This window comes from Triticum urartu, chromosome 4A (genome assembly GCF_056163025.1).
Source record: "Triticum urartu cultivar PI428250 chromosome 4A, HENAU_Tu73, whole genome shotgun sequence".
NCBI classification, from domain to species: domain Eukaryota; kingdom Viridiplantae; phylum Streptophyta; class Magnoliopsida; order Poales; family Poaceae; genus Triticum; species Triticum urartu.
In genome coordinates, this window is record NC_141876.1 from 17,670,081 (window position 1) to 17,741,139 (window position 71,059).

Here is a 71,059-nt window from a genome sequence, read left to right on the forward strand (position 1 = left end):
TGGGCGTCCCCCGCTGCACCCGGGGACGCTGCGGCGCGTGCAGAGCGACCCGTGCACGGCCGCGCGCGTCGCCGGTCCACGGCCGATGCGGCGCGTGCAGAGCGCGCAGGACCTCGCCGGATACAGCCGCTTCCAGTTCCAGCAGTGCTGCTACGACAAGCCACACCGCCGCCGCGACCAGTACGCGCCCGTACCGGCGCCGCCGACGCGTCCACGGCTCTCCGCCATGTCCAAGAACTCGCACGGTGCGATTCGACAAGGCCAGGAACTGATGACGGCCAAGAAGACGGCCGACGCCGTCATCGCAGAGGCGGCAGCGCTTTATGGGAGCTGGAGCGAAATTTAGGGTTTAGCTCTTCACTAGAGAACACTAGAGCTGTCCTGTCACTGCTATAGTATGTACTCCAGAGAAAAGTTGTAAAGCCATGTAGAGATGATTTCCTATGAAATGTCTCATGTGTCATGTGTCCTCAGTTATTTGTCCAGGATCGACTTTTATGATTCCTGACTTATCTGTCGACTGTAACAAAGATTATGCTGGGAACATATTTGTCCAGGATCAACTTCGTTGATTCATAATTGTATTACAGGAAGAGCATTCTTTGGTTCGCTGGAGTACAGAGTTCACTTGCAAAATATAAGTTTTTCTTTTTTTGAGAAGTTGCAAAACACAAAGCTTGATCAACTGCCTCATTGCTCCTCGTTGATTACATGTTCAGAACTACGCTGCAAAATAGTAGAAGCTTTAATCCACAACGGAACGTCGATTAAGATCTCTAGAAGATAAATTTTGCCCTCAAGAGAATCGCATCATGAGTACTTCTGTTGAGAGAACTGAAATTTTGGCAGTTGTTTACCACCTGAAGTTTTTTAAGAACATCTTCAAATCAGATTCTTGCTAGCCACCGTAAATAAGGCTGGTAGACCAGACTTACTGGATGCATCATTCTATCGTTTTCATAGAAAATTCCATTGACGACTCCAGGTTAGTCACTCAAGAAAGTGATCTTTTGTTTACACGGATCAAGAAACTGAATTATCGGAAACAAGTACAGTTGACGAATTACAAGCAAGACAAACTCCAGGCTGCCACCTTTGGCCATTGATCAGCACAAGTAACGATCATGGTAGCATTTCTTTCCATAACAGTCAAAGCAATTCCAAACACGATAGCAAGTTTCATAGTGACCGAAAGAAGAGTAATGCGCCCAGCATCGGTGCCATTTCAGAGTATTTCAGTGAGATATCAAATTCATTTTTCAGAACAATGAAACAGAACCATGGAGGAGGCTGCATAGAGTAAAAATAACACTCGAAACAGATAATGGCTCAACGTACAATCAAAATGGACCAGCGGTTGCTTCATTTGCTTGCCGCGTATGATCTGGACCAGAAGACGAGAACACATGACAGTATCATCCTTTGCAAATTTACCAAAGTAACTTACCACCCACCCAAATCTATGTAACAAAGAACATACAAGATCAATACCTCTGATTGAGCAAGTAAATGGCCAAAACAATGAGTAGTGGCCGTAGAGAGATAATGGCCTGAGAAGCACGGAATGCCACCAGAGGTCGCTGTTTGAGAAATTGAGAAGTAAGAAAGTGAACCTGGGGCAACACATTGAGTTATGCGTACTTTTTAAACCAGAATAAGTTATCTTTATTTTATTATGGAAATTATCATTATAGTGTATGACGAACAATGAATTAATATGCAATGTAGAAGTAAATGTACAAAAAAATATAAAGCGATTTCATTATCTTTGGTACAAGAATTGGAGCTAGCTTCAAAATGAAGACAGGTTATTATTACCCCAAAGTCATTCCTGTTGGATGAGACCACATTATCACCCAAGCTAAAACTGCAAAGCCAAATGGAGATCCTCATCCTCAGATGATTAGTATTGCCTTGCAGCCAGTTGTCCCAACATATCACAGAGAGATAAGAAAACAGAGACATCAAAAGATTCTACAGCACAAGTAATTGCTAAAATGTTCATCTGGTACCTGATTTCATAGTGAGGAGATACGCAGTTTTAACTCTTCAGACAGAGGGAGGCAGGAGAAAGAATGATGATTACCACTGTTTTTACCTTGTAATCCAGTAAATAGATGGCATAAATTCTCATCAATCATCAGCACCTTACAAATAACAACTCAGGATAACATAAAGTTATAAACAGGTGAGAACTTTGCACTTGCAAAAGATTAAGATAAGTTTATTAACCCAACTATTCAGCAGTAGATAATGGTACAGTTGTGGGTTATGGACTACAACAAACACATTCTATTTATTAGCCTGATTTTTTAATTTAAAGGCAACTGGTGGAAGAAATTTCGGATAAACAAGGCCATTCTGTGTAAACAAAATAACACAGACGGCGGCAACAAGGAGGATACAGATATTACAACAATGTCAGTGAACAATCTGACTTCACCTACCAAGACTAGTAGTTGTTCTCTTTTAGTGGTAACCTTCTATCTGGGAGAGCTGCAGATTTGTTCCTGGTCAGGGGCGAATGATTTCTCACGTTTGGTTTCTCTAAGCTAGGCATTTCTTTGCTGCTAGAACTCAAGAGAGGTTCCTCAATGTTAGCTTTCTGCATGATCCTTGCCAAGCTTGCCTTCAGATCTTCATCCGCATGAATTGCTGCTCCAATGTTGCAGGTGATTCCATTCAGCTCATCAACTAACTGTTTCCTTTCTTCAACAGCAACATTACATATATCCTTTGTTCTGGATTTCAACTCCTCCAAATGTTCTTCTAACATTTCTTTACTTTCCTCCAAATGTTTCAGCTTATTTACTACTTCCAGATGCTCCTTTGCCTTCTCTAATATCTCCGCAGTGGTTTCAGCTTTGAGTTTCTCAAGAACATGCTTCAAATTGCTCGACTGTTCTTTCTCTAGAACTAATTTCATTTGCAGGGCCACCAGCTCTCTTTGGCACTCTTCAATGAGCATGTCTTTGAAATAACTGTCATGGTCTTGGATGAGATTCAGCGAATTCAGATTTTCCGCAAAGCCATAAAGCTGCTGGACCTCAAGCTGAACTTCTGAGAGCTTTGATGCAGCAGCATCGAGAAGATGCTTTATGTTAAGTTGAACAGACTCAACAATTAGTTGAATGTCAGCTATAGCATTTTCCTTCTCTGCAATTAGCATATACCAATCTGCCTCCTCTTGATCAAATATTTCCATGACCTCATGCTCTCTGCGTGTGTATTTCTGCTCAAAAAAACCAAGCCTTGTTTCGAGCTCCAAGAGCTTTTTGTCAAAGACTTCAACAATTTCAGAGTACCTGTTGTTCACTTCTAGAATGGATTTCCTAACCTCTGACTTGATAAGACTGGCCACATCAAGTTTTTGACCCAAATTATCTTCCTCCAGCACACTGATGTATTGCTGAAGCTCCTCGATGTTCCTGTCTCTCTCATCAACTATGCTTGATAACTTATCCGTTTCTTCTCTAAGGGTGCCCTCAACTTCAAATTTGGCAACAAGAGAAAGAACCAGGTCTCTCTTTAGTGCACAATTTTCATCCTTATAGCCCTTGAGGTTAGTTTGCATGTCAACTTTTAACTTTTCCAAACACTCCAGTGCTTGCTTTTGCTGATGAAAATTGATCTTGAGTTGGTCCAGCTCTTCCTTCATCTCAGAAACGGCAGAGTTTGCTTCATTGAGAGCAACCGATAACTTCTCATTTTCTTCTGTGTTGATCTCCTCAGCTTTCATTTTAGCAATAGTCGCGACATCAAGATCCTTCTTCAATACATTGTTTTCATCCACATAGCCCTTGAGTTCAGTTTGCATGTCAACTTTTATTTTTTCCAAACACTCCACTGCTTGCTTTTGCTGATGAATATTGATCTTGAGTTGGTCCAGCTCTTCCTTCATCTCAGAAACAGCAAAGTTTGCTTCATTGAGAGCAAACAATAGCTTCTCCTTTTCTTCTGTGTGGATCTCCTCAGCTTTCATTTTAGCAATAGTTGCGACATCAAGATCCCTCTTCAATACATCATTTTCATCGACGCAGCCCTTGAGTTTAGTTTCCATATCATCTCTCAGCTCTTCCAGATGCTCTACTTCTTGCTTTTGCTGGTGAAGGGTGATTTCGTTCTCACAAATCTTGCTCTTACTCTCGGAAAGGGCACAGTTTGCTTCATTAAGAGCACCTAGTAACTTCTCCTTTTCTTCCCTGAGAGACACCTCAGCTCCAATTTTGGCGTTAAGAGCAACATCCAGATCTCTCTTCAGTACATGGTTGTCATCCATATAACCCTTGAGTTCAGTCTCCAAATCAACCTTTAGCTTTTCCAAATGCTCCACTGCTTGCTTTTGCTGATGGAGATTGATTTCGAATTGGCTCAGTTGGCTTTTCTGCTCATCAAGGTCACGGTGTGCTTCATCGAGATCACTCAAAGCTTTCCCCAATTCCTCCTGTAGGCTCTTTTCCTTCTCTGAAGTTTCTTCTTTTAAGCAGTGAACATTTCTTGATGCATTGTCCAGCATTTCTTTGTATGCCCCGAGTTGCCTTTGCATCTTTTCATGCTCCTGCTCCATACATTCTAGCTGTTCAATTCTTCCGCGCAGTGTCGCCATTACCTCCAATTGGTGTCCCTGTTCAGCTTGGGACTGAGCAATGACAAGGTTCTTTTCCTCCAATTGATTTTTCACAGCAGAGACATTCTGCTCAAAAAATTCACACTGCTGCTGCATATTCAGCTTTAAAGTATCAATACATGAGCAGGAATCATAGAACTTTGACTCTACAGCAAGACGGACTATTGAAGCTTCCAAGTTCTCTACAGTTTGGATCTCCAGTGAGCTATAACTGCTCAGCAACTCATTCTGCAACTGCCGGATTAGCATATCTTTGGAATCCAGCTGTGACAAGCATCCATCAAGATCATTCTCAAGCTTTCCCATCTGTGCTTTCCACTCTGTTTCGTTACGACTCAGTTTCTCAGTGCAGCTTCTATGTGTCTGCTCCAAAGCTCGGAATTTCTCCTGCAGGCCCTTCAACATCCCTGCAGCATCTGCACCACCGATCTGAGCCTCTTGGTACTCCTTCAGCGAAGACCGCAGGTCGTCATTTTCTTGATCAAGCCGCGCCTTACAATACTCCATCTCATTGAGCAGAGTGGATTTCTCAGCCAGTGAGCTCCTCAAGGATGCAATCTCACCGTCCCTCTTCGACGTCAGCAACTCAATGGTCGACCTGGCCTCCTCATACTCGGAAACCACATTGCCATACATGTGCCTCAAATCACACATCTCTGCTTCGAGCAGCTTCCTGCGGCCTTCCTCGTGGGCCAGCGCCTGGCTGCACATTTCGAGCCTCGACCGGAACTCCTCGGCCACCCTTGTCTTGGAATCCAACTTGGTCTCAAGAGCGCCGATCTGATCAGCCAAGGTTGATCGGTCGGAGCCCCACTGCCTCTCGGCGTCTCTGAACTCATCTCGGACCTTCTTGAGGGCCTCCTCGAGGTGCCGAAACTGCTCGGCCTTCCACTTGAGCTTGCCCTGGATGGCCGCCTTCTCCTCCTCCAGCTTGGCGAGGGTGTCGTCCCTCATCATGACCTCCCTCTGTGCCAAAGCCCTCTGTTCAGCCTCCGAGCACCTCTTCTCCTTCTCTGACAAGAGCCTCTTGAGCCTTGAAACCTCCTCGTTGCAGGAGCGCATGGCCACGTCCTGCTCCAGCCGCTTCACCTCGGACTCCTCCAGCGCGGCGACGAGCCCCCTCCTCTCGGCATCCCAGCCCTCGCCCCTCTCGCGGAGGCTGGCCTTGAGGCCGTCGTGGGCGGCGCAGAGGTGCCGGAAGGCCTGCTCCTTCTCCGCGAACCTGGCCCTGAGGCCCTCGCACGCCTCCCTGGCGGAGGACGCCTCCTGGCCCTTGACGGCGATCTCCCCCGCCTGCCGCTCGACCTCCGCCCTGGCCTCCCGCAGCCGCGCGGCCTGCTCGGCGGCCTCCCGCCTGAGCCCGTCGACGAGGGCCGACTTGGCGCGGCACTCGGCGGCGCGGGCCTCCGCCTCGCACCGCAGGCCGTCCAGCTCCTTGCTCATCTCCTCCATCTCGGCTGCCCAAATCAGAACAAAAAATCGTCAGTCAGGCACGCGGGGAGAAAATCGACGGAATCTCGCGGAAGGCGAGGCGAGGCGAGCGCGCCACCTTTCTGGGAGGAGCACGTCGGGAAGAAGGAGCGGGACATGGGGGCGGGGGCTAGAGATCCGGCATGGACGGGGCGGAAACCCTAGAGACGGGAGGGAGGGGGGCAGGAGAGGAAAGATTTGGAATTTGGGCGGCGCCGTTGCGATTTACTCACCTGGGGGCTTGGGGCGGACGGGACGGAGAGGCCGGCCGTCCTGTCAGTGGGTTCGGCGCGGCCGCGGCGGCGGGGGGCGGAACGGATCTGGGCGGGCGGGCGGGCGTGGCGGCGGCCGGGTCGGGGGGCTCCGTCTGGCGCTGCTCGCCGTTCTCGGCTTTTGAATTTGGCCGCGCCGGGAGGGAGGAGGGGTGGTGGCCTAGCCGCGGCAGGCCGACAGTTCATCAAATTTGGATGAGTGAGTGGGCTGACAGTGGGGTCCACATGAATTTACCAAAAAGATGTGGTGAAATTTGCCGAATTTTCAGAATGGCTGGACAATTTGAAGCGTTTACAGTAAAAATCATAAATGGCTTCCTTATTGTTCCGACAAATTTCAACCAAATGTGGCGGAAGTGCAAGAGAAATCAAATCATCACGGGGTCTCTTAACTACTCCCTCTGTTTCGAATTACTTGTCGCAGATGTAGATGTATCTAGATGCATTTTAGTTCTAGATACATCCATTTCTGCGACGAGTAATTTGGAACGGAGAGAGTACGTAGTTTTGGGCGAAATCTTAAAGTTTTCTAAAGAAAAAGAAACCATTATGAAACACTCAAGTACATCAGAATTATGTATCCTTAATATTACTTTCTCTGTTTCAAAATAGATGACTCAGTTTTGTACTAAAGTTTTTGATGCACTTGAGTCTTTCATACTTGTTTCTTTTTCCCTTTGGACTAGTTTTAGGCGAAATCATCAAAGTTTCAAAGTAGGAGAGAGCTCCTCCCGCGCCGGCCTCTCTCTCTCTCTAGATACTTTGAGTAGTATTTTTAGAGATTATAATATAGACTACGTATAAAGCAAAATGAATAAATCTACATTTTAAAATATGCCTATATACATTTATACGTAGTCTATATGAAAATCTTTAAAAAATAAGTTATATTTAGCAAAGGAGGGAGTAGTAGCTTACCACTCGGTGTCATGTGGTAAAAAAAAAACACCCCCTGTACTACTACCAGTAGTAAATAAAAGAGGACCACCACGTAGTATGTTTCATGGGACACAGGGGCCACTACATTGAATTACCTGCTTCCGGTGCTTGAATTGCACCGTGACAAATAATCAAGTTCTTTTTAGTACGCAAAAAATCAAGTGTTGGAAAAGCTACTCTCTCATTGTCTGTTAGGGAAAGAAAATTTTGTATTAAAAAAACTATCCAAATGTAGAAAAACAAAAGGAGAAAGTAAAATGGAAGAAAACAACTATGAAGAAAAGGTTGTCGGACCAAGAGTGAATGCTATGTGTTTCCTGGCATTTTGGTTGTCTTCATTTAAGCCCGAGTAAAATTTTGGTTGTCGAATCAAGTTTTTTTATTTCTCTTTTCTATAGAACAAAAACATTTTAATACACATTATCATTTTTTAAATACATGAAAAAAAATTCTCTGTACACGTTGAACAATTGTTTCAAATACATGATTAGTATTTTTCCAAAACATATATTTTGATGTCAGCTCTTTTTGATACACATTTTACATTTTTCGTATACATCAAGGACATTTTTTAAATACATGTTTAACATTTGTCAAATACACGATTACCATATTTGAAAACTTATACTTTTTTATTTCTATTTTTTCGTACATACTGTAGCATTTTTTGTATGCATCAGGAATGTTTCTTAAATACAGGTTTAATATTTTTCAAATACATGATTACATTTTCTAAAGCATATAAATTTTATGTCTACTTCTTTCAAACACATTGTACATTTTTTGCATACACCGGGAACACTTTTTAGATACATGTTTAACATTTTCCAAATACATGATCAATATTTTTTCATATATATGTTTTGATATCTATTTTTTCACGCAAATTGTATAATTTTTGTATACATTTGAAACATTTATTCTATACGCATTAAACATTTTTTAAATGTGTGGTTAACATTTTTCATTTCTGTGTATAAAGTGATTTTTATGATAGATATATTAGAGAATTTTGTAGTATAAACAAAAGTGAAAAAATAAAACAAAAGTGAAAAAATGAAACAAAAATGTGAAAAATGGAAGAAGAAAAAACGTTGAAGGGTTGTGGTCCACGCTGGGCCAACCCATTCTGGTGGTCGCCGATGCGATGCTGCTCTGCTTCTCTCTATAAGCGAGACATGGCCACACCCTGGTAGAGACTAGGAAAATGGTTTTCAAGTGAGCCAATGAAAAGAACCATTAGATATCGGTCTGTTATACCTAGTGGCAGACACACTATAAGCGACAATCTCATTTGAGATTGTAAAAAAAAAGTTCAAATCCACCTCCTCATCCACATTTGTGTTTTTTGCATCCTGCCAGACTGCAAACCAAAGCCTCGAAGCTAAAACTTTTTAACGCCGCCTCTAGGTTTGGAGGCAGCATCAAGGCAATAAGAAAAATAAAATGTGGGTCATTTGTCAATCTGATGGTTACCAACTCCTTCCGACCAGCTTTCCCTTCTTCCTCCTCCCATGCACATGTTTTCTTCTATGGACTGATTTTGCATGCCTCAATTGCATTGGAATTTAAACATCCACTCAAAACTATTTAACATGTTGACGTAGGACCGACACATTTTTTATGTGTTTCTTTTTCTTGGTGATCCATCGAAACGACAAATATTGCTCTTTCACAGTTCTTTGTTTTGCACTTGCAAACTTTGTCAGATTCATGTGATTTCATAACCCCATGTTTCTCAAACATGTGATCCAAAGAGGTCCTAACACTATAAATGCGGAAGTCAATAAATATTTTTCAAGTCATTTATTATTTTGTTTTATTTCTTTTCTTTTTATTTGCATTAACTCACATGCCATCACTAAGCAATTATACCACCTACTATGTACGAATATGATATTGCTTGCTTGACACCTATTTTTCAATTTTTAATGCATGTATATTCCCACCTTTGCTATATAAAGTGTCCAAAGATGAAGCACCAGACCAATAAGAAAAGAAGAACAGGAGAGAAGAACACATAGAGAAAAAAAATCTACGATCGCAATTAAGAGAGACCCGAGTAGCATCACCTAATGTTCTGTTGTCTTCATCTATCCATGCTGCTTAAGGATGAGAGGCATCAAGGAAAGGATTCTTGCACTGTTAGCCTAAGCTAGACTGACTTGTGGTTTTCTCTAAGAAAAAAATAGACATCAGATTCCCTAGCAATGCAGTATTGTGTTTTTCTTTTTTGCGGGTAGCAATGCAGCATAGTTGATAGAGTTTTTTTGTGTTTATTGGATTCGGCTTTGCAGCAAAGAATTGGTTTTTTGTGTTTATTGGATTCGGCTTTGCAGCAAAAAAAAATCAGTTTTTTGTGTTTATTGGATTCGGCTTTGCAGCAAAGAATCATTGAATTGTAGGTACATCCGGGTGTTCTCTGACTATTTGGTGGCGTTGCCTCCAAAATACAAAAGAAGTACTAAGGACTTGTTTCGTTGGTGACTAATTTTGGCATTGTTTACCATGCTATTTTTGCTTTACTTGTCTTACCTTAGGTGTTCAGAATCTTAGCCACACTATTGCTTTCTTAAGGGAACTTTACCACACTTTTTATGTGTATGACATATTGGTTTGTTTCTCACAAAAAGAATCTTTGCTTAAACATGGTTAAAATCAAACACATACTAGTACTAGCTAAGTTGATTAAAGTACCTAACTTAAAACGTGACATAGTGTGGCAAGACGTGACTAGGAACCAGACAACGCCTTATTGTTGCACGTCTCTCGCCAAATTCTCCCGCTCTCTATTGTGCCAGTGACGCCCAGCTATACTAATAACTTCCAAAAAGGCCACGACGCTGATCCATTCCCACCAGCGACCACTGTTGGGGAACGTTACAGAAAACAAAAAATTTCCTACGGTTTCACCAAGATCCATCTATGAGTTCATCTAGCAACGAGTGATCGGATTGCATCTACATACCTTTGTAGATCACGCGCGGAAGCGTTCAAAGAACGGGGATGAGGAAGTCGTACTCGACATGATCCAAATCACCGGAGATCCTAGCGCCGAACGGACGGCACCTCCGCGTTCAACACACGTACGATCAGCGTGACGTCTCCTCCTTCTTGATCCAGCAAAGGGGAAGGAGAGGTTGAGGAAGATGGCTCCAGCAGCAGCACGACGGCGTGGTGGTGGTGGAGCAGCAGTACTCCGGCAGGGCTTCGCCAAGCTCATGATGGAGGAGGAGATGTGTTGGGGAGGGGAGGGGCTGCGCCTTGGATGTCCTCTGCAGCCCTCCCCTCACCCCTCTATTTATAGGGGAAGGGGGAAGGGGGCCGGCCCCCTCTAGATGAGATCTAGAGGGGGGGGCGGCGGCCAAAGGGAGGGGGGCTTGCCCCCCAAGCAAGGGGGCGCCCCCCCCTTAGGGTTTCCCCCAACCCTAGGCGCATGGGCCCTAGGGGAGTGGCGCCCCAGCCCACTTTGGGCTGGATCCCTTCCTCATACAGCCCATAAGGCCCTCCGGGAGAGGTGGCCCCTTCCGGTGGACCCCCGGAACCCCTCCGGTGGCCCCGGTACAATACCGATATGCCCCCGAACCTTTCCGGTGACCGTATGACAACTTTCCATATATAATTCTTTACCTCCGGATTATTCCGGAACTCCTCGTGACGTCCAGGATCTCATCCGGGACTCCGAACAACTTTCAGATTACTGCATACTCATATATATACAACCCTAGCGTCACCGAACCTTAAGTGTGTAGACCCTACGGGTTCGGGAGACAAGCAGACATGACCGAGATGACTCTCTGGTCAATAACCAACAGCGGGATCTGGATACCCATGTTAGCTCCCACATGCTCCTCGATGATCTCATCGGATGAACCACGATGTCGAGGACCTAATCAATCCCGTACTCAATTCCCTTTGTCAATCGGTACGTTACTTGCTCGAGACTCGATCGTCGGTATCCCAATACCTTGTTCAGTCTCGTTACCGGCAAGTCACTTTACTCGTACCGTAATGCATGATCCCGTGATCAACCACTTGATCACATTGAGCTCATTATGATGATGCATTACCGAGTGGGCCCAGAGAAACCTCTCCGTCATACGGAGTGACAAATCCCAGTCTCGATTCGTGCCAACCCAACAGACACTTTCGGAGATACCTGTAATGTACCTTTATAGTCACCCAGTTACGTTGTGACGTTTGGCACACCCAAGGCACTCCTACGGTATCCGGGAGTTGCACAATCTCATGGTCTAAGGAAATGATACTTGACATCCAGAAAAGCTACAGCAAACGAACTACACGATCTTTGTGCTATGCTTAGGTTTGGTTCTTGTCCATCACATCATTCTCCTAATGATGTGATCCCGTTATCAATGACATCCCCATGTCCATAGCCAGGAAACCATGACTATCTGTTGATCAACGAGCTAGTCAACTAGAGGCTCACTAGGGACACATTATGGTCTATGTATTCACACATGTATTACGATTTCCGGACAATACAATTATAGCGTGAATAATAGACAATTATCATGAATAAGGAAATATAATAATCATTTTATTATTGCCTCTAGGGCATATTTCCAACAACCACACGCGCACGCGTCGTGCGCGGAACCTGCACTTGAGCTCCCCCCAACCACGCCTCAGCTAGTCAGCCATGGGGGATGACATGACCTTGGCCTCGGCGAGCACCAAGATGGCGGAGCTGGACGCTTTGCTCCACGCCCTTGACTTCGAGATCGAAGAGGTCTTGCCATCGTGGCTCACCGGCCGCCTTGTCGCCAGGAACACCTGCTGCCAGGTTTTAAATTCTTCCAACTGGTGCCATCTGTAAACAATAATACCACCTACTATGTACGACTAATGTCAATACAGTATTAAATGCTTGGCACGTAATTTCCCACTTTCCTATGTCTATATATCCCCATCTTCGGTGTCTTGCACGGCACCGACCTTGGCGAAGTAAAGGGAGGCTGCCTCCTCAAGCACCTCCATCCCGACCCAGCTCACATTCTTTGTTTCGCACTACTTTCTTTAGGCGCTTATCACAGTTCTTTGTTTCGCACTTGCAAACTTTGTCAGATTCATGTGATTTTCATAATCCCATGTGTTCTCAAACATGTGATCCAAAGAGGTCCTAACACTATAAATGCGGAAGTCAATAAATATTTTTCAAGTCATTTATTATTTTGTCTTATTTCTTTTTTTATTTGCAGTAACTCACATGCCATCACTAAGCAATGATACCATTGGTTTACGGATCTGGATGTAATTTTTATTTCTGGTGTTCGTTGTACTGTCATGATTGAAGATGAATAGATTGGAAGTTTTTCCGTAAAAAAATATTTTACCTGCTTCCGGTGGTTGCATTTGCACCGTGGCATTGTGAGCCCAGGAGGAGATGTTTTAAATTGGCGGTGCGCCCGACGATACAAATAATCAAGTTTTTTTATTTCTTTTCTTTTTTATTTGTAGTAACTCATATGCCATATCTAAGCAATAATACCACCTACTATGTATGGAAACAATATTGCTTGCTTGACACCTAATTTTCCACTTTTCTTAGCCTATATATTCCCACCTTTGCTATATAAAGTGTCCAAAGATGAAGCACCAGGCCAATAAGAAAAGGAGAACATGAGAGACACACATATAGAGAAAAGGATAATATGGATGATTGCTTACATATCCTTATCAGTGTGTTGCATTGCTTTCTCCTAATGCCTCCCATGCTCATGGGCATAGAAATTGAGAAACTGAAAATGTGAAGAAACAAGGGACACTCCAATGCTAGTAGTCTCTCTCACTTATCCTTGCATCTGGCCCTTCCTATCCTTCTTTTCTTTCACACTTCTAGTTTATATAATCGGGATGGAAATATTCAACAAGGGAGGAGAGTGGGTGGGTGGGTGGGGGGTTGTGAGGGGATTTAGAAGAGTAGGTGGTACAGTGTTGTAAATTAATCAGAGTCACTGCAGATGTCATGATTCAGGAAAGGCACCAAACAAGCGAAAAGTTTTTTCCTCATAAAGTGCACCTTTATTCAATAGAAAGCAGGGTTACATCATTAACTAAAATGGGTACAATAGAAAGAAGGGGGGGGGGGGGGGGGGGGGCTCATCAAGCTAGATGAAAGAGTTCTGAAATTTCGCCACTTGGCTAGTTCATGAGCAACTGAGTTCGCTTCTCTTTAGGAGTGATCATATTGCACGTTCGCAAACTAATGTTCTAGGGAATAGATGTAATGGAAGCCATGGAAAGCAAGTTCCATGCACAGTGCTTCAGCTTTTCATTGTTGTTGTCACATTGGAATTCTGGAGGGGCTGCGCTGGTTCTGGCTCTGTCTCTCGTTTGCTTCTTCTCAGGTACTCTCCACCCGCGCCCAGTCACTTGACTGCACCATCACTTTCTGCGGAGGTACCCTCCGTCCAGAAGCGCTTCAGGAGGAAGTTGGCTACATGATTTGGAAAGCATGCAGGGAAGGGAGAACAAAGGTGAATGAGGAGGGTAGCAGGCGAGGAAGAGGACACGGAGGAAGAACTGACCATCCAAGGTCGGATGAGCAGTGTTTGTTTGCTGCTTCATCATTGCGGGCTCGCCGGAGCGGCCTCCTCCCGTCGTCGTCGTCGCCGGTCGCCCTTCGTCCCAAGCCCAAGTCGCACGCGCTCCCCGCGCGTGGATGGATCTCTGTTTCTACTATATATAGAGATGAAGGTTGGTGTGGAGTTGGGAGTTGGAACCAGGAGGGAGTGATCCATGGCCAGAGGGAAAGTCATCCTGTGGATCGGTGACATGGCGCAAGCCAGGCCTCATGATGAAGAAGGCTGTGTCACGGATCAATGAGGTGTCACAAACCAGACCGCGTGATGATCATGATGGCAAGCACACATCCTTGCTATTTCCAGGAAAGAACCCTCCTTGTTTGGACTTTGAAATGTTGACAAAAAGGTCATTTTCTTGATTTAACACTGGAGACGGAGTACACCGATGATTAAAAGTTTGGTTTTCTTTTGCATATAGCTTGAATCGATGGCCATCTGTATCAGATGTAACCTGCTCATGCAAATTCTCACTGTTTAGATAAAATTGCTACATCTAGTTTAGATGGCAATGATAGATTTGCACAGATTTTGTGGGCGGACACGCTACTCAACATTGAACGGCCAAATCGTTTCATCTCAAAAAGAAAAGACATATCGTCTTCCGAGTGTTGCCGACAAAAACCATCATCAGCTTATGATAGCAACTGGGAGGAACATGCACAGAATGCTGTACTTTTTGACCCAAAAACAAATAGATTTGCATGTATAGCAACACAGCAGACTATACATAGGAGCCAAACTAGACATCTTAATTCTGGAACCAAGAATTTCATCTCATCTCCCGACAATGCTGAAGGTTGGTTTGGCTGATGGTCAGATTTTTTCACATCCCCGTAATAAGATAAAAATGAAAGGCAAAAATTCAAAAACATATTCACCATCACATCCCCAGGTATGAAAACAAAAGAGCTCCTGGGAGGGGCAAAATCTATATGACCAAGCAGAAACATTACACTAAGGCAGCAAAAAATTGGGAGAAACATGCACACAGTGATGTATACTTTGACCCGGAAACAAATAGATTTTTTTTTGTTCGGGGAGAAACAAATAGATTTGCATCTTTCTTTCAGACACAGCAACACAGCAAACTATATATACGAGCCAAATTGATACATCGTAATTCTGAAACCACCTACTATGTACGACACATGTTGCTAGGTTTTTAATTCTTCCAACTAGTGCCATCTCTAAGCAATAATACCACCTACTATGTACGACTGATGTCAATACAGTATTAAATGCTTGGCACGTAATTTCCCATTTTCCTATGTCTATATATCCCCATCTTCGCTATATAACGCGTCCAAGCATGCAGCACCAGAACAATAAGAAAAAGGAGAGGAGAAGAGAAACACAATTAGAGAAAAAGAAATTTGATGATCACAATAAGAGAGACGAGAGTCACATCACTTAATGTTTCCGTTGTCTTCATTTCTTCATGGTAGCTTAAGGATGGGAGGCATCGGAGAACAGATTTCTCCACCATCATCCTAAGCAAGACTAAATCGTGGTTTCCTCATTGAATTCCCTAACAATGCGGTGTTGGTGATGGAGTTGTTCCTGGGTTCGCTGGCATAACCGAGTATCACTATAGGTCTTCACTAGGCGTTGTGTGAGTGGATTGATGTGATGTTGTGACTATGTGCGTGCGTGTGTACTTGTATTTGATGTTTCTAGAAAAATTTCCCGCAAAGAAAAAGGGTCTAGAAAAGATAAAATTCTCCAATATAAAATTCTCCCGGTCTTGATCATGCCAGTCACTCTCAGCTAAACTTTCCAAAGGCTACACCCTTTTTTTTTGCGAAACTCCAAAGGCCATACATACATACATACATACACGCGCACGCACACCTGCCCGGCATCCGCACCTGACCTTCTCCCCTACCGCGCCTCGACCAGTCAACCATGGGGGACGCCACGGCCTCGGCCTCGGCGAGCACCAAGACGGCGGAGCTGGACGCGCCGCTCAGCGCCCTGGGCTTCGAGATGGAGGAGGTCTCGCCGTCGCGGCTCACCGGCCGCCTCCTCGTCACGGACACCTGCTGCCAGGTCCCTTCTTCTCCCTTGCATCCACCCACCTAACCCCGGCCACCGATCAGCGAGACGCAAACTTTTTCTTTTGCTTTGCGTGTGTACTGAAAGAAGCCGCGTGTGCTTGCGCTCGTGGCCGGCGGCAGCCGTTCAAGGTGCTGCACGGCGGCGTGTCGGCGCTGATCGCAGAGGGCCTGGCGAGCATGGGCGCGCACATGGCGTCGGGCTACCGCCGCGTCGCCGGCATGCAGCTCAGCATCAACCACTTCCGGAGCGCCGCCGCCGGCGACACCGTCCTCGCGCGGGCCGTCCCCGTCCACATCGGCCGCTCCACCCAGGTTATATTAATTCGTTTCCCCTGCTATTTTGCCTCTTCTTTTTCTGAATTGTCAACCTCTTCTCTAGCAGTAGTCGATCACGCAGAGCTTAAACAAACCATAGATCATGATTTCGCGTGGATTCCCTTTGATTCCATTGCGTTTTTACTCACCTGATTATGCTTTTTTTATTATTATTTTATTTACTGAAGCATGATGTATGCTACAGAAGTACAGATATTACATTTCATTGATACTCTGAAACTACTGTCTGAATTCCACTTCATGTTAGTATCAAGTTTGGTAGGCAGAGCAATTAACGTGGCTGGTATAAACAACCCGCAACTTGTTCTGTGCTTAAGAGGAGAATAATGCGACATATCCTGATCTCACTGACGTTGAAGGAATTGTTAAAGCTATCTTCCACAGATGATGCGTATCGCTATCAAATCTGAATGATGAAAGGATGCTAGAAATTAATCGAAATTAATAGTTGCTGCTGAAATGGGTTTGAAGGTATGGGAGGTGAAGCTCTGGAAGATGGATGCATCCACACAGGGGGAAGGGCCTCAAATCGCCGAGGCAAGGGTCACGCTCCTCTGTAATCTGCCGGTGCCGGATGAGATGAGAAGTGCGGGAGAATCCCTTAGAAAATACTCTAAATTGTAAAACTCGGGACAAATTAAGCTTGACATGGGATGATCCATTGATATGTGATTCTGTGAAAATATATTCTTGTAAGCTTCTTATTTTTCACTTGTGCGAACACTGATGGATCAACTCGGCAGAAACAAGCTTCGTGTTTGTGGTTGATGGACCTCACTATCCAGCAATTACTAATTTCGAATGTGCTTCAATTTTGTATCTATTCAATATTCCAGTATATATATGTAGTTTTACGGTGATTGTGGAGTTACGAAACGTAATTTTATGTAACTCCTCCTTTGATTATTCTCCACCGTTGATTTAAACCTATTAAGTAAAAAAAATTAAGTTTAATCAACAAGGGTATTATGGTCATGGGTGACTGTTTTTTTAGCATGACTGTTTTTTTAGCTTGGCCGTAGTGGTGTACCAACGCAGCAAGGTATCTCTTCCCCTGCCCCCGTCTCTTCCTTCCGTCCCTCCCTCCCTGCTGTTAGTTTTGCCGGTGGCGGACCAACTGCTCGTTGCAGCACCTCGTATCCAGTTAGGGTTGAGCAGTGAACACACCTCATTTAGATATTCCAGTACTGAAATTGGTGGGGGACAAACACTGACCTCTGAATTGCCTATTGTTGATTACAAAATGTTGGTAACATAGTTTCATTTGTTGATGGATTAGTCTGTGTGGTCAGACATTTCTCGGAGTCTTGGCTAGGATGGCAGAGAGATGCTACATTTGTGGACTGATTCATGCGTAATTAAGCTACCTGGTGATGAAAAATAGGTGCAACTTGAAGTAATGAGTCGTTAAATATTCCTTGCTATGATAAAGTTTTCAGAACTATGGAAAGTGTGTTATATGCTGCTTAGAGGTTATATAGCTGGAGGCGCCTAACAATTGTGGAACAAAGTCTGCATTGGTTTTGTCTTTTGTGTGTACATCAGTGTGTCATAAATTCATAAACCGTAGTATCAGTCTTCTCAGTGCAAAACTGGGGACTACAATTCCATGGCACTCACATGCTGAGAACTTCAAAGAGTAAATCATGAGTCGTCAGTGAACTTTTGTTCCAAGCTCACTGCGCAGCGCCTACGGCGGACATTCAGGTAAATCTCGAGTCGTCAGTGAACTTGTTGGTGTGTCATTTTAGTCTAGCAAAACCAGATAGTAATGTGACTTTCTATTTCAGATATTGAGATGTGGACCTCCTCCGATGAAGAAAGCCATGGCTGCAAACCTAGATGACCTTGGGTACATCAAGGAGATGCAGTTCCAGTTCTAAGTTTCAACGGTGCAAGCTACCAAAATAATGGTCGCATGGCCGTTCTTATTATTTTCAGTTTGACATGAGCTGACTGATACCATTTAGCTCGTCCGAAAAAAAAAACTCCATAGTCCATGAAGTGTCATTTCTGATGAATGATAGTAACCCTAATTGAGAGGTTGTGTTACTGTACCGTGCCAATTATATAATGCATGTTGTTCTGTGTCTAGTGTCACTTGTGTCCGTAATGTTATTATTTGCTGAAAGACAGAAGACAACGGCTAGATTATATCAGCATGCCAGAAATGAGTTGGTATTTGATGAACTGCTCAAGCAGTCAAGCTGTCGAGAAATAAATATACATCGTTTTAGAAAAGACATGCTCTCCAATAAGTAACAATAATCGCCATTTTCCACGGCAATACACTTCAGGTGCATGAGTAAACAGAATGCATTTTGTAAGATTATTATTTTGCCCTATATTCAATCTGGGAACATGTTTCTAGAAGTTTTGCCAAACGAAACAAATAGAAGCAAAATTCAATTTCAGGACCATTTTGGCTCAAAATGTGGCCAGAAGATAAGTTTTCAGAGAAATTCCAAAAACAATATATCTCAAAAATCCACACTATCCTATTCCTTATCTCATTCAGTCTGGGAAATTTCAAAAAGTTTTGCCAAATAGAAAAAGAACTAGAAGTAAAATTCCAAATAAGAAGCATTTTGGCTCAAAATTTGGCAAAAAAATGTTTTCACAAAAATCTCAAATATCCACACAACCCTTTTATTCAATCTAGGAAAGTATTAGTAGTGTGACCGGCCCCGATACCGGTCTTAATAGTCTGGGCCCACTACTATCTATATTAGTCGTACAGACCCACAAATACCGATTTTTAGTCATACGGACCCACAAGTATCAATCTCAGTCATCCGGACCCATAAGTACTATTTTTTCTCGTTCGGGTTGATCTTACACGCTAAGGCTCAATACTTCAATCTTAGTCATCCAGACCCACAACTAATGGTCTTAGTCGTTCGGAAACACAAATATCAGTCTTAGTGGTGCGGAACCAGAAACATCGATCTTAGTCGTGCGAAACCACAAATATCGGCCGTAGTCATTCGGGCTCACTAGTATTGATCTTACCCGTTCGGACCCACAAGTATCAATCTTACTCGTTCGGGCTCACTACTATCAATCTTAGTCACCCAAACCCACAAGTATCGGCCTTATTCATTCAGGCCCACAAACATCGGTCTAACTCCTTCGGGCTCACTTCTATCGGTCCTACTTTTTCGGGCTCGCTACTTCAATCTTACTGCTCAGGACAAGAGAAGTACTGATGTTACTCATTCCTGTTCACAAGTATTGATCTTAGTCGTCTGGACCCACAAGTATCGATCTTAGTCGTTCCCGTTCACAAGTATTGATCTTCATCAGCCGGACCCACAAATAATGGTCTTACTCGTTTGGCCTCGCTACTTCAATCTTACTGCTCAGGACACGATAAGTACTGATCTTATTCATGTTCACAAGTATCGATCTTAGTCATATGGACCCACAAGTACCGATCTTAGTCATCCGAACCCACAAGTATCGATCTTAATTGTTCCCGTCCACAAGTAACGGTCTTACTCGTTCGACATTGCTACTATAGATCTTAGTTGTCCGGACCCACAAGTATTCGGGCTCACTAGTATCACTCTTAGTTGTTCGGACCACAAGTACCGGTCTTACTCGTTCGGGCACACAAATACCTATCTTGGTCATCCAAGCCCACAAATTCAGTTGTTGGCATTCACATAGAAGGTAGAGAGCGGCAATAACTCATGAATTAGTGAACACCTTGGAAGCAACACAAGATGTACTGTGACTTACAAGTAGAAATCATGCAAATTACATTGTAACTCCAATGCCCACTCTATTGCTACTGTAAATTCATCAACAATTGTTGCCATTCACATAGAAGGTAGAGAGCTGCGGCAACTCATCAATTAGTGAACATCCCCGAAGTAGCAAACTGTAACATCAGTGCACCACTAGGAAATTTACAACCTAGGCATAAAAAACTCAGGTCTAAACTATAAAAACAGATGGGTAAAACTCATGATTTATAGGAAAATTCAAATTATATCTCAAACAAACGTACAATATAACCTGAGAATCTTGAAAATGGTTTGGCATTTCAGTGGTGGAGAAAGGCCAGCATCACCAATGAAAGTAAGAGAGGACATACAATCAAACCAAATTGCAGCTACATCTGATAAGAAGAAAAGTATTGTATTTCATAGATCAACGTCTAGCAGCAGCAAATATTTCTCAGCACATGAGAGGGAACACAGAAACCAACACGTGCACCCAAAAACTTTGAGAAACAAATAGTCAGGTGTTTCATTAAGCAAGAGTTCAAGTGGGGTTTCAGGTGGGCTGGGGATAGCACTATTCACCTAATCATCTCAACCACATGTTACCAGACGTGCCAACAATTTGATCTCCAATGAATCAACCTTTCCAGAAAAAATGGAGCAACCAATTTTGGACGGTCAATCGATCAACCCTTATCATGCACGAATGTTTGATAACATGCCTTCATGCACGAAGGAGACTATTGAACGACATAGCCCTTTGCTTATTACGAGTAAGAAGAACTGGGAGCTGACAGTTGGACGTGAGGGCCTAGCAATAGAAATAAAATCTAACATTCTCGGTAAGTTTGTTTACACATCTCGTACATAATTCTGTTTTAACAAAATGGCACAGGTGGAGAATACAAATCAGAGGGCCATCAAGTTCCCTACGTCCACACGACCTGACTCGCCCGCACTCGCCGCCGCCGCCTCCTCGTGTGCACAGTAGACACAGTCCGGTCGAACGCCACCGCCCTCCTGTCCAACAAAAATTTCATAACAGTATACTTTCACATGTGGTCTACAAATCTAAAATGGTCCTGGTAAAATTTTTTTTGAGCCACAAAATTTTGCAAGTTATTTTGTTAAGTTGGAAGGTTGAAAAATTGGTATGAAAAACGGAAAGGTGGGGTTCAGTACAATTTTTCTAAAACACATGTACATGCACTGGCATGCTTTATTTGACCATTTTCAGTTCAACAAACTTTTCAACAAATTACACACACCCAAATAGTTTATATAAATCTGTGTGTGCAGCGTCATTAACTACAAAATGAAGCACAATCAACTACTATGAAACACTAAAAACAGGGATCATAAAAGCTTCTTCAAGCATTCTGGCACCACGAATTACAACTAAGGCAATCATCATCATGAGATTCCTATAGAGAATAACAGAACAGAGAAAAATGGTACCTTCCAACCAATAGGGCACGTAAAAGGATTGCTCCTACAAAGGGAAACATGGAATGCATTTGTGCGCTCAATAGTTAGAGCCTCAGCATCGGAGTGATCATCAAATGGAAGCCATAACTGCAAATACAGAACATGTGCAAACTGAATGTAAAGGCAGTTAAAAGTCATAATGAATACGAAGTCTGAATCTCCTACTATAACAGTTTTTCACAACACAAAGGTTCTGAACCCAAGTTTGCTACTCCAAACGACGCTATACAAAAGGTAATAATCTACGGTGTTTGCGAGATATCCGTAAAACTGCCTAGTTCATCAACGTCCAGTTTAAGGAATACGACATTCCGATTCTGTTCAGCTAAGCTATTGTAAACAGGGCCATAAAACGACATGGTCCACACCATGTCGCAGTAAAATACAGAATCACAAAGCTTCGACAGTTTTGACCCGGCTGTGAATATTCCTTCCAGTTGATTAGATGAGTGGATACTGATCACATCACCTGATAAAACATCACAAAATAATGTGTGTGTCAAACACATTAAATCCAGCATCAGTAACAATATTAATCACTTCACTTGGCAGAGAAAATATAAATGAAATCAATGTAAATGAATTTAATCTGGCGAGGTTCAAGTCAGCTCATCCACTGGTCCTAATCCCGTTTAAGTGATCCACAGAAGCAAAGAAACAAAATGTCATGAACTCTCCGTATGAAACCACCACGCTCACAACTAGCGGGAGGGGGGGGGGGGGTGCGCTGACACATTCCAGGCGGGGCCACAACAGGCGAGGGAGGACTGCCGCGAGGCCGGGATCCGGCTGCGGTGCCCGTGCAGAGGGGCTCTTGACGGCGCAGATCCGGCAACGGAGGGCTGGCCGCGCTGGACGGGGATCCGGCAACGGAGGGCTGGCCGCACTGGACGGGGATCCGGCAAGGAAGGGCTGGCGCGGGGCGAAGCTCTTGGCGACGCACATCCGGCGGCGAAGGGCTCGCGCAGGGCACATCCGGCGACGAAGGACTATGGTGGGCGGGGCGGGGCTCTTGGCGGGGAGGAACCGGCAGTCCACGGCGTGGCAAGCGGCGGACACCGTGGTGAGAGGAGACGAGTGGATCGGGGATGAGACTGGATCGGGGGTTGAGACGAATAAACAATTGCGAGCGGAAATTTTCAAAAAAAAAGAGACGGATCTACCCTTTAAAATCCTAATTGGTCCCACTAAAATTATGTACCAGTCCCATCTTATATGTAATTTTCTGTAATTTTAGTTTTGTAACTCCTCGTAACTCCTATTTTCCCACCATTAGATCAGGCTGGATGGACGGCTCGTAAAATCGCCAATCACCTTAACCGTTGTAATATGTAGTAACTCTAATCTGTGAACAAATACCACGTCCCCTTTTCCCTGTCTTCCCAGTCTTGGTTATAAAGTCTCGTAAAGGAGCATAAGGGATCAACAAACATGAAGAAAAGATATCAGGTGCATTGCAGACATATATCAAGTTTCATGGTATTTTCATTTCTTTGAATTTGTCCACGTAAGGACGGGAGGTATCAGGAAAAGGATACCCAATATGCCAAACAGTAAATGTGCGCAAAAAATCTGTACCGCTTTTCTTTGTTTCACGAAATCAGGATTTCAATAGTTTGATCTTAAAATACTACGCAAAAAATTGACCATACAAGGTTCATATATACGCTTAGATATCAATTTTGGCTGTTGGAAATACTCTTATATATCTCTTTTTCAGTGACTGTAAGATAGTAGTTAGCAGAGTAACAGACATGACATAAATAAACTGCAAGTTCTGTTTGCTTAAAAAAAAGTACTGCAAAATAAAATTTTCATCTCGAGATGAAACACCCGATGACTTTATCCGTGAGCTCATCAGCACCGACGGAGCTGTTAAAAACTACTTTCTTTAGGCGCTTATCACTATGAAATCACATAGAATAAAAAGAAAAGTATACTTTTCGTTCCTTAACTTTTGATGAAGTCTAGATTTGGTCCCTCAACTTTAAAACCGGATAACTTGCACCCCCAATTATTGAAACCAGGCAAGGTTCGTCTCTGGTCTCGATTTTGACCGGTTTTGGTGACAAACCTCAGTTTTTTACCGGTGCTGACTCAAATTCGCGTAATTTTTTCATATCCGTGAACTTTTTGAAATTCACATAATGTTTTCAAATCCAGGTAAGTTTTTTCAAGGTCGTGTAGTTTTTTTAAATAAACATACTTTTTTCAAATCCGTAAACTATTTTGAAATTTGTGTACTTTTACCAAATCCATGATTTTTTTTAAATGCCCACTTTTTTCAAATCAGCGTATTTTTTTCCAAGCTCGTTTAATTTTATCAAATCCATGAATTGTTTTTGAAATTTGCGTACTTGTTTCAAATCCACATACCTTTTAAAGTTCATGTATTTTTTTCAAATCCGTGTTCCTTTACCAATCCATAAACTTTGTTTAAAATTCACGTACTTCTTTCAAGTTGACATAATTTTTCAAGTCCACATATTTTTTTCTAATTTGCGTAAAAGAAATCCAAATCCGCGTACCTTTTCAAGTTTGCATAAAATTTTCAAATTCATGAACTCCTTCCAAAAAAATTTATGAAAATATGAAAAAGTATGTCAATTTTTAAAAACTACATGAATTTGAAAAACTACATGAACTTTAAAAAAGTATGCGGATTTGAAAAAAGTACGTGAACTTGGAAAAAGTACGCAGATTTGAAAAAAAACACAATTTTTTTAAAAGTTCACGTACTTGAAAAAAGTACCTGAATTTGAAAACATTAAGACTTGGAAAAAGTATGCGAATTTGAGTCGATGCGGTCAAAACCGGGGTGAGACAGCACCAAAACCGGTCAAAACTGTGACCAAGGATGAATCTTGTCCGGTTTCAATAGTTAAGGGTTCAAGTTGTCTGGTTTTGAAGTTGAGGGACCAAATTTAGACTTCGCCAAGAATTGAGGGACGAAAAGTATACGTTTCTCTAGAATAGATGATGTGTCCTTTTAGAACGTTAAAACCATTGCTGAAATTAAGAAGCCGTATTTTGCAGTAACATGAAAGTATAAGGAAAAAAGGGAAAAAGTAATCATAAAACTTTTGGATGTATTCCTTTTATTACTGATATATGCAGCTCTGTTGGCATTTTTAAATTGTGCACGACTGTGCGTCAATGCCAGGTTCACTTGTCCAGATATACATACGCTTTTCTTCCCATCTTGGCTATATAAACATCAGGTTCAGTGTAAACATAGGAAAGGAACAAAATAGTAGAGCATAACAAAGACATCAGGTGTGGAGATTGTATTTCATGGTCTATCCTCCACCGGATGATTTCTTCGTTGCTGAGGCAATGACTGATAAAGCACAAGTCTTGTTTGGTGCATAACTAGATTCACCATTTAGTCCAGCTGCTAGGTATTAGCGGGAGCAAAACATATTTCAGTTTCTTGATGATCCGTTCCTTGTACGCGACAAATCTATCTTTTAACTTGCATTGTTTTGCTAACATAATAGATGCCCCTAAACTTGGCCAACCAAATATTAAGGCCTCCTTTGGTTCATACGATTGGAAAATCATAGGAATAGGAAAGTTATAGAAAATGAGATGACATGCATCTCAAATCCTATGCATAGGAATAGAAAAGGAGATGCCCTTTAATTCACACCATAGGATTTTTTCCATTGAGTCTAGGCTAATGTTTATTTTTTTATAAAATGTGAAGGATAGGAAGAATTTTTTCATAGTAATAGGATTTCATTCCTACAAACCAAAAAGATCTGAAGGAATTTTTTCTATAGAAATCTTATCCTATGAAAATCCTACAAAATTTCTCCAAACCAAAAAAGGCCTTAGCTCTCAACAATTACTTCATTCGCCGCACAAATCAGAGTAGGGCTAATAGTTTTCCTTCTTCTCTCTTTCTAAAGTCTGGTTTAAGATTTTCGTGTGGATTCCCTTTGATTCCGACGTTTTTGCCAACATTTACTTGCGTCATCAAAGCTCCATTCATGTGGAAGCATAGTGCTGGTACGCTGGTTGTTCTTACTAGTGTGAGCTGTTAAGTGACTACCGAAGGTACTGGATGAAAGTACAATATCGAAAAAGGCTTTCCCCCCATTTTATATATAAAGCATCGACCAACAATAACCTGGTACAAACGCACGCCACCACAACACACGCACACACTCAAGACAAGATACATAAGCGCTAAGCGCAGCAACACCAACCCAAGCACTACAAGAGCAGCCGGGACCTGGACCGTGAACACGCCACCGCGAAGAGATGAAGCCGCATATGACGAACCATGGGCTCCAAGGCGGTGCCTTTAGGAAGAATACGACACCGGAGCGCCGCCACCGCCCGACCGAGAGTCAGAGTTTTCCCTAGAGCAACACGACGATCAATGATGGTCGTGACGGCGCCTTCAAGAAGGGAACGAGCTTCGCCGTCGCCGGTCAGTCCGAAGATAGAACAGGTTTTCACCCCGGCCAATACTTACCGCCACCGAACGCCACACCCCGGCGACCATGCCGCCCACATGACCATGGTTATTAGAAAGCACCAAGGCACGGGCTTTGCCCATGAGCACCGCGACACCACCACCAGGGCCACCACCCCGGCATCCAAGACCTCGACGCCACCTCACCAGTCACCCAGTGCCACTCCACCCAAAGAGACGAGTGGAAAGGCCCCGCCTTTAGCACCCCTGAGTTGCCCCCAACGCCGAGACCCAATAGGCCGGCCAATACTGGCCGCCATCGGCCCGTCCTGCTGCCGGACGCGGTCCTGGTGCCGGGCACGAGACGGGCGCGGTCCTGCTGTCGGGCGCGGTCCTACTGCCCGGCGCGAGACGAGCGCGGTCCTGCTGTCGGGCGCGAGACGAGTGATGGACCATGACTGGGAGAAGCCCAGTCCTTCGACGGAAGTGGTGCGCGGGCGACGGGGAGAGGAATCGAAGGCCGTCGCACGCCGCCTACGGACAAACCGACGTCGAAACATGTCAGCCGCCGCCGTAGCCGACTTGCCAAGCTACCGTGGATCCCTCCATAGCCGGAGCAGCAGCCACACCAGGCCACTGCCCATCCCGCGCCGCCCGCCGGACTCCGGGCGTTGAATCCGCCGGGCACGCAGCCATCAGATCGGCCAGGCACCGACCGCCATGAGCATGGCCGGAAGCAGCCAGCCACCCCAAGCCAGGGGCCGGCTCAGGCGTGCACGCGCATGACCCCGCCACCGGTGCCCTCCGCCCCCTGCACCCTGCCGCGATGCGACAGCCGCCGCCGCCAAAACCGCCTGCCGCCACGCACCATCGCACTAGCCGCTTGCAGCCCCCGCCGCCCCACGCCTAGCCGGATCCATGCAGCCTCCGCCACGACCACGGCCAGCCGCGCCGCCGCCGCCTGGCCCTGCACAAGCGCCGCGCCCTCAGGTGACCACCGCATCCCGCGCTGCAGGGGTCAACGAGGAGGAAGAGAGCCCCGCCGCCGCCTACGCCGACCGGGCTTTGCCCGGCGGCGTGCTCAGGCGGCGGCGGCTCGATCTAGGGTCCCCCCCCCCCCAACCCACCCCACCCGCGGGAGCGGGTAGACATTTCTTTCTTCAAAGGCTCGCATGGGAGTACAATTCAGTACAGTGATATTTCACTGGTGTAAACTGTACTACGCCTATAATTTACTTGTCACGGCAAAAACCCTTTGGTCATAGCTCTAGTATTTTCCCCTGAAAAGGTGTCTGGGCATAAAATTGCGTTGCATTCGGTGATCCATTTACAATAAAAATAGTATGCAAGAATTTGGCCACATAAAGGGCCTCGCTTTCAGGTTCCGATTTACAGATCCATGTATAGAAACATTTAGATCTGAACAATCACATACCAATAGAGCGAGATTAATCTCCAAAAGGGCCGGGCAGACTGGAGTTTGTCGTGCTTGTATTTCGTGAACTGTCGTTGTTTTCGATAATTCAGATTCTTGAACCGTTTAAACAAAAGCCCACTTTCTTGAGTGACTAACCGGTACTCGTCGATGGAATTCTATGAAAATGATTGAACGATGCATCCATAAGTCTGGTCTACCAGCCTTATTTACGGTGGCTTGCAATAATCTGATGTGAAGATGTTCTTAAAAAACTTATGGTGGTAAACAACTGCCGCAATTTCGATTTTCTCTCAACAGAAGTACTGGTGATGCGATTCTCTCGAGTGCAGAATTTATCTTCTAGAGATTTTAATCGACGTTCCGTTGTGGATTAAAGCTTCTACTATTTTGTAGCGTAGTTCTGAACATGTAATCAACGAGGAGCAATGAGGCAGCTGATCAACATTTGTATTCTGCAACTTCTCAAAAAAAGAAAAACTTGTGCCCCAGCGAACCAAAGAATGCTCTCTTCCTGTAATACAATTATGAATCAACAAAAGTTGATCCTGGACAAATATGTTCCTAGCATAATCTTTGTCGCAGTCGACAGATAAGTCAGGAATCATCAAAGTTGATCCTGGACAGATTACTGAGGACATGAGACATTTCACTGGAAATCATCTCTACATGGCTTTACAACTTTTCTCAGGAGTACATACTATAGCAGTGACAGGACAGCTCTAGTGTTCTCTAGTGAAGAGCTAAACCCTAAATTTCGCTCCAGCTCCCATAAAGCGCTGCCGCCTCTGCGATGACGGCGTCGGCCGTCTTCTTGGCCGTCATCAGTTCCTGGCCTTGTCGAATCGCACCGTGCGAGTTCTTGGACATGGCGGAGAGAGGTGGACGCATCGGCGGCGCCGGCACGGGCGCGTACTGGTCGCGGCGGCGCTGGGGCTTGTCGTAGCAGCACTGCTGGAACTGGAAGCGGCTGTATCCGGCGAGGTCCTGCGCGCTCTGCACACGCCGCATCGGCCGTGGAACGGCGACGCGCGCGGCCGTGCACGGGTCGCTCTGCACGCGCCGCAGCGTCCCCGGGTGCAGCGGGGGACGCCCAGACGCCGCGGGACGCTGGACGCCGGAGAAGAACACCCGGAAGGTCGCCGACGGCCGCGTGGCCTGCAGGCGGTCGTACTCGTCGCGCAAGTGGGCGAGCTCCTCGTCGCAGGTGACGGACACGAGCACTTCCTCGTCGTCGGCGAGGCGGTACCGGAGCGCTGTCACGATCTTGCGGCCGCCGCTGGCCAGCATCTCCTCGAGCCTCGCGGCCAGCTCCCGGAAGGAGACCCCGCGCGGCACGGCGAGGACGCGGGTCTCGCCTCCGACGTACCGGACCGCGCCGTCCGGGCCGCAGGGCGCGAAGCAGCCGCCGTGGCTGCACATCATCCTCAAGCGCCGCTCGGCCGCCGCCGGGGAGCCAGTGCCGGACGCTCCTGGTGCTGCTGCCGCCGCCATCGGTTGGTCGGCGAGTCGGCGAGTCGTGTGGGTAATCGTTGAGATGAGAGGAGGTGTTCGGCGTGAGTCTCCAAATTTATGGACACGCTACGCCTACGCGTATTCGATGTATGTATGTATAGGCGGCGCGTGAGTACGGTTCCGACTCAGAAGTGACCATGCATGAGATGAGGATTCAGATTCACATGACGTCACGTACGTGCAACCTGGCAAAGCTTCCTTCCCGCCCTTTTGATGGGCTGTTAATTAGTCAACCGATCGAGCTCGGACTGGATTCCCAAGAAAACTTGGGCTCTGTAAAAAAAAGTTCAGGGAATTTGACTCTGAAATTTTAGTGAAATCTTATGTGACTGCCGTCTCGTCAGCTATTTGGGCATCTCCAGCAACCTACCCCTTAGCCATTGGATCGAAAACACGGATCTCAAAGAAGTCCGATTGGCCACGTCAGAAATATCTACATGTTTCGCTGGGAACTGTGGCTAACGCGTCCGCATCCACTCCCCACATTCCCCTTTTTCGTTGACTACACAAAGAGAGAGAGAGAGAGAGAAAGAGAAAGAGAGCAGAGAGAGGGAAGGAGAGAGCGTCGGGCGACCCATGACAGGGCCCACGCTACCGGGACACGGCGGATTCTATGCCCTGCTAGGGGTGGGGGGGGGGGATTCCTCCTCGTCGCATCTCAAAGAGGTGCGGACCACCACCGCCACACTTGTCTCCTCGGGCGACAGCGACCATGGAACGGTCTACGGCGAAGGGAAGGGACCCGCTGAAGCGTACCTGCGCCAGGATATGGTCGCGGTTCGCTTGTCGTGCGAGTGGCGGATCGCGCAGGGTCGCGAACCCACCGCGACGGCCGCCTCCGTCTTCAGCCACGCCATCCTCTCTGGCCGCTCACTTGTCGAGCACAACACCAAGGTACGTAATTGGGAGCCTCCCTGTCATTCCTCTTCTGTTTGCGGGAAACTTGTCGGTTGTTCGCTGGTCGATGCGCCACATGTTTTGCTGCTGTTTTTTTTCGCTTCAGGTGATGAGCAGAAGTGTACACAAGGAAATTTTGTAGTTGCTTGTAGGCGTGGTACTAGTGCTTCAAAACATGGCCAGATTTTCTGAAATTTTTAAGGGAAATGTGCAAAAAAAAAACGCCATGGCAACTTTGTGTAAAGTGGCATCCACGTTTTTTTAAATGCCCTGGCAATTGTCTGAAATTTACTGCTCAATCCACACATGGCAAAACTATTGAAAACTGTTTTTGTTTGTTGGCCTTTGGCATTTTTTCAAGAACAAGTTGTTGTATAACATGGCAATTATACCACTATTTTTGCACATAGCAAATTGGAACAAAATATGGCATTAGTAAAACATGGCATTTTTGTTGAACATTTTATGTAGATTTTGCGACACTATTCTACTGATTTTCCCTCTCATATTTTGATGTCTATAACATGGCAATTTGTAATCTACGTCATTTTTTTAAGAGCAAAATGTTATATGGACATGGCAATTTTACTAATGTTATAGACTATGGCACATTTTTGTTATTTTCTTGACAGAATTGTTCAATCTGGGTGGTATTTTTCTTAGAACTAGATAATACCACACAAGTTGTTGCAGGAATGACTTGCAATATATTTTATTAAGATTTGGTAGTATAGAACATGAATATTTAGAGTAAGATTATGATAACTAAAACTGAAATATATATGATTTATTGTGTTTGATTATTATATAGTTGTAAAATATTTATTAAATATAAATAACATAATAGAATGGAATTTGTCATGCATGTTTGCATGTTGGGGTGGATTTTTTTCTATGCATGGTTGCATGTTGAGCTGGACCTTTTCTCATGCATGTTACATGATGAGGTGACATACTTGCATGTTGAGAGAAATAGGTTAGTGGAGGCTAGTTACTTAGATATAGAAGATAAGATGTTCTAGCTAGTCACATGGCATTTTCATTAAGTAGGCCTTGGTAGTTTTCATTTGTAGGTGTAATGGCCCTTTTTATTGTTCAAAGCTTCACAATTATATTTAAATATACAAGGCAATAAATTTTGTGGCATTTTATAGAGAAACCATTGGCATTTTGTAGGAACCTTGGCATTTTTTAGAGAACCATGGCATTTTGTAGGAACTATGTCAATTATAATGTATATACCATGGCAAACCAAACATGTTTCCCCATTGTATTTTTTCGTAGAGAACCATGGCATTTATTTGTAGAAGCCATGGTATTTTTTATAGAAACACTAATTTTTTTAATATATATACCATCATGGCACAATCCTGAAATATTGTTTGTTTTCCGAAACCCCTAAAATATCACGGCACATCCCAAAAACCCATGGCATTTTTCCGCAAAATATCATGGACCGTGTCATTTTAATTTTTTAGACCATGGCATTTTTAATAACTATTCCATGGTAGTTTTATTGAATGTAGCATGGCATTTTGATCATTTACACCATGGCAACTATATTATTTGGAACATGGCAAATTATTGAACTTACCATGACATTTTTTCAGTGAACACCATGGCATTGTATTGTTAGTTAGTCCATGGCAAAAAAAGTAGAAAGTTTCCATGGCATTTTTAATATATAAGGATGGTAATTTTTTAAATGGCATGATAATTTTCAAAAATTATCCTCACAATTTTATTATTTAAGAGCATGAAAATTTTATTATCAATAGCACAACATTATCACTATTAAGAGCATGCCATTTTCCCTTAAAATAGATCATGAAATTTTAATTTTAATAGAATAAAAAGATGACATTTTTATTATTAATAGCATGGCATTTTCACTATTAAGAGCATGTCATTTGCATTAAAAAAAGATTATGACATTTTTATGCTAATAGCATGGCATTTTTCACTATTAAGAACGTCATATTTTTCCCTTAAAAAAGCATGGCATTTTTCATATTTTAAGAGCATGGCATTTTTAATACCAATAGCATGGAATTTTTATTATATTGGACCCATGGCATTTCTGTATGACTTTTTTTCGAAATGTCTCCATGGCAAATTTGTGGATAATTTTTTTGAATACAATGATCACAACAAGTTGAAATTCTTGCAACAACTTGCCATGTAATCATTTTCACCATTTTTGTGGAAAAATTAGGATAGATTTTTTAATATTTTTATGTGCTTTTTAATTTTACACCATCGCAAATTCATGTGTTCTTTTATAATCTAACACACATGATTTTAGCAGCGTGAAAATTGGGCGTTTTTTGTTGCCCAAACAGAGGACTCGATCTATAAGATCAGTCGTGAAGCCGAGAGGGAGGTTCGCGCTCGGGGTGCTCCCTTGGCAAACAAATTGGTTTGCTCGCTCCTCCCGATCGAGGGGAATGAGTCGTTGGGAGCACCTATAGGGTGCCTTAAACGCCCTTGAGCTTTTCGGCACCCACGCGCCCCTGCTCATGGGTCGGCCCAAGAAAGGAAGACAAACGCTCGATAGTTACTCTGAGTCGCTCGATCACCTTGACACGGCCGCGGTTGACCACTTGTCTGGTCAACCCTGGGCAAGTGAAAAAACAAAAAATAAATAAATAAATTTAGAAAATAGCAAAAAAAACCTAATATTACAAAATTTGTTCTTAGATTTGGAAAATAGTTCGTAAACCATAGCAGGGTTCGCAAATTTGAAAAATCATTGAATTTAATTTTTTTGAAAAGTTCATTGACATTGAAAAAATTCATCAAATTCAAAAAATATCATCAAACATTTAAAAAGTTCATCCAATTTGAAAAATATTTCATAAAACTTCAAAACAATCATTGAATTGGAAAATTTTCATCAAATTTGAAAAAACTTCATCGATTTTTGAAAAAAAATCACCAATTTTGAAAAAAAAATATCTACTTGAAAAAGCTCACAAAAGCTGAAAAATTTGACCGAATTTTAAAAAGTTCATGCAATTTGAAAAAAGGAAGAGGGAAAAGAAAAAAAATGTTGAAATCCTACGTGGAAACGAAAAAAAAACAAGAACAAGAAAAAACAATTGGGCCGACCCGCTAACTGGACCTAGTGTATGGATAACCCTCTAAGCGGCGCTTAAGAGTTTAGGGATTGCCCGAGTCGTTCGGTGGCAGCAGGGCTCCCAGGGAACGGACGCCAGGTTTTTGGGTCCAAATTTTATGGTCCTGCAAACTAGTTTCTTTTAGGAAGGTGTTGAGGTACATCGCCTGTTGTCGGTCGCGGGTCAAACAGGATAATCTCTTGGGAAAACAAGAAACACGGGGGAATCTGATTTCGTTCAAAAGATTTTTTTTTTCTCTTGGCTTTGGGCTTTAGGGCAAATGTGTTCTAAACAAAACGGGGATTTTGGGAGAGAATTTCTAGCACGCATGGGCGGGCACACAGATTGTGGGCTGCCGATCTACGTCAAGATTTGAAAAGTCATTTGTGCATTTCATGTATCCGCGGTCCTATATCCGTGCAGACATATCTGTAATCGCATCATAAAGGGGAAGCAGTATACCTTTCCGTGGGACCAAGGGACCGTTTCTCAAGTGATAGATATTTCGATCAACAGTCGGTGCAAGAAGGGTGTAGTAAAACCGTAGAGTTGTGCTGAAACCGTTCACTCTGTTCTGCTTCTTGAAGTCCCCCTTTTTTTGTTAGATGTTCAATGAGTAGTGGATAGAGGAAAATGACCGAAGCTATTCTGTTCTGTTGAATCTTATCCGGCACAGGTTAGCTGTTGTGTTGTATGTTTGATCTTCTTTGAATATTCTTGTTGGGACAAGTTTTGCATATGGTTATCTTTGTTTCTTCTTTCTACTTCTACTAGTTTGTCCACTTTCAAGAACTCGGGTCTTTGGCTTATTGAATCTTTCTACTAAGGAAAATTTTGCTGTTGAATCTTAGAATGGAAATAGTAATGGATGTATGTACTTTACGAGTCTAGAACATGTTTGTAAGTACCGGAAATAGAAACCTGAACACTTGGGACAACATGTCAGTTAACTTGTTCTAAGTTCAAGAAGCTTCAGCAATATGTCAGTGCGCTGGAACTTCGATCAGCTTCTATTTTACAAGTTTTGTACTCCAGGGAGCCAAAGCAGCATTGTTGCGTAATTATACCCCTGCTGGTCAGAGTCATTGTTGGTGATAAATACTAGAAAGGGTTTGTGATGTATTTTTTTTGTGTGTGTAAAGAATGTTCTTCCTGCAATATAATTCTGATGAATCGCTAGAACCAGCAAATATGTTGGAACCATCAAAGTTGATCCTGGATATGAAACATTTCATTGGAAATCATGTAAGTACATGGTTTTACAACTTTTCTTTCTTTAGTAGGAGTACATAGCAGTGACATCAGGACAGCCCTGGTGTTCTCTTGTGAAGAGCTAAACCCTAATTTCACTCCAGCTCCCAGAAAGCACTCCGATCCGGTTCTTATCTGCCATGGCCGGTTCTTCTCTGCAATTAGCATATACCAATCTGCTTCTCGCCTTCGCGGCCGCTGCCTTGTCCGACAGCAGCTCCTCGCCTTCTCGGATCGCACCGTGCGAGTTCTTGGACATGACGGAGAGCGGTGGACGCATCGGCGGCGCGTGCTGATCGGGGCGACGGCCGGGCTTGTCGTAGTAGCAGCACGGCTGGAAGCGGGCGAGGTCCTGCGCGCTCTGCACACGCCGCATCATCAGTGTCGGCGCTGGACCGGCGACGCGCGCGGCCGTGCACGGGTCGCTGCACGCGCCGCAGCGTCCCCGGGTGCAGCGGGGGACGCCCAGACGCCGCGGGCCGCTGGACGCCGGAGAAGAACACCCGGAAGGTCGCCGACGGCCGCGTGGCCTTCAGGCGGTCGTGCTCGTCGCGCAAGTGGGCGAGCTCCTCGTTGCAGGTGACGGACACGAGCACTTCCTCGTCGTCGGCGAGGCGGTACTTGAGAGCTGACACGATCTTGCCGCCGGCCATCTCCCCAAGCCTCGCGGACAGCTCCCGGAAGGAGACACCGCGCGAGACGGCGAGGACGCGGGTCTCGCCTCCGACGTACCGGACCGCGCGGTCCGGGCCGCAGGGCGCGAAGCAGCCGCCGTGGCTGCACGTCATCCTCAGGCGCCGCTCGGCCGCCGTGCCGGACGCTTGTTGTGCCGCCATCGGTTGCTCGGCGAGTCGGCGAGTCGTGATGAGAGGAGTTGGGCGTGAGTGGTGGTACCCGTATGCCGCGCACGCACACGCACCGTGCCGCGCGTCTCCAAATTTATGGACAGGCTAACGCGTATGTGCATAGGCGGTGCGTGAGTGCGGTTCCGATTCGGACCATGAATCATTCACATCATCACGTCACGAACGCCCAACATGGCAAAGCCTCCTTCCCCTCATGGGTCTGAAGAAAACTCGGTGCCGATGAAGTGGGCCGGCGTGGGTGTCGGCCCGTGTCACGACCCAAACACAAAGATGGATGAACAACCGGTTTCTCAAAAAAAATTATGGATGAACAACCGGATCAGTACCAATACATGGATCTTCTCAAAAAAAATACCAATACATGGATACAAACTTTTTATTTTTTTTGAAACACGGATGGATACAAATTTGGGATACAAAGGATTCGGGATCAGGATCAGCAGCAAGGAGAGATGAGATACATGAAGCAGAAGGGTGAGGAAGGAGAACATGAAAATGAGAAGTTGAAGACATTTCAATCTATTCGCTGCCCTCCTCTGTCTTTTTGTTTTAGAAACACAATGCACTTTATTGCATATAAGTTCAATGTTTACAGGATACATAAATGAGGAGGTGGTGCATCAAGCCACACATGCCGCCCTGCCATACGAGCTAGTCTATGAGGCTCCCCATTACATTCCCGCTATAGCCCATGGCCTGTATGCTGCCCTCCTCTATCTAGCTTCTCCTCCTTTATAAGCCTTTTTGTCTATTTGTGTAGCTGGGCCAAGCCCATGGCCCATGACCCATTACATTGGGAAGGCCCTGGATATGAAGAGGGTCATGACCCTTGGGGCATATGACATTCTCACCCCCTTAAAGCATGGCTTGACCTCAAGCCGGTGACACTATAACGAAGAACAGCAAAACCACCCATAGTTGATGGAGCTTTGTATCTCTCTTTGCTGATAGGCATCCAACATCATAATCACTCTTTGAACTTCTATGTCCAAACTTGATCCTCATCTTAATAGTTTCCCGGCCATGAAGATTCAAGATTCTAGGATGTTCGTCAAAACCAAAAGACCGCTTGAACCATTGAGAAAAGCACAAGCAAACCAACAAAATATTCAATTGATATGATTACAATGTTTTTCGATGACTCCTAAACCAATCTGGACACTACAACGAGGATGGGTGGGGATTATGTTAGATATTTTGGGTGTTATTGTTGGTCACAACATGGTTTTATTGACACAGAAGAAAAAAACATGGATTTCATTAAGTGTTGGAGATAGTAGCCATGGTGAACGGGAAATTCTGAATCCATGGAAACAGAATATCCCCTTTTTCGTGTCCGCTCCACTAGAAAACTTTGTTCCGTTTCCACGTAAGAAACTTTGTTTCCATTTCTATTTTGCAATATTTTGTTTCCATTTTCATATTTTCTCTTCATTTTCATTTTTCCGTGGAAAAGTTCAGATAGTTTTCGCTCTGCTTTCATCCTCTTCCATAGATGGAGGCCATTCAACACAGACATCTATGCATATTTATGCACTCATCCTTCGGTTGCACGGCTTTGCACAGCCTATGACTTTCGCTTTCTATTTCTCACGTGCACCACAAAACAGAACAATCAGTCTCCAAAACCCCGCCTCTTATGATCCTATACAAGTGAGGGGGGAAAAGCCATTTGTGGGGCGCTTTTGTGCAACTGCTGGCTTCTTTTAGTCTCCAACAGCTTCTTTTAAGTCTCCAACATTTTGTTCCACGGCTTTAGCGACTTGCAATGGATTTCACTCCAAGCCTCTAAATTATCGACAGAAAAAAGACATTTTGAACAGAGAGCTCATTACCTTATGAGTCCCCAACATGCTGCTAAAATGCCATGTAGCTGATTATAGATGCGAGCGAGTAGAAAACCATTTGAATCAGCGAATGCAAAAACGACACATAACAAGAACACAGGATAGCAGTAAAGTCACTTTATTTGGTAGATTAAAGTATCAAACCTGAATTTAATTTCCATTTGACTGCAATCCTCGGTATTATATGTTCTGTCTCTACAAAGAAGAAACGCAGTCCACAAAGGACACAGACCTTATTGAGCTTAGGGGAAAAACAATGTATATAGTTCTCTTCTAATTGCATAAATATAGTCTTCTCTCTCACTAGTTTTCATATATAAGCTCTCGACTGAGTTCCGCTCGGTGTCCAAAACTTTCATATCTAAACCATGACTGCGCCACTGCCTGCTGCGGCCTTCCCTCGTCTACCGACGAGGCGGGGGTCTCCTCCCGCCTGGAGCTTGATCTTCCTCGTCGGATTCGACGTCTCCATACTGCCACAGCCGCAGCCTTTCCTTCTTCGCCTTCTCCTGGAACTGTTCCAGATTCTCGAGAGCTGTCTTCCTCTCCTTGGTGTCCCATCTCTTGCCCCTTTCAAGTCGGGCAAGCCCTTCCTGCACATATTAGCATGAGCGTATTAGGTTTAGGGATCGAGATGAGTTTTCCAAAATACATAAATATGCATCTAGGTTAGCTACCAGTCTTAATGATGTTAATGCGGAAAATAATTGAAATATAACTCACATGTCAACCTCAAAAAAAGTAACCGGCACGTTATTACTCATACGATGTTTCCATAACCCCCATAATCTGGATGTTTCTCCAAGCTTAAGGAAGAAACTAGCTGATATAACAATACTAAATAAGCATTTTCGAAGTACACTTCAAAAAAAATTACGGAGATATTATATCATTTCAATATCAATCTTGAGAAAATGTGAGCCATACTGGGTTATTGTGTAAACCTACTCAAACTGCATAAGCAATATTCTCCGGCCTATTTTCATAGCAAACTATTTCCATAAAGAAAGCTCCTCATGGAAAGATCAAAGCAGACTTTGCAGAAACCCACCAGCCAGTAAACAAAGCTAACCAGCAATTCATAATGCATAAAAGTCAATAGCACAAACCTCGAGCATGGCAGCATTGATGCTGGATTCTGTCTCTGGATCAACAAGAGTCACAATGAGAACAGGCCCAGTGCCTTGTCCCTTCACTTTTCCACCAGTAGTGTCGCGCTCTTCGATCATTGCCCGGTATTGTTTTGAACTGCTTAGCAAGCATTCGCTAAGATACTCTGCTGCTTCCTGACCATTATCATCTTCCAGACCAGGTACTTTGATGAAGGCAAGGCTGCACAGCTGAGCAAGAGGAGGAGAGGAGGATACTGATGGGTCTGCAGGCCGGATGCGGTTGTAAGGAACCACTTCTTGGTTACCAAAATCAATGTAGAATACTTCAAATTTGTCATCTACAGACTCTACAGCTCCTCGGGGTCCATTAACAATCTGCAGGAATTATGATGGAAATGCTCCTTAGGATATTGTACCATTCTATTATAAATAAATATGTAAAACTAATTAGTACCATGAGAAGAACAAGTATTACTCCCTCCGTTTTTATTTAGTCGGCGTATTAGCTTTAGTCAAAGTCAAGCTTTGTAAACTTTGACAAAGTTTATAAACAAAAATATTAACATATACAATAACAAATCAATACCATTAGATTCATTATTGAATGTACTTTCACATCATTTTGATTTTTTATGATAAATATATTTTTCTATAAACTTGGTCAAACTTTACGAAGTTTGACTTCAGTCAAACCTAATATGCAGAGTAAATAAAAACGGAGGGAGTAGCATGTAGCATTGCACTGAAATGGGACATCAAGCACCGTATTTTCAACAATACTGTCAACTTGGCAAGATGCTGCTAATAATATTGTCATGTGCACTGTTAGGTACTCAAGTCTGACACTCAGCATCTATCACTTCACCTAAATGATCCTAACAAGCACACCAATTCCTAAGGTCCAGTGGCTTAAGTAGAAACTTATATTTGTTAAATGCATCAAGCTAACAGCTAATGACAGGTCTAAGTATCTATTAAAGACATTGCTGAAACCAGAGTCTGAATTTAATAGCCAATCTATGACCGTGATACAATAATAATTAGTTAGTTTTAACATGAGTGAATTAACTGTAGTCATACCATGGCTCTATTCCAAGAGTTGTCGAGGCTAAACTGAGCAAGAACTATCTCTCCCTTTCCAGGATTAAAAGCACCAATGACTGGTGCCTCCTTAAGTTTCAAGGATGCAAGCTGTTGTTGGATGGAAGCTACTCTCTGGTCACCTACTGTCTGGGCATAGAACTTTCCACCACCAAGAACTTCAGTAGCAACAACCTGAAGTCAGGTAACAGAGCCATGTCAGCACTATTTCAGTAACGACAAAAATCAACAACTTCCAATGTTTTTTCATCAACAAACCTTGAGAATTTCCTTTTGTTTGGATTCAGAGGCTGACCCATTAGTAACTTCTTCACCCTCGACGTAGTTCTCCCATATCTTGATAAATAGGTGTCAGTAACAATAAATAAATAATTATGTACTTCCTAAAAGATGTAGCACGGTATAACAGGTTACCTTCAGTTTCTGCTGCTTTGCTAACTTTTCAGCTCTTGTGAGGACATGAGCATCTGGAATCCTATCCAAGCCAAATGAACTAAGCTTGGCCAAGCCAGACTCTAAAAGAACAGAACCAACGTTGGTCTTAGACTCCCACAAGGAACCTATGAATGTTCCAGTTCTATCAACTGTTTCAACCTCAATCTGCAAAATGATTTGGTATCCTTCAGATACTGGAGATGGAGATATGGACAAAGCAGAGAGGCAGCAGACACCATACCTCCACATCACGCTGTAGAATCATCCTCCTCATCAAAGCAATAGCTTCGCTCGAGTAGGGCTCATCTTTACCAGGGCACCTAACACCAGACAATGAAAAAGCGATGCTGCAAGTCTCCTTCGGAATTGTCAGTTTGAAACGATGACCACTGAAAACATATTCAACAACAGCAGTATGCCTTCTATTCCGCTGCAGGAAGGGAAGGAAATCTTTGGCCTTCTTAGAATTAACCTGAGGAGTGCAATCATAACAATCTATTAATAAAGGTGCAGAGCAAATGTCAAAGGAAACTACTGGAACAAGCAAGAATGCCAACCATTGTTAAATCGGTTATATGCATCACAGGAGGAAGTTTGTCAGAGTGAATTCCTTTCTTTGCTTTCTCAGCACGTGAGTGAGCCGCTAATAGAGCATCAAAATAATGTGATCTTTCCTCGTAGTCACGGTGTTTTGATATCTCAGCGAAGCCCCGTGAGAGCAAAAGCTCAGCAACATTAATTTTAGGCTGGGTGCCTGCGCTTGGAGCAGAAGATGTGTCATCTCCGTCCGCCGGTGATGGCGAACCTAGAAAAACTGAACCATAATCCAAAACTCTGGTATCAGCCGAGTTCATTACAGGCACAGCATTCTGTCCATCCATGGTGCTGATCCTTCTAGAATATTCCATTTCCACGGTCACCTGAAATTTTGAAAAAAGGGGTATAACAGTCACTTCTCAACTAAGAATCAACTTCTCATCATTGTAACTTCAGTAAGAATATGAGCAGCCCATAAATACCTGTTTGCCAATCAACCGTGTGCGCAAGAATTCCTTAGATTCACGAGCAAATTTGTCGGGCTTGTTGTCCTCCCTGCGAGGATTGCCTAGCTTAGGAGCTCTAATACTTGAAAGATTAACCCGCCGTTCTGCTGAAGGACTTCCATAAGGAGCAGCATCATCAGCAACAATAATACAATCACCACTCACAACTTCTACCACCTACAAAGACATCAATATGAACCAAATTAGTTAAGTTACAAGAATCATGATCAAAAGACTGATACTGAGAACATAAAACCCACTTTTCCAGTGAATTTCTGATCATGGATTGGCTTTGAATTTGTCACTGGTGGCTTAAATCCAGTCCAAATTCTCAGCTGTTCCTTTTTTGCCTGAAGTTCAGCATTCTTCAGCTTTATTTTAACTTCAACATCTAGCATGTTCGCACTCCACTCCACATATTTCGCAAGACCCTGTAATGGGAAGGTTACAGAACAGTTAAGAAATGCAAAATGTCTGACAAATTAAATGAACAATTTAGCTATTCTTGCTTCTTAGAACATATAATGTGAACCAGAAATGATTATGGATGAATGAATAATTAGTCATACATTTTCAACAAGCTCAAGGGACAAGTCCTTAGCAGTGTCACCATCTGGGTAATACACCGAACCAATTATATTACTGAAACTGTCTGTCCCCTCCACCACAATTCGCACCTAGAGAAAAAATACAAATCAATACTGATTAAAAGATGATACATGTTGACTGTAAAGATGGGATAAAACAATTGAAAGAAAACGTGGCTTACATCTCTGTTCAGAACTCGAGTCTCTGTGAAATGCTTAGCTTCTCTTCCAAACCTATCTGGTGGAACTTCAGTAGAGGCTGTCGATGCAGCAAGCCTTTGTGCTGTTGTCAGTGGTGCAGGAGCTTCCCCAGAATCATCACCATTTGTAGTGCCGTTAGTGCCCTCTGGTTCGGCAACAACAGTAGGATTCGGTGGTCGTCTCCCCATGGACGGAGCCTGCATTTCATCATTCTCAATATTTACTTTCTAACAGAAAAAATATATATGGAATCAAATAAAAGCTATTGAGATGCACACCTGCACTCCAGCAACATATATCTGGACAAATTGGAAACTTGGAAGCAAGTAAACACGAATGGTACTGCCATCACGAACTTGTTCGACAATGGCTTCCAGACTCTTGCCTTTATTAGCAACTGCAAAACCCTTTGCATCAAAACCACTAAGTTCGCCAATTGCTGATGGTGGAAGATCTCTTATCGAATCTTCAGCAGCACCAGGTTCCTATAAGTTGGCAGAAAATAAGAACACAAAATTAGGTCATCATTCGATAGAACAATTGTGTCATGCAATTCAAAAGATGCTTGCAGGACAGCAGGAACCCCAAAAGAAAGCACACCTTGCTCCAACGGCCTAAACCCTGTTGCTTAGCAACTTCCTCCAACCTTAGAAGCTCAGAGACATTTGGAAGTGGTTCACCCCCCTTGGGGCCTTGCTCCTTTACCTGATCAAATAAGTAAGATCAAAATTTACCAAAACATTTGGCACAACAAAACAATTGAAGAAAAAGTAAATGGTCATTACCCTTGCCCATCCTGCAGCAACCACCAAGTAGGCAACGTTCTTGTCGCCAAGGTAGACAGTGCCAAATTCTCGTCCGATGTTAGGTGCTGTGTAATCCACTCTAAATGTGACCTCCTGCAATAGTTTTTAGTTGGAAATAGAAGTGGTTTTTATGTGATTACATTCAATATTAATACATGCATAGGAGAATTTGGAATAGATAAAAAAAGACACATCGTGTACCTTTCCTACGCAGAGTTTCCTCAGATACTCCCTGCTTTCCCAAGCAAATGGCTCATCCACTCCACCACGACGAGCCTAGAGCACCACAAATATACGGATTCAACAGACAAGATTAAATGGGGAGAAGAACAAAATGTACTGCACAAATAATATGAACAATTTATTATAGATGCATTCCTAAGTTTTAAATTATACAAACAGAACACAGTCAAGGAGTGGGAATGATAATGCAATGATGGAGAGAAATTCTTGTGTCAAATACGAACTTCCATTAGCTCACAAGTGTAGCATGTAAACATAATTCACTATAGAAAAGGGCGGAAGCAGACCCTGGGCAATCAAGGTTTCAACTCAGGGCCTAGATCCAAAAGCCCATAGAAACTACCATGTAAAACAAAACAAAAATGACCAATACCCTAGATGAGCAGGCCTATATCTAGCTCTGTCTCTGACAATACACTAAACCAGTGACTTCCTCAAAATTAAAGGAGGAAATGAACACATGCAGTAAGTTAAAATGTAAACCATATTCCCCTTGTCTAAAAGTGCAGATTGAATCTTACCAGCCTTGGGGCCATAAGGTATGACAGAGTGATGGACTTCTCTGGCGGGATCTCTGCCTTGGTGCTCCCCATGATGAGAAGGCAGTCTCCAGACGTCACAGCCTTCACCTTGCCCCTTAGCCATCCTGAAGCTCCTGTGTTTGCTGCCATGATGGCACCTATATTTGCAATCAAAAGGAAACAGAAATTCATTAGCTAAGTCAAATTTGGTTGAGCCCTCCATATAATTCGGCAATTCTTCCGTTAATACATGCATGTTCCATAATTTTCATTGCATTTGGATTTCACAGGCCATAGGTGGCTAGAAGGAAAGAAAAAGTGAAAAACATGACCGGTCACATGTGAGTTGAAGATGATTAATCACCACAATGCAAAGCACAATGCAAAATCAATCCACTCCAATCCTAACATCACAGAATCTTTCAGTCACGGCTCAGAGCATCGCATAACGGCGGAGCAGTGCACACAAAACATACGAATCTAAATATGACCTGATACTGACAGAAACTCGTCCAGGCAGACATGCACAGAGCTGCAACACTAGCAGCCTGCGTAAATCTGTAACTAGCCAGTTAAAAAACCTCGTCAGAATTCCTGAGCCTCCGGATCTGCGACCCGGCAGACCTGAAGCGCACACGTTTGTTACATGCCGTGTTGTTCAGAACGCATTGCACTGCCCCTCTCCTGTCCAGCCATGAGCCATGGCAAAAAGCAGGCTGCCATGCAACCAAAATTTGTGGTGGGCACAGGCTAAACCCTCCCGAGTGCAGCCTTCCCCCCATGTTTCCTTTTCCGGAACGTGTTCACTTTTAGCAACTTCCGATGTGGTGCAAGGGTCTGATGTGATGCCCCCACCCCACCCTACTACACGCTGAACAACAAACATGCTCCTACAGATCTGCGATGCTCGCCGCTGACAGTGATACCCCCCCCCCCCCTGCCGCCTCGTTTTGCGGGAAACCACTGCCGTAATTTTTTTGCACGAAAAAAACACTAGATCTACGTTAAACCCAGCAGAAAAAAAAAACATCGACAGTGCCTCCAGTCGGATCTAGGAAAATCTACCGTAAACGACCACGAACTACCACACGAACGAAAACAGCCGAATCAGGAGCACTCTGCTCGACATCTGTCGCGCAGATGGGTGGGCGAAAACTGCAGGGATCGCGAGAACAGAGCAGATTACGCCTGGACCCCTTACAAGCTTCGAAGGCAGCTAGCAGAGGAGGAGATCGGGAATGGAACCATGGCGCATCTGGCAGCTAGATTAGAAGAGGCAATTCACCGGCCGGCGAACTGGCGCGGACGCGCGCGTCGGCGAGCGGCTATCGCGGCGAGGGGGGGGGGGGGGGGGGGGGGGGGGGGCGTCACCTTGGGGGAGGGGTCGGCCTCCGCCTCCCGATCCGAGATCCGGGAGAGGGGGTTTGGCCGGCCTGATCCGGGGAGGGGGAGGAGGGGGAGGGAGGATCTCTCTCTGATCCCGATCCGAATGAGGGAGGAAAAAAAACGCTGGAGTGGAGCGACGCCCGCTGCCCCCATTTATAATATCGTCGGCATTTTTTTGGAACCTTCTCCTCCGTAGTAATTCCTTCGCTGGGCCGGCGGGCTCCTGGGCTGGGCCTGGCTTTCCGCTGCACGCACGTGAGCCAGAGGATGGATGGATAGATATCGTGACGCGCAAGCGAGAAAGAGGACGAGGTTGCTGCACGCTACGTCATGCTAGGCTGCTGCTGGCTGGGCTTCTTTTGGGGAAATGACGAGGTGGGATCTATCTACCCATCCATCCATCACCCCAAAGGGGATGAAAGCTGTTGGGGCTTGGGACAGGTGATACAGCAGCTCTATCCACCCTACAGAGTTTGTTCAATGCTTTCCAACTGTTTCTATCATCGATCAATTTGGGTTTAGTTGGGGTTGTTCTTCCTTTTAGTTGGGTTTGTCTTGGATGTTAGCGATGAGGAGGCTTTGGGCGTCAGGTTGTTGATGATGGCCACTCCAACAATTGGACGCGACATAGGATTGTTGATTCTCTCTTTATTGGTTTGATTTGTCACAATAATAACGGTGTACTATATACTCCCTTCATTTCACAATGTAATGCTTCCTCTATCCTCGTGCTTCAACTTTGACCGTAAATTTAACTACCAAGACCGATTGCGGCGGGAGCAAAAGTTATATCAGTGAATTCGTATTCGAAAGAAAAAATTTCAATTATACAATTTCTTCTCCCGCCGCAGTCAGTCTTATTGGTTAAATTTATGGTCAAAGTTAGACCTCGGAAAGCATGGGCACATTATATTTTGGAATGGAGGGAGTACAATGTATAGCCTTCCATTTACCAGAGGTCGATGTTTAGCTCACGTTGTCGTTGTTTTATCGAAATTTGTGTCTCAGCTATTTAGATTGAGGTGTTTACTTTTACTTTCTATTAAAGTCCTCGACTTGCAGTAAATATTGGATACGCCGCTTTATACATTCATTTATAAGATATGCTTAGTTATTGTGCTTTGATTTGGTACAGTTGAGGAGAGAGATCGAGTAGATAAAAGGGAACAAGTGACGTTATTTTGGGAGGGGGGGGGGGCGTGAAGACGAGGGGGTTCGCAATTATGAAGGTAGTTCGGAAGTGGTTGTTGGTGGCTAGAGGAAAAATCGTAGCGAGTATTTGTTGTGTGTCATTGCCAAATTGATGTAAACAAATTCCCAAAGGGAATATATACGATAGACACAGTTCCCATAATCATTATCATGGAATTTGTCAGGATCATTTCCCTATAATTCTTGATTTTAAATTCTAATTCTACACTACTGCAGAAACATGTATAGTCGTTTGCCTTCGAGTGACGGGCAAAGGGACTGCGTCACTAGTAATCACTAGTAAGGTGGCAATCGCCTATAGACCAATGCCGGGAACCGACAGTCACCCTTCACTTATGATTTATAGAGGGGGGTCAATTATCCAGTGGTGAGCACCCTCTGGCTGATCATCATGGGTATTCTCTCCCGCAACTTCTTAGCCACCTACATCAATTTCATGTGGGATGGAAGAGGCATTCTCCACGTCCAAAAAATAGGCGTAGCCCCCAATTCCCAATCTTGCCATCCACTGTCACCGGAGATTCCCCACCACGAATTGATGAGTGGCTTTTACACACAATTTTACCCCCGTTTAAACTGAATATTCATGAATAATTATTGAGTTTATCACTTCAGCTCGCCCCACTAATCACACTAATAATTGCAAAGATGTGCAAATCTCCTTCTTTATTCTATTCCTTGCAAATATGGAAATATTTAGGTGGAAATCAAAGCATATATGGGATGTATTCGAGGAGATGGTCGGTTCCATATAAAAGAGAAGACAACCAACCGTATTAACGCAAGTGCTCGTACTAGCGATTGCACCGCGCGCCACCGCCTCTAAGACATGAGGTCAAGGAGCTTTCGTGAAGGGACACAAGCCCAATTCTCGTGACGTCATTTTTTGTGCAGAAATAAAAGTTCTAGAAATGGGCTGAAAATTTACGGCATTTTTTCATGGACCAAAAGAGACCACCGAAGCACCGGAGCTGGGCCAGGAAGTGACCGAGGAGGCCACAAGCCTAGGGGGCGCCCACCCCCTAGGGTGTGCCCCCCGGCTTGTGGGCCCCTCGACCACCCCCTTGACATGAGACTGATGTTTACTACACAACCTTCTTCTTGTAGACGTTGTTGGGACTCCAAGTGCAGAGGTTTGTAGGACAGTAGCAAATTTCTCTCAAGTGGATGACCTAAGGTTTATCAATCCGTAGGAGGCGTAGGATGAAGATGGTCTCTCTCAAGCAACCCTGCAACCAAATAACAAAGAGTCTCTTGTGTCCCAACACACCCAATACAATGGTAAATTATATAGGTGCACTAGTTTGGCGAAGAGATGGTGATACAAGTGGTATATGGATAGTAGATAAAGGTATTTGTAATCTGAAAAAAACAGCAAGGTAGCAAGTGATAAAAGTGAGCGTAAACTGTATTGCAATGATAGGAAATAAGGCCTAGGGTACATACTTTCACTAGTGCAAGTCCTCTCAACAATACTAACATAATTGGATCATAAAACTATCCCTCAACATGCAACAAAGAGTCACTCCAAAGTCACTAATAGTGGAAAATGAACGAAGAGATTATGGTAGGGTACGAAACCACCTCAAAGTTATTCTTTCCAATCAATCTATTGGGCTATTCCTATAAGTGTCACAAACAGCCCTAGAGTTCGTACTAGAATAACACCTTAAGACACAAATCAACCAAAACCCTAATGTCACCTAGATACTCCAATGTCACCTCAAGTATCCGTGAGTATGATTATACGATATGCATCACACAATCTCAGATTCATCTATTCAACCAACGTATAGAACCTCAAAGAGTGTCCCAAAGTTTCTACCGGAGAATCATGATGAAAACGTGTGCCAACCCCTATGCATAGGTTCATGGGCGGAACCCGCAAGTTTATCACCAAAACATACATCAAGTGAATCACGTGATATCCCATTGTCACCATAGATATCCACGACAAGACATACATCAAGTGTTCTCAAATCTTTAAAGACTCAATCCGATAAGATAACTCCAAAGGGGAAACTCAATTCATTACAAGAGAATAGAGGGGGAGGAGAAACATAAGATCCAACTATAATAGCAAAGCTCGCGATACATCAAGATCGTGCCAAATCAAGAACACGAGATAGAGAGAGAGATCAAACACATAGCTACTGGTACATACCCTCAGCCCCGAGGGAGAACTACTCCCTCCTCGTCATGGAGAGCACCGGGATGATGAAGATGGCCACCGGAGAAAGATTGCCCCCTCCGGCAGGGTGCCGGAACGGGTCTAGATTGGCTTTTGGTGGCTACGGAGGCTTCTGGCGGCGGAACTCCCGATCTAATCTCTGTTCTGGAAGTTTTAGGGTGCGTGGAGTTATATAGGCGGAAGAAGTACGTCAGGGGAGCCGCGAGGGCCCCACGAGGCAGGGGGCGCGCCCCCCACCCTCGTGGCTTCCTCGTTCCTTCCTTGACGTGGGGTCCAAGTCCATCGGGTGGCTTTCGTTCCAAAAATAACTTCTCTAATTGATTTCGTTCCGTTTCGACTCCGTCTGATATTCCTTTTCTTCCAAACACTGAAATAGGCATAAAACGGCAAATCTGGGCTGGGCCTCCGGTTAATAGGTTAGTCCCGAAAGTAATATAAAAGTGGATAATAAAGCCCAATATTGCCCAAAATAGTAGATAATATAGCATGGAGCAATCAAAAATTATAGATACGTTGGAGACGTATCAAGCATCCCCAAGCTTAATTCCTGCTCGTCCTCGAGTAGGAAAATGATAAAAAAAGAAAAAATTTGATGTGGAATGCTAGTTGGCACAATTCCAATGTAATTCTTCTTAATTGTGGCATGAATATTCAGATCCATAAGATTCAAGACAAAAGTTTAATATTGACATAAAAACAATAATACTTCAAGCATACTAACTAAGCAATCATGTCTTCTCAAAATAACATGGCCAAAGAAAGTTCATCCCTACAAAATCATATAGTTTAGTCATGCTCCATTTTCGTCACACAAGAATGCTCTCATCATGCACAACCCCGATGACAAGCCAAGCAATTGTTTCATACTTTAGTAATCTCAAACTCATAAATTTTCACGCAATACATGAGCGCGAGCCATGGATATAGCACTATGGGTGGAATATAATATAATGAGGGGGGTTATGTGGAGAAGACAAAAAGGAGAAAGTCTCACATCAACGAGGCTAATCAATGGGCTATGGAGATGCCCACCGATTGATGTTAATGCAAGGAGTAGGGATTGCCATGCAATGGATGCACTAGAGCTATAAATGTATGAAAGCTCAACAAAGGAAACTAGTGGGTGTGCATCCAACTTGCTTGCTCACGAAGACCTAGTGCACTTGAAGAGGGCCATTGTTGGAATATACAAGCCAAGTTCTTATAATAAAGGAAAAACAGAAAAAACAGATGTGAAAATATCCAAGGTTGAAAAAGCCTTTGATTAATATAGAAAACCACTGTTCTTCAAATAACAGTCAACTGTAATTCATACCTCTGGACCACTGGTTTATGTGATCCGGGTGATGAGGTTGATGAACCAAACCTTTTTAGAAGTCAATGTTTCTGTATGATTGATGACCTTAATGCCTTAGCAGCTTATTGTCAAGTGGTTAAGCCGGTGAAAAGACAATACAAGATCAATAAGACAAATAAAACGAATAACAGTTGGTAATCAATACAAATTAACCTTGTAGTGAAAAGTTGGGGGTTTCTGATTCGAATATGATCAGTAAACCGGACCAAAGGGGCTAAGCTAAGATTCGAATACGACCATATAGCCCCCAGTGGCTTTGGCGTTGCGCCGATCAAGAGGGTACCGACAGCTATGTTCTCTTTGGTTCGAATACGACCTATGTTTGAACAGGAAGCCCCCAAATGACCTTGAGAGGTTTTTAACGACCCTGATTCGAATACGATCCAAGTCGGACCCAAAAGGGGTTAAGCTATGATTCGAATACGATCAAGAAGCCCCCTAGTGAGTTTGGCTTTTGAGCCGATCAAGAGGGTTACGACAGCTATGTTCTCTTTGGTTCGAATACGACCTATGTTTGAACAGGAAGCCCCCAAGTGATCATGGTAGTTTACAGCTAGATTCAAATATGATCATAAGCCGGACCAAAAAGGTTTAGACTTGATTCAGATATGATCAGCTCCTTAATAGTCATATTAAGTAAAAGATAGTAAAGATATGTAATCTTTAAAAAGGAAAAAGACCGAGGTCCTGCTTTATTGCTTATCATAGTATATACAACGTCAAAGTATGTACATGATGAGAGCCCGTGGCTCAGGTGTAGTATGGCCGAAGTTGAGCAATGTTCCACGGCCGGCGGGTCTCCTCCTCCGACTTACGTGAGTCTTTGTGCTCTCGAACGTCAATGAGGTAATATGACCCGCTGTTTAAGTTCTTGCTAACCACAAAGGGTCCTTCCCAAGGCGGGGATAGTTTGTGTGCATCTGACAGATCCTGGATGAGCCGGAGCACCAGGTCACCTTCTTGAAAAGTCCTGGACTTAACCCGGCGGCTGTGATAACGGTGTAAGTCCTGTTGATAAATTGCTGATCGAGCTGCTGCTAAGTCTCTTTCCTCATCCAATAAGTCAAGTGCCTCCTGTCTGGCTTGCTCGTTACTAGCTTCAACATAAGCCGCCACATGGGGTGAGTCATGACGAATGTCACTAGGCAACACTGCTTCCGCTCCATAAACCATGAAGAAAGGTGTATAACTTGTAGTCTTGTTAGGAGTGGTGTTGATACTCCACAGCACCGAGGGTAGCTCTTCTACCCAACAACCCGGTGTTCGCTGCAAAGGAACCATAAGCCGGGGTTTGAGACCTTTTAAGATTTCCTGATTTGCTCTCTCAGCTTGACCATTGGATTGAGGATGGGCTATAGAAGAAACATCAAGCCGGATATGCTCACGTTGACAAAACTCCTCAATAGCCCATTGAGATAGATTAGTGCCGAGGGAGTCCTGGATTAGGGGGTGTCCGGGTAGCCGAACTATACCTTCAGCCGGACTCCTGGACTATGAAGATACAAGATTGAAGACTTCGTCCCGTGTCCGGATGGGACTTTCCTTGGCGTGGAAGGCAAGCTTGGCGATGCGGATATTCAAGATCTCCTACCATTGTAACCGACTCTGTGTAACCCTAACCCTATCCGGTGTCTATATAAACTGGAGGGTTGTAGTCCGTAGGCAATCAACTCCATATACAACAATCATACCATAGGCTAGCTTCTAGGGTTTAGCCTCCTTGATCTCGTGGTAGATCTACTCTTGTACTACCCATATCATCAATATTAATCAAGCAGGACGTAGGGTTTTACCTCCATCAAGAGGGCCCGAACCTGGGTAAAACATCGTGTTCCCTGCCTCCTGTTACCATCTGGCCTAGACGCACAGTTCAGGACCCCCTACCCGAGATCCGCCGATTTTGACACCGACATTGGTGCTTTCATTGAGAGTTCCTCTGTGTCGTCACCTTTAGGCCCGATGGCTCCTTTGATCATCAACAACGATACGGTCGAGGGTGAGACTTTTCTCCCCGGTCAGATCTTCGTCTTCGGCGGCTTCGCTCTGCGGGCCAATTCGCTTGGCCACCTGGAGCAGATCGAAAGCTACGCCCCTGGCCATCAAGTCAGGTTTGGAAGCTTAAACTACACGACTGACATCCGCGGAGACTTGATCTTCGACGGGTTCGAGCCACGGCCAAGTGCGCCGCACTATCTCGAGGGGCATGATCTAGCTCTGCCTCCGGACAGTGTCTTGGAGGCCGCACACGCATCGGTTCCGACCCCTAACTCGGAGCCTATTGCGCCAATCGAGGATGAGCAGTTGGACGTCACCTCTGCGGCTTCGATCTCAAAGGCGATCGAGCCGAACGCTAGCCCCACGCTCTGCATGATCCATGACTCCGAGGGTCCAGACTCCTTTTCGAACTCCGAAACCCCCGCGCCCCTGCCGATCGAATCCGATTGGGCGCCAATAATGGAGTTCACCGCCGCGGACATCTTTCAGCACTCGCCTTTTGGCGATATCCTGAATTCTCTCAAGTCTCTCTCTTTATCAGGAGAGCCCTGGCCGAACTGCGGTCAGCAAGGATGGGATACGGACGATGAAGAAATTCAAAGCCCACCCACCACCCACTTGGTAGCCACTGTCGACAATTTAAACGACGTGCTCAACTTCGACTCCGGAGACATCGACAGCATGGATGACGATGTGGGAGATACCGACGAACCAACGCCCATAGGGCATTGGACAGCCACCTCATCTCACGATGTGTACATGGTGGATACCCCTAAAGGAAGCGACAACGAGGAAAAAGGGGATGGAATGGGAGATCGACCCCCCGAAAAGCAATCAAAGCGTCGGCGTAAACGCCGACCCAAGCCCCGCCTCGATAAAAACCCAGCCACAGAGCAGAACGAGCCGGTAGACGACGAGCAGGCCTTAGAGCAACCGTCCGAACAGGGCAACACGGATGGAGAAACCGAACATCCCTCCTCCAGCGAAAACGGCATTCCGGACGACCTCACGCCGGATAAACCTATGGAGCATAAGAATCTCCAAGAGAGGCTCGTTGCAACTGCACGCAGCCTAAAAAGCAGAAGCGGAAGCTAAAAACAGCGGAAGATGCACTCCAGATTAGATGGAGCAAAATAATCAATACCGCAGATAAATACGGCGACAGTCGCCGCACTAAAAGCTATCCGAAAAGAAAGCTACTGCCTGAATTCAACGAAGAGGCCCTAGAGCCCTCGCATTCAAAAAATGAGAAAGCCACACGGTCGGATAGACGACCCCATAAAGCGGCAAGCGGCGCCGCACTTAAATCGGCATGCGACCCACCTAAGGATTCGCATCATGCGACCCCATAAAGCGGCAAGCGGCGCCGCACTTAAATCGGCATGCGACCCACCTAAGGATTCGCATCATGGCCCAGTTAGTTCCATTTATGGGCCAAGAAAGCAAGCTCTCGTAAGCAATGCAATAAAGCCATCATCAGAATCCGGCACACCCAAATACAGGGGCGCCTCACACCCCCTATGTTTCACCGATGAGGTCCTGGACTATGAATTTCCAGAGGGATTCAAACCCGTAAACATAGAGGCATATGATGGAACAACAGACCCTGGAGTCTGGATCGAGGATTATATCCTCCACATACACATGGCTAGAGGAGATGATCTCCACGCCATAAAATATTTACCCCTTAAGCTTAAAGGGCCAGCCCGGCATTGGCTTAAAAGCCTTCCTGAAAACACAATTGGAAGTTGGGAAGAGCTCGAGGATGCTTTCCGAGCAAATTTTCAAGGGACCTATGTCCGCCCTCCGGATGCAGACGATCTTAGTCACATAACTCAACAGCCCGGAGAATCAGCTCGGCAGTTCTGGAATAGATTCCTCACTAAAAAGAATCAGATAGTCGACTGTCCGGACGCCGAAGCCCTAGCAGCTTTCAGGCATAACGTCCGAGACGAATGGCTCGCCAGACACCTCGGCCAAGAAAAGCCAAGAACAATGGCCGCACTAACAAGCCTCATGACCCGCTTTTGTGCAGGAGAGGACAGCTGGTTGGCAAGATGCAGCCCCAGCGACCCAAGTACATCCGAAACTAGGGATGGAAACGGAAAACCGCGACGCAACAAGGACCGTCACCGGACTAAGGAAAAAAGTCCGAAGAGCACGGCAGTCAATGCCGGATTCAAAGGTTCATGACAAAATCATACAAAACCACCCCTCCAGGATAACAGGGACGATCCATCCAACTTAAATAAAATCCTGGACAGGATATGTCAGATACATAGTACTCCCGGGAAGCCTGCTAACCATACCCATAGAGATTGTTGGGTTTTCAAACAATCCGGCAGGCTCAATGCCGAACACAAGGGGCTCGACACACCAAGCGAAGACGAGGACGAACCCCAAAAGCAGAGCACCAGGAAACAAAAGAACTTCCCACAAGAAGTAAAAATAGTGAACTTACTTCACATAACAAAACGTGCGACGCCCATAAAGGTACGCACCACACGGCCTATCCCCAAAGGGTCCCGCCACTGGTTGTCAAAACCAATCATCTTCGATCAGCTAGATTATTCTAGAAATATCAAGAATGCAGGCTGGACTGCCTTGATACTCGATCCAATAATTGGCGGACTCCGGTTTTCAAATGTCCTTATGGACGGCGGCAGTGGACTAAACCTGATATATCAGGATACAATCCATCACATGGGGATAAACCCAGCAAGAATCCGTCGCAGCAAAACCTCCTTTCAAGGGGTAACACCTGGTCCGGACACCCATTGTATGGGTTTTCTCGGGCTCGAAGTTATATTCGGCTCTGCCGATAACTTCCGCCGCGAAAAGCTGACCTTCCATATCGTCCCGTTCTCAAGTCGCTATCAAGCACTACTGGGACGCGAAGCTTTCGCCCGCTTTAACGCAATACCGCATTATGCATCTCTCACGCTTAAGATGCCCGGTCCACGAGGCATCATCTCTTTGAAGGGGAAGCACTAAAATACGCCTCCCCAAGCGGAGGACTGTGCGGCCGCTTTGACAGCCCCACAGCAAAATGGCCTCACCGGCCAAAAAACTTCGAAATAGGTCATTCAAGACCACGAACGCGGATAGACGAGTTCGGTGCAAAATCATCATTGATGCAGGCCTAGAGGCCATATACCCCCGCACTAGGGGCTCCACGCATATACAATAAGAGACAATAAAGCTCAATCTTATATATTTTATTTTATACTTTGTTTATTTTAAACTTTTGCTCGGCACGACCCATTTTCAACTCAGTTCCTCTCTTTTACAGATGAACGTCGTGCGGCGCTCATCCAGGATACGGCACAACGGAGACACAGGCGCAGACGTGCAGTAGGGACCCGTCCTAAATGATTCTTTTTAGATTAAGACCCTGCGTAAACCTTTTTTACTGTCTCTTGTTGTTACACACCCCCTGGTTTTTTCTGATATAACCAAGGAGGAGGCTGGCGTCTTGGCATGTGGCCACGTCAGAATTTTTGCACGTACCTGGACACTAGGGGCTTTTTTAATAAAGAGTGTTGTTTCGCCCGCACTCATAAAGACCGAACACCTTAGGGAGTGTTCGGCGTCGCGAGTTCTGGCATTATATGCATCAGCTCCAAATCATGTCTTTGGTCAAATGTTGGGTTGCCCGGCTCCTGAGTTCGGCTACCTTACGTTCCGCTCTATCAGCTAAGGTAGCACCAGGAGAACTACTGCGATTGTGCCCCGGTTCGGCCGGGTGAGCACCTCAGTAGAGAAAGCCGAAAACTGACTGTCATGATGTAGCGTGAGACTGGTCAGCCACTCGATGACCTATCGGAATCTATTGGATTCCTCCGCTTTAACGAAGGGCCGCTTCCCGGTCAGGCACATACGCGCCCCGAACTCGGGCGAGCGCAGTCGCCACCAAGGGGCTACCTAAATAGTCTCACTGTCAAGCTCCTATGGCTAAGTGAAAGTGTTAAGGCATTATAGTCCAGTTGCCTGGCCCGCTGCGCTATCACCTCCTTTGTAGGACCAAGACGTTGGGTTAAGTGTGAAAATGCGTCTTCTACGAGCACCCCCGCACTATGTGCGTGGGGGCTGAAGCCAACGAGTGCCATCTTTCAGATTTTGTATATATATATATATATATATATATATATCTTAAAACGGCCGCACAGGAGGTGTTCCCAATACTTGAAGGCACAAGTATAAAAAGGCCACTATAGTTTATCAAAATATTACTTTATAATTACATATGCTATCATAACATAGCATCTTTCGCGCACTGCGTCTCTATTACATGAGCGCCTTCAAGGACTTCCTGAAAATAGTGCTCGGAAGGTACTCGGCTTTTGTCCGAATCTCGGGACGCAACAACGGTGGTCTCCATCTCTGCCCAGTATGCCTTGACACGGGCAAGAGCCATCCTTGCGCCCTCTATGCATGCTGACCTCTTCATTGCATCAATACGCGGCACCGCGTCAAGGAATTGCTGCACCAAGCTGAAATAACTCTTCGGCTCTGATCTCCCCGGCCACAGATGACCCATGACATACTTCATGGCAAGTCCGGACAACCTATTCAGTTCGGCCCATTGAGCCAAACGATCGTCCACTGCCAGTGGACGCTCTGGATTGTGAAACTGCGACCAGAAAAGCTTTTCCACTTCGCGATCTTTCTGATCTCGAAAGTGTTCGGTCGCATCAGCAGCACTCACTGCCAAATCCAGATAGGTATCCTCCACACTCCACATCCGGTCCAACGGAGCAAACTTCGGATCGCAGAATTTCCTTCGCAGCACAAAGGGCTTTCCAGCCGCAATCTGTTCGGCCTGACGCAGCTCCTCCTTCGCAGCTCTCATCGCAGAGCGCGCGTCCTTGGCATTGGCAACGGCCTTCTCTAAGTCCGTCTGTTTCGCCTGGTCTTCTTTCTCAAGAAGTCTGCAACGGTCTGCAGCACTCTTTAACTTTTCGGCCATCTCGGCCATCTCTTCCTTGCTTCAGCAATGAGCAGCCTGTTCGGCTCTCAGCTCTTCAAGGGCTTTCTTGGCAGCCGCATCACTTTCTCTGGCTTGTTCTTTAGCTCGGGCAAGTTCTGCCCTAAGACTCTCCACGGCGGCCGCACCATCTGCGTCAAGCACACACATCGTAAGACACTGGCATAAAACTCTTCTTACCTGATGCCGCCCGAGGAATTACATACCTTGAGCCTCATCAAGCCGCTGGTTGACAAGCGCGATGTCGGCATCTGCCACGTCCAGTTGCCGCTTTAATTCGGCAAAATCATCAGTTCGGCTCGATTCCGGACACCCTGCCGCCTACATTCAAAGGCGACATCTTAGACCCGGGATTATGATCCTCCGCGTGCCGTCATTTCTTGACGACGCGCAGAGTCTCAGGGGCTACTATCTACACAGGGTGCATCTTATTCATGCGCAACTAACAAAAGTGTACATTATCTAATGTACCTCAAAACCCGTCAGTAAACTTTTGACGGCCTCATGCAATCCGCTCTCTGCGGATGAGATCCTTTCAATCACCATGCCCATTAATGCACGGTGCTCCTCCGAGATAGAAGCTCGCCCCAGCAGAATCTTTAGCTCCTCCGGCCGAGCACCAGACGGTGCCGGACTTGTCCCACGACCTCTTTCGAAGGCCGGACGTGGAGAACCCCGGGGGGCCACATAGCTATCTTCCGCCCCCGCCGGATTCGGAGAAACCCTCCGCGACGACACCTCAGGGTCGCCCCCTCGCCAGGCGGCACGGCAGGGGGAGGCGTCCCGCTCTCCATCATCTCCGGAAGGAGATCCCCCGAAGACGAGCTCTGCTGAGAAGGGCTGAGGTCCGAGCTACAAGGTAAAAATTTGGTTAATCTTCTCAGATATAAATCAAGGATTTCCCTCATCCCTCAAAAGGAAAATCTTTCTCTACTTACGGCTCACTGGAGGGCTGATCCCCTTGAGGGCGTAGTCCGGCCGAGGAACTCCCCGGCATCGGACCCTCTGACGAGGATTTTCCCCCCCGCTTTGAGGCCATGGTTTCCGGGTCGTCAGAGGAGGCTCTCTTCTTTCCCTTAGGAAAGGAATTGTCGGTTCCTCCCTTCGGAGCAGCCTCCTTCGAGGAGGCCATAGCTTCCTTGTCCTCCCCCTCCAAAGGCATTATCTCCAGCATCCTGACTAGCACGGGATCCGGCGTGGTTTCAGGAAGGGGAGCCGGACACCTGATCAGCTTTGCCTTCGCTATCCACTCATGTTTAAAAGGACGGCTCTTTTAGGGGAAAGTTTATGACAATTATACGGATAGAAGGTCCGGGCACAAGGTTGCTTACTTGAGTATCCGGGCGATTGCAGCTTAGGCCTGCGTCCTCGGTTAAATCCGGACACATCCCTTGTGATCCGAAGAACAGTTTATACATCTCCGCGGGCGTTGCGCCCATGAAATTCTGGAGAGCTCGCGGTCCCTCTGGGTTAAACTCCCACAGGCGAAGGGAGCGACGTTTTCCGGGCAATGTTCGGCGAATCAGCATGACCTGCGTCACCTTGACCAGGCTGAGGTCTCCTTTCAAGAGATCCTTAATGCGGCCCTGTAACAAGGGCACGTCTTTGGGCAAACCCCAATCTAACCCTCTGTTAACCCATGACGCTAGCCGTGGTGGGGGACCCGAGCGAAAGGCAGGAAGCACCACCCACTTGGTGCTCCGGGGAATGGTGATATAAAACCACTCTCGTTGCCACAAGCCTAGCTCCTCTTGAAAAGAGCCCTCGGGCCATGGAGCATCAGCATTTTTGCTTATAACAGCGCCTCCGCACTCTGCGTGCCGTCCCTTGATCATCTTCGGCTCCACTTTGAAAGTCTTGAGCCACAATCCGAAGTGAGGGGTAACACGGAGGAACGCTTCACATACAACGATAAATGAGGAGATATGGAGGATGGACTCCGGAGCTAAATCGTGAAATTCCAGCCCGTAATAAAACAGCAGTCCCCTCACAAAGGGATCCATCGGGAAGCCTAACCCCCGAAGGAAGTGAGACACGAACACTACGCTCTCACCGGACTGGGGACTGGGGATAGCCTGCCCTTGAGCAGGCAACCTGTGCGAAATTTCGGCGGTCAAGAACTTAGCCTCTCTCAACTTTAGCACGTCCTCCTCCGTGACGGAGGAGGGCATCCATCGGCCTTGAAGGTCAGAACCGGACATTGTCGAAGGTCCGAAGCGCCTGGAATCTGGAGCCTAGGGTGTTGGAACTCGAGGCGACGGGCGAACTCGCTTGAGATTGAAAAAAGGAGTAAGGCCCTGGTCTCTTTATAAGAGGTTGAATACCAGGAGCCCTCCCTGTGACCGTTTGGGACTCGCCTTTAATCGAGAAAACATGCTAACGGGCACGAGTGGGTTACCCACGTCCGTATTGATGAGAATCCCGTAAAGGGGGGACACACGATCTCTGCTTTGACAAGACGTGCCAAGGAAACTGCCTCGCAAAACACGCTGAGGTGGAAAGGTGAAATCGATTCGAGTAAAGGACTTGGCTGTAGTGTGATGACACACTGCGGAATACGTGAGCAGATTTGATTTGTGTTAATATTATTCTCTCTATGGCAATATGTGGAAGCTTATTTTGCAGAGCCGGACACTACTCTTGGTGTTTACAATCTTCTATGAAGGACTTGGAGGAGGAACCCGCCTTGCAATGCCAAAGATAATTTGCGCGCCGGACTCGTCGTCATTGAAGCCTGGTTCAGGGGCTACTGAGGGAGTCCTGGATTAGGGGGTGTCCGGGTAGCCGGACTATACCTTCAGCCGGACTCCTGGACTATGAAGATACAAGATTGAAGACTTCGTCCCGTGTCCGGATGGGACTTTCCTTGGCGTGGAAGGCAAGCTTGGCGATGCGGATATTCAAGATCTCCTACCATTGTAACCGACTATGTGTAACCCTAACCCTATCCGGTGTCTATATAAACCGGAGGGTTGTAGTCCGTAGGCAATCAACTCCATATACAACAATCATACCATAGGCTAGCTTCTAGGGTTTAGCCTCCTTGATCTCATGGTAGATCTACTCTTGTACTACCCATATCATCAATATTAATCAAGCAGGACGTAGGGTTTTACCTCCATCAAGAGGGCCCGAACCTGGGTAAAACATCGTGTTCCCTGCCTCCTGTTACCATCCGGCCTAGACGCACAGTTCGGGACCCCCTACCCGAGATCCGCCGGTTTTGACACCGACAAGTGCCATTGTAAGTGATAATGCTGTGTGGAAAACCAAAACGAAAAATCACCTTTTTCATGAACTGAACCGCCGTGGCTGCATCACACTTACTCACTGGCTCTGCCTCAACCCACTTTGTGAATTTGTCAACGGCCACTAAAAGATGTGTCTTTTTATCCTTAGACCTTTTGAAAGGTCCAACCATGTCAAGCCCCCAGACCGCAAATGGCCAGGTGATTGGAATCATCCGCAACTCTTGAGCCGGCACATGTGCTCGCCATGCGAATTTTTGACATCCATCACACCTACTGACCAGATCTTCTGCATCAACATGAGTCGTTAACCAGTAAAAACCATGACGAAAAGCTTTGGCCACAAGAGATTTTGACCCGGCGTGATGACCACAATCGCCTTCATGGATCTCACGAAGTATTTCTTGGCCTTCTTCAGGAGAAACACACCGCTGAAACGCTCCGGAGATGCTGCGATGGTATAATTCTCCGTCAGAAATCGTCATTGACTTAGACCGTCGGGTTATCTGTCGGGCGAGGGTCTCATCTGCTGGCAACTCGCCCGGGTCATGTAAGCCAAGAATGGCAATGTCCAATCTGGGATGAAGTGAAGAGCCGCCACCAACTATGCCTCCGGGTCAGGAACGGCTGGATCTTCTTCTGTAGGCAACTTAACAGACGGGTTATGCAAAACATCCAAAAAGGTGTTAGGTGGCACCGGCTTACGCTGAGATCCCAACCGGCTTAAAGCATCAGCCGCTTCATTCTTCCTACGGTCAATGTGTTCCACCTGATAACCCTTAAAATGTCCTGCAACAGCATCAACTTCCCGGCGGTAAGCCTCCATGAGAGGGTCCTTGGAAGCCCACTTGCCTGATACTTGTTGGGCCACCAGATCTGAATCGCCAAGGCACCGGACCCGGCTCAGGCTCATCTCTTTAGCCATTCGAAGACCATGGAGCAAAGCTTCATATTCTGCTGCGTTGTTAGTACAAGGAAACATCAGTCGCAACACATAACAGAATTTGTCACCTCGAGGGGAAGTTAACACAACTCCAGCCCCCGAGCCCTCCAACTGTCTGGACACATCAAAGTGAATCGTCTAATATGTGTTGTCTGGTTTCTCTTCTGGTATCTGCATCTCTGTCCAGTCATTAATAAAGTCAACCAGTGCTTGAGATTTGATCACAGTACGTGGTACATACTTCAACCCATGAGACCCAAGTTCAATGGCCCATTTGGCGACTCGTCCAGTGGCTTCTCTATTTTGAATGATGTCTCCCAAAGGAGCAGAGCTAACCACAGTGATTGGGTGACCCTGAAAGTAATGTTTGAGTTTCTGGCTTGCCATGAACACCCCGTACATGAGCTTCTGCCAATGTGGATATCTTTGTTTAGATTCAATCAACACTTCGCTGACATAGTAAACTGGTCGTTGAACCGGATGTTCCTTGCCAACCTCTTTGCGCTCCACCACAATTGCCACACTAACAGCTCGTGAGTTAGCGGCTACGTATAACAATAGCGGCTCTTTCTCAACTGGAGCAGCAAGGACCGGCGGCTCAGCAAGCTGTTTCTTTAGATCCTCAAAAGCAGAGTTCGCAGCATCGCTCCAAACGAAATCATCCGTTTTCTTCATCATCTGATACAAAGGCATCGCCTTCTCCCCTAACCGGCTTATGAACCGGCTCAAAGAAGCAACACGACCCGCCAAACGTTGAACGTCATTGATGCATGTTGGTTTGGCCAAGGATGTGATTGCCTTAATTTTCTCCGAGTGAGCTTCAATACCTCGGTTGGACACCAAAAAACCCAAGAGCTTGCCAACTGGGACTCCAAAAACACACTTGGCCGGGTTAAGCATCATTTTGTAGACCCGGAGGTTATCAAAGGTCTCTTTCAGATCTGTGACCAAGGTTTCTTCTTTCCTGGACTTTACCACTATGTCATCCACATAAGCATGAACATTACACCCAATCTGATTGTGAAGGCAATTATGCATACACCGTTGATAAGTTGCCTGGGCACTCTTAAGCCCGAAGGGCATAAACACATAGCAAAAGGCTCCAAACGGAGTGATGAAAGTTGTCTTCTCCTGGTCCTTGCCTGCCATCTTGATCTGATGATAACCTGAATAAGCATCTAGAAAACTCAAACGTGCGAAACCCGCCGTAGCATCGATGATCTGATCAATACGGGGGAGAGCAAAAGGGTCAAATGGACAAGCCTTGTTTAAATTGGTGTAATCCACACACATACGCCAGGTGTCGTTCTTTTTTAATACAAGCACCGGGTTGGCCAACCACTCTGGGTGGAAGACTTCCACAATGTACCCGGCCGCCAAGAGCCGGGCCACCTCTTTGAAGGAAATATGCCCTAGAGGCAATAATAAAGTTATTATTTATTTCCTTATATCATGATAAATGTTTACTATTCATGCTAGAATTGTATTAACCGGAAACATAATACATGTGTGAATACATAGACAAACAGAGTGTCACTAGTATGCCTCTACTTGACTAGCTCGTTAATCAAAGATGGTTATGTTTCCTAACCATGGACAAAGAGTTGTTATTTGATTAACGGGATCACATCATTAGGTGAATGATCTGATTGACATGACCCATTCCATTAGCTTAGCACCCGATCGTTTAGTATGTTGCTATTGCTTTCTTCATGACTTATACATGTTCCTATGACTATGAGATTATGCAACTCCCGTTTGCCGGAAGAACACTTTGTGTGCCACCAAGCGTCACAACGTAACTAGGTGATTATAAAGGTGCTCTACAGGTGTCTCCAAAGGTACATGTTGGGTTGGCGTATTTCGAGATTAGGATGCGTCACTCCGATTGTCGGAGAGGTATCTCTGGGCCCTCTCGGTAATGCACATCACATAAGCCTTGCAAGCATTGCAACTAATGAGTTAGTTGTGAGATGATGTATTACGGAATGAGTAAAGAGACTTGCCGGTAACGAGATTGAACTAGGTATTGAGATACCGACGATCGAATCTCGGGCAAGTAACATACCGATGACAAAGGGAACAACGTATGTTGTTATGCGGTCTGACCGATAAAGATCTTCGTAGAATATGTAGGAACCAGCATGAGCATCCAGGTTCCGCTATTGGTTATTGACCGGAGACGTGTCTCGGTCATGTCTACATTGTTCTCGAACCGTAGGGTCTGCATGCTTAACGTTACGATGACAGTTTCATTATGAGTTTATGTATTTTGATGTACCGAAGGTTGTTCGGAGTCCCGGATGTGATCATGGACATGACGAGGAGTCTCGAAATGGTCGAGACATAAAGATTGATATATTGGAAGCCTATATTTGGATATCGGAATCGTTCCGGGTGAAATCGGGATTTTACCGGAGTACCGGGGGGTTACCGGAACCCCCCCCGGGGGTTATTGGGCCTACATGGGCCCTAAGGGAGAAGAGGAAAGGAGGCAAGAGGTGGCCGTGCGCCCCTCCCCTCCCTAGTCCGAATAGGACAAGGAGAGGGGGGCGCCCCCCCCCTTTCCTTTCCCTCTTCCTCCTCTTTCCCACTTCTCCTTCTCCAACTAGGAAAGAAGGGAGTCCTACTCCCGGTGGGAGTAGGACTCCCCCTTGGCGCACCCTCCTTGGCCGGCCGCCCCCTCCCCTTGGCTCCTTTATATACGGGGGCAGGGGGGCACCCTAGAACACACAAGTTGATCTTCGTGATCGTTCCTTAGCCGTGTGCGGTGCCCCCCTCCACCATATTCCACCTCGGTCATATTGTAGCGGTGCTTAGGCGAAGCCCTGCGACGGTTGAACATCAAGATCGTCACCACGCCGTCGTGCTGAAGGAACTCCTCCCCGAAGCTTTGCTGGATCAGAGCCCGGGGAGCGTCATCGAGCTGAACGTGTGCCAAGAACTCGGAGGTGCCGGAGTAACGGTGCTTGGATCGGTTGGACCGGGAAGACGTACGACTACTTCCTCTACGTTGCGTCAACGCTTCCGCTTTGGTCTACAAGGGTACGTAGACAACACTCTCCCCTCTCGTTGCTATGCATCACCATGATCTTGCGTGTGCGTAGGAATTTTTTTGAAATTACTACGTTCCCCAACAGTGGTATCAGAGCCTAGGTTTTATGGTTTGATGTTATATGCACGAGTAGAACACAAGTGAGTTGTGGGCGATATAAGTCATACTGCTTACCAGCATGTCATACTTTGGTTCGGCGGTATTGTTGGATGAAGCGGCCCGGACCGACATTACGCGTACGCTTACGCGAGACTGGTTCTACCGCCGTGCTTTGCACACAGGTGGCTGGCGGGTGTCAGTTTCTCCAACTTTAGTTGAACCGAGTGTGGCTACGCCCGGTCCTTGCGAAGGTTAAAACAGCACCAACTTGACAAACTATCGTTGTGGTTTTGATGCGTAGGTAAGATTGGTTCTTGCTTAAGCCCGTAGCAGCCACGTAAAACTTGCAACAAACAAAGTAGAGGACGTCTAAATTGTTTTTGCAGGGCATGTTGTGATGTGATATGGTCAAGGCATGATGCTAAATTTTATTGTATGAGATGATCATGTCTTGTAACCAAGTTATCGACAACTGGCAGGAGCCATATGGTTGTTGCTTTATTGTATGCAATGCAATCGCCCTGTAATGCTTTACTTTATCACTAAGCGGTAGCGATAGTCGTAGAAGCATAAGATTGGCGAGACGACAACGATGCTACAATGGAGATCAAAGTGTCGCGCCGGTGACGATGGTGATCATGACGGTGCTTCGGAGATGGAGATCACAAGCACAAGATGATGATGGCCATATCATATCACTTATATTGATTGCATGTGATGTTTATCTTTTATGCATCTTATCTTGCTTTGATTGACGGTAGCATTATAAGATGATCTCTCACTAAATTTCACGATAAAAAGTGTTCTCCCCGAGTATGCACCGTTGCCAAAGTTCGTCGTGCCCAGACACCACGTGATGATCGGGTGTGATAAGCTCTACGTCCATCTACAACGGGTGCAAGCCAGTTTTGCACATGCAGAATACTCAGGTTAAACTTGAAGAGCCTAGCATATGCAGATATGGCCTCGGAACACTGAGACCGAAAGGTCAAGCGTGAATCATATAGTAGATATGATCAACATAGCGATGTTCACCATTGAAAACTACTCCATTTCACGTGATGATCGGTTATGGTTTAGTTGATTTGGATCACGTGATCACTTAGATGATTAGAGGGATGTCTATCTAAGTGGGAGTTCTTAAGTAATATGATTAATTGAACTTAAATTTATCATGAACTTAGTCCCTGATAGTATCTTGCTTGTTTATGTTGATTGTAGATAGATGGCCCGTGCTGTTGTTCCGTTGAATTTTAATGCGTTCCTTGAGAAAGCAAAGTTGAAAGATGATGGTAGCAATTACACGGACTGGGTCCGTAACTTGAGGATTATCCTCATTGCTGCACAGAAGAGTTACGTCCTGGAAGCACCGCTGGGTGCCAGGCCTGCTGCTAATGCAACTGACGACGTTAAGAACGTCTGGCAGAGCAAAGCTGATGACTACTCGATAGTTCAATGTGCCATGCTTTACGGCTTAGAACCGGGACTTCAACGATGTTTTGAACGTCATGGGGCATATGAGATGTTCCAGGAGTTGAAGTTAATATTCCAGCAGAATGCCCGGATTGAGAGATATGAAGTCTCCAATAAATTCTATAGCTGCAAGATGGAGGAGAATAGTTCTGTCAGTGAGCATATACTCAAGATGTCTGAGTATTGTAATCACTTGATTCAACTGGGAGTTAATCTTCCGGATGATAGCGTCATTGACAGAATTCTCCAATCACTTCCACCAAGCTACAAGAGCTTCGTGATGAACTATAATATGCAAGGGATGGATAAGACAATTCCCGAGCTCTTCGCAATGCTAAAGGCTGCGGAGGTAGAAATCAAGAAGGAGCATCAAGTGTTGATGGTCAACAAGACCACTAGTTTCAAGAAAAAGGGCAAAGGGAAGAAGAAGGGGAACTTCAAGAAGAACAACAAGCAAGTTGCTGCTCAGGATAAGAAACCCAAGTCTGGACCTAAGCCTAAAACTGAGTGCTTCTACTGCAAGCAGACTGGTCACTAGAAGCGGAACTGCCCCAAGTATTTGGCGGATAAGAAGGATGGCAAGGTGAACAAAGGTATATGTGATATACATGTTATTGATGTGTACCTTACTAGAGCTCGCAGTAGCACCTGGGTATTTGATACTGGTTCTGTTGCTAATATTTGCAACTCGAAACAAGGACTACGGATTAAGCGAACACTGGCAAAGGACGAGGTGACGATGCGTGTGGGAAATGGTTCCAAAGTCGATGTGATCGCGGTCGGCACGCTACCTCTACATCTACCTTCGGGATTAGTATTAGACCTAAATAATTGTTATTTGGTGCCAGCGTTGAGCATGAACATTATATCTGGATCTTGTTTGATGCGAGACGGTTATTCATTTAAATCAGAGAATAATGGTTGTTCTATTTATATGAGTAATATCTTTTATGGTCATGCACCCTTGAAGAGTGGTCTATTTTTGATGAATATCGATAGTAGTGATACACATATTCATAATGTTGAAGCCAAAAGATGCAGAGTTGATAATGATAGTGCAACTTATTTGTGGCACTGCCGTTTAGGTCATATCGGTGTAAAGCGCATGAAGAAACTCCATACTGATGGACTTTTGGAACCACTTGATTATGAATCACTTGGTACTTGCGAACCGTGCCTCATGGGCAAGATGACTAAAACACCGTTCTCCGGTACTATGGAGAGAGCAACAGATTTGTTGAAAATCATACATACAGATGTATGTGGTCCGATGAATGTTGAGGCTCGTGGCGGATATCGTTATTTTCTCACCTTCAAAGATGATTTAAGCAGATATGGATATATCTACTTAATGAAGCATAAGTCTGAAACATTTGAAAAGTTCAAAGAATTTCAGAGTGAAGTTGAAAATCATCATAACAAGAAAATAAAGTTTCTACGATCTGATCGTGGAGGAGAATATTTGAGTTACGAGTTTGGTCTACATTTGAAACAATGCGGAATAGTTTCGCAGCTCACGCCACCCGGAACACCACAACGTAATGGTGTGTCCGAACGTCGTAATCGTACTTACTTGATATGGTGCGATCTATGATGTCTCTTACAGATTTACCGCTATCGTTTTGGGGTTATGCTTTAGAGACGTCCGCATTCACGTTAAATAGGGCACCATCAAAATCCGTTGAGATGACGCCTTATGAACTATGGTTTGGCAAGAAACCAAAGTTGTCGTTTCTTAAGTTTGGGGCTGTGATGCTTATGTGAAAAAGCTTCAACCTCATAAGCTCGAACCCAAATCGGAGAAATGTGTCTTCATAGGATACCCAAAGGAGACTGTTGGGTACACCTTCTATCACAGATCCGAAGGCAAGACATTCGTTGCTAAAAATGGATCCTTTCTAGAGAAGGAGTTTCTCTCGAAAGAAGTGAGTGGGAGGAAAGTAGAACTTGATGAGGTAACTGTACCTGCTCCCTTATTGGAAAGTAGTACATCACAGAAACCGGTTTCTGTGACACCTAAACCAATTAGTGAGGAAGTTAATGATGATGATCATAGAACTTCAGATCAAGTTGCTACTGAACCTCGTAGATCAAACAGAGTAAGATCTGCACCAGAGTGGTATGGTAATCCTGTTCTGGAAGTCATGCTACTAGATCATGATGAACCTACGAACTATGAAGAAGCGATGGTGAGCCCAGATTCCGCGAAATGGCTTGAAGCCATGAAATCTGAGATGGGATCCATGTATGAGAACAAAGTGTGGACTTTGGTTGACTTGCCCGATGATCGACAAGCAATTGAGAATAAATGGATCTTCAAGAAGAAGACTGACGCTGACGGTAATGTTACTGTCTACAAAGCTCGGCTTGTTGCAAAAGGTTTTCGACAAGTTCAAGGGATTGACTACGATGAGACCTTCTCACCCGTAGCGATGCTTAAGTCTGTCTGAATCATGTTAGCAATTGCCGCATTTTATGATTATGAAATTTGGCAAATGGATGTCAAAACTGCATTCCTGAATGGATTTCTGGAAGAAGAATTGTATACGATGCAACCAGAAGGTTTTGTCGATCCAAAGGGAGCTAACAAAGTGTGCAAGCTCCAGCGATCCATTTATGGACTGGTGCAAGCCTCTCGGAGTTGGAATAAACACTTTGATAGTGTGATCAAAGCATTTGATTTTATACAGACTTTTGGAGAAGCCTGTATTTACAAGAAAGTGAGTGGGAGCTCTGTAGCATTTCTGATATTATATGTGGATGACATATTACTAATTGGAAATGATATAGAATTTCTGGATAGCATAAAGGGATACTTGAATAAGAGTTTTTCAATGAAAGACCTCGGTGAAGCTGCTTACATATTAGGCATTAAGATCTATAAAGATAGATCAAGACGCTTAATTGGACTTTCACAAAGCACATACCTTGACAAAGTTTTGAAGAAGTTCAAAATGGATCAAGCAAAGAAAGGATTCTTGCCTGTGTTACAAGGTGTGAAGTTGAGTAAGACTCAATGCCCGACCACTGCAGAAGATAGAGAGAAAATGAAAGTTGTTCCCTATGCTTCAGCCATAGGCTCTATCATGTATGCAATGCTGTGTACCAGACCTGATGTGTGCCTTGCTATAAGTCTAGCAGGGAGGTACCAAAGTAATCCAGGAGTGGATCACTGGACAGCGGTCAAGAACATCCTGAAATACCTGAAAAGGACTAAGGATATGTTTCTCGTTTATGGAGGTGACAAAGAGCTCATCGTAAATGGTTACGTTTATGCAAGCTTTGACACTGGTCCGGAAGTTTCTAAATCGCAAACCGGATACGTGTTTACATTAAACGGTGGAGCCGTCAGTTGGTACAGTTCTAAACAAAGCGTCGTGGCGGGATCTACGTGTGAAGCGGAATACATAGCTGCTTCGGAAGCAGCAAATGAAGGAGTCTGGATGAAGGAGTTCATATACGATCTAGGTGCCATACCTAGTGCATCGGGTCCAATGAAAATCTTTTGTGACAATACTGGTGCAATTGCCTTGGCAAAGGAATCCAGATTTCACAAGAGAACCAAGCACATCAAGAGACGCTTCAATTCCATCCAGGATCTAGTCCAGGTGGGAGACATAGAGATTTGCAAGATACATATGGATCTGAATGTAGCAGACCCGTTGACTAAGCCTCTTCCACGAGCAAAACATGATCAGCACCAAGGCTCCATGGGTGTTAGAATCATTACTGTGTAATCTAGATTATTGACTCTAGTGCAAGTGGGAGACTGAAGGAAATATGCCCTAGAGGCAATAATAAAGTTATTATTTATTTCCTTTTATCATGATAAATGTTTACTATTCATGCTAGAATTGTATTAACCGGAAACATAATACATGTGTGAATACATAGACAAACAGAGTGTCACTAGTATGCCTCTACTTGACTAGCTCGTTAATCAAAGATGGTTATGTTTCCTAACCATGGACAAAGAGTTGTTATTTGATTAACGGGATCACATCATTAGGTGAATGATCTGATTGACATGACCCATTCCATTAGCTTAGCACCCGATCGTTTAGTATGTTGCTATTGCTTTCTTCATGACTTATACATGTTCCTATGACTATGAGATTATGCAACTCCCGTTTGCCGGAAGAACACTTTGTGTGCCACCAAGCGTCACAACGTAACTAGGTGATTATAAAGGTGCTCTACAGGTGTCTCCAAAGGTACATGTTGGGTTGGCGTATTTCGAGATTAGGATTTGTCACTCCGATTGTCGGAGAGGTATCTCTGGGCCCTCTCGGTAATGCACATCACATAAGCCTTGCAAGCATTGCAACTAATGAGTTAGTTGTGAGATGATGTATTACGGAACGAGTAAAGAGACTTGCCGGTAACGAGATTGAACTAGGTATTGAGATACCTACGATCGAATCTCGGGAAAGTAACATACCGATGACAAAGGGAACAACGTATGTTGTTATGCGGTCTGACCGATAAAGATCTTCGTAGAATATGTAGGAACCAATATGAGCATCCAGGTTCCGCTATTGGTTATTGACCGGAGACGTGTCTCGGTCATGTCTACATTGTTCTCGAACCGTAGGGTCCGCACGCTTAACGTTACGATGACAGTTTCATTATGAGTTTATGTATTTTGATGTACCAAAGGTTTTTCGGAGTCCCGGATGTGATCATGGACATGACGAGGAGTCTCGAAATGGTCGAGACATAAAGATTGATATATTGGAAGCCTATATTTGGATATCGGAATCATTCCGGGTGAAATCGGGATTTTACCGGAGTACCGGGGGGTTACCGGAACCCCCCCGGGGGTTATTGGGCCTACATGGGCCCTAAGGAAGAAGAGGAAAGGAGGCAAGAGGTGGCCGCGCGCCCCTCCCCTCCCTAGTCCAAATAGGACAAGGAGAGGGGGGCGGCGCCCCCCCTTTCCTTTCCCTCTTCCTCCTCTTTCCCGCTTCTCCTTCTCCAACTAGGAAAGAAGGGAGTCCTACTCCCGATGGGAGTAGGTCTCCCCCTTGGCGCGCCCTCCTTGGCCGGCCGCCCTCTCCCCTTGGCTCCTTTATATACGGGGGCAGGGGGGCACCCTAGAACACACAAGTTGATCTTCGTGATCGTTCCTTAGCCGTGTGCGGTGCCCCCCTCCACCATATTCCACCTCGGTCATATTGTAGCGGTGCTTAGGGGAAGCCCTGCGACAGTTGAACATCAAGATCGTCACCACGCCACCGTGCTGACGGAACTCCTCCCCGAAGCTTTGCTGGATCGGAGCCCGGGGAGCGTCATCGAGCTGAACGTGTGCCAAGAACTCGGAGGTGCCGGAGTAACGGTGCTTGGATCGGTTGGACCGGGAAGACGTACGACTACTTCCTCTACGTTGCGTCAACGCTTCCGCTTCGGTCTACGAGGGTACGTAGACAACACTCTCCCCTCTCGTTGCTATGCATCACCATGATCTTGCGTGTGCGTAGGAATTTTTTTGAAATTACTACGTTCCCCAACACTCTTCTCCAATGGCCTTGCGCCTTTCCTCGTTGAACCGTTGGAGAAATTGTCTGACCGGCTTAAACTTTGGATCAATATTGAGAATGTGCTCAGCGAGTTCTCTCGGGACACCCGACATGTCAGAAGGTTTCCATGCGAAGATGTCCCGGTTCTCATGGATGAACTCGATGAGCGCGCTTTCCTATTTTGGATCTAAGTTGGCATTGATGATGAACTGCTTGGATGAGTCGCCAGGCACAAAATCAACTGTCTTGGTGTCATCAGTTGACTTGAATTTCAACACCGGTTCATGCTCCGTTGTTGGCTTCTTTAAAGACGTCATGTCTGCTGGGTCAACATTATCTTTATAAAATTTTAGCTCCTCTGTTGCGCAAACAGACTCCGCATATGCAGCATCTCCTTCTTCACACTCCAGGGCTATTTTCCGGCTTCCATGTACTGTAATGGTGCCCTTATAACCCGGCATCTTGAGCTGCAGATACACATAACACGGCCAAGCCATGAACTTGGCGTAAGCCGGCCGTCCAAACAAAGCATGATATGGGTTTTTGATCTTAACCACCTCAAAGGTTAATTTCTCCACTCTGGAATCATATTCATCCCCAAAGGCTACTTCCAGTTCAATCTTACCAACTGGGTATGCCGACTTGCCAGGTACCACACCGT

The 71,059-nt window shown here is 45.3% G+C and overlaps 5 protein-coding genes and 1 pseudogene across 7 annotated transcripts in view; 2 read left to right on the forward strand and 4 right to left on the reverse strand.

Annotated features, from left to right (window-relative positions):
- Positions 1-544, forward strand: part of LOC147974500 (uncharacterized) — a 1,010-nt gene extending 466 nt beyond the window's left edge. Inside the window, exon 1 of the mRNA XM_087519487.1 lies at positions 1-544. This exon is cut by the window's left edge and continues 466 nt beyond it. Within this exon, the coding sequence (XP_087375613.1) occupies positions 1-346 (346 nt within the window). The 3' untranslated portion in view covers positions 347-544.
- Positions 545-2,203: 1,659 nt separating this feature from the next.
- LOC125550308 (uncharacterized) lies at positions 2,204-6,494 on the reverse strand. Of its 2 annotated transcripts, none has more exons than XM_048713280.2 (2): positions 6,331-6,494; positions 2,204-6,084 (listed from the first exon to the last, which is right to left on the reverse strand). In XM_048713280.2, exon 2 carries the CDS (start codon positions 6,077-6,079, stop codon positions 2,453-2,455), a length of 3,627 nt encoding a protein of 1,208 aa, XP_048569237.1. In that variant the 5' UTR covers positions 6,080-6,084; positions 6,331-6,494; the 3' UTR covers positions 2,204-2,452. The 2 variants fall into 2 exon arrangements, with proteins under 2 accessions (XP_048569237.1, XP_048569236.1); XM_048713279.2 differs by lacking the exon at positions 6,331-6,494 and adding an exon at positions 6,177-6,304.
- A 9,258-nt stretch (positions 6,495-15,752) lies between these two features.
- Positions 15,753-17,121, forward strand: LOC125550309 (1,4-dihydroxy-2-naphthoyl-CoA thioesterase 1-like). Its single transcript, XM_048713281.2, has 3 exons — positions 15,753-15,965; positions 16,094-16,285; positions 16,781-17,121. Exons 1-3 carry the CDS (start codon positions 15,822-15,824, stop codon positions 16,931-16,933), a joined length of 489 nt encoding a protein of 162 aa, XP_048569238.1. The 5' UTR covers positions 15,753-15,821; the 3' UTR covers positions 16,934-17,121.
- Positions 17,122-27,917: 10,796 nt separating this feature from the next.
- LOC147974501 (uncharacterized) lies at positions 27,918-28,951 on the reverse strand. The gene has a single exon (XM_087519488.1). The coding sequence runs from the start codon at positions 28,881-28,883 to the stop codon at positions 28,140-28,142; it is 744 nt and encodes a 247-aa protein (XP_087375614.1). The 5' UTR covers positions 28,884-28,951; the 3' UTR covers positions 27,918-28,139.
- A 5,270-nt stretch (positions 28,952-34,221) lies between these two features.
- LOC147974502 (uncharacterized) lies at positions 34,222-35,180 on the reverse strand (annotated as a pseudogene).
- Positions 35,181-36,986: 1,806 nt separating this feature from the next.
- Positions 36,987-44,458, reverse strand: LOC125550307 (ribonuclease TUDOR 1). 2 transcript variants are annotated; one of them, XM_048713278.2, is made up of 17 exons: positions 44,305-44,458; positions 42,934-43,091; positions 42,371-42,445; positions 42,149-42,262; positions 41,964-42,068; positions 41,642-41,848; positions 41,345-41,560; positions 41,145-41,252; positions 40,836-41,006; positions 40,552-40,752; positions 40,090-40,452; positions 39,774-40,004; positions 39,512-39,697; positions 39,356-39,433; positions 39,077-39,271; positions 37,994-38,371; positions 36,987-37,477 (listed from the first exon to the last, which is right to left on the reverse strand). In XM_048713278.2, exons 2-17 carry the CDS (start codon positions 43,081-43,083, stop codon positions 37,289-37,291), a joined length of 2,967 nt encoding a protein of 988 aa, XP_048569235.1. In that variant the 5' UTR covers positions 43,084-43,091; positions 44,305-44,458; the 3' UTR covers positions 36,987-37,288. The 2 variants fall into 2 exon arrangements, with proteins under 2 accessions (XP_048569235.1, XP_087373674.1); XM_087517548.1 differs by lacking the exon at positions 44,305-44,458 and having other exon boundaries at positions 42,934-43,109.
- Between the last annotated feature and the right edge of the window lie 26,601 nt (positions 44,459-71,059).

What these genes read in the sequence shown, in the direction of transcription:
- LOC125550307 (XM_048713278.2), bottom strand. Translation starts at nt 43,083, where the DNA reads ATGGCAGCAAACACAGGAGCTTCAGGATGGCTAAGGGGCAAGGTGAAG. An exon ending in TTGCTGCAGGATGGGCAAGG is followed by an intron (nt 42,069 to 42,148) that starts GTAATGACCATT and finishes TTATTTGATCAG; the next exon opens with GTAAAGGAGCAAGGCCCCAA. An exon ending in GTTTAGGCCGTTGGAGCAAG is followed by an intron (nt 41,849 to 41,963) that starts GTGTGCTTTCTT and finishes GCCAACTTATAG; the next exon opens with GAACCTGGTGCTGCTGAAGA.
- LOC147974501 (XM_087519488.1), bottom strand. Translation starts at nt 28,883, where the DNA reads ATGGCGGCGGCAGCAGCACCAGGAGCGTCCGGCACTGGCTCCCCGGCG.
- LOC125550309 (XM_048713281.2), top strand. Translation starts at nt 15,822, where the DNA reads ATGGGGGACGCCACGGCCTCGGCCTCGGCGAGCACCAAGACGGCGGAG. An exon ending in TCACGGACACCTGCTGCCAG is followed by an intron (nt 15,966 to 16,093) that starts GTCCCTTCTTCT and finishes GGCCGGCGGCAG; the next exon opens with CCGTTCAAGGTGCTGCACGG. An exon ending in ACATCGGCCGCTCCACCCAG is followed by an intron (nt 16,286 to 16,780) that starts GTTATATTAATT and finishes ATGGGTTTGAAG; the next exon opens with GTATGGGAGGTGAAGCTCTG.
- LOC125550308 (XM_048713279.2), bottom strand. Translation starts at nt 6,216, where the DNA reads ATGTCCCGCTCCTTCTTCCCGACGTGCTCCTCCCAGAAAG. An exon ending in GACGTGCTCCTCCCAGAAAG is followed by an intron (nt 6,085 to 6,176) that starts GTGGCGCGCTCG and finishes TGATTTGGGCAG; the next exon opens with CCGAGATGGAGGAGATGAGC.